Below are 72,089 nucleotides of genomic sequence, written 5' to 3'. Positions count from 1 at the left end.
CAGCCTCATAAAACCAGGGTAGAGGAAGGTAGAGGAAACAAGAAACTGGCAGCCATGAAGATTAGATATACCAGTCAAGTATGTTAATGTAAACCATCAACATTATGGACAAATCTGCGTTGACACTCTGCTTCAAACAGACTTCTCCCTCTGTGTAATGCAACACCTTTCCCACCATTCCCACACCACTCCCACAAGTCATTTTCCTGATTCTCGGGAAAGCTAAGCGGGAGTGAGACAGAGACAGGAGATTGTGTTTGATCCAAATGTTGCTTCATCCTGGAGAGTGAGAGTGATGTGACAGGCTCAGCATCTGTAATCCTTGGCTGTTTTTGTTTGAAAATCCAGACATATCCATGTCCGTCATGTAGAAAGGCTGAAATCCCCAAGTTTTAAGCGTGGAATTTTAAGCCAGTTTGAAAAAGTTTTGTTCTACTAAAAGACATGTTGAATATTAATCATATACACTTTTTAGACTCTAATCGTCCTCTATTTGAATACAGATGAAGAATTAAAATGCAGGTGCTGGTTAATGTTCTAGAAGGATCGGACCAGAACTAATGCCCCATAGGTCGGTTACCACGCAGCACGCCAGCAGCTGCCAGCGTACCCTAGCAACAAGTACCGTCAACCCTCAAGGGTTGCGAGCACCGGGGGGAGAGTGACTCACTGCCCATGTATCCCAGCATGCCTTGCCACCGCGGTGCCCTTAACCCTGTGACCTGCCAAAATGGCAGCAGGGAGAGTTGAATAGAAACCATGTGACATGAGCGGACACAGTCGCTCCAGGCTCCCGCTGCTCTGTGCCTTTTCAGCCACAGCCCACATGGGGAGAATGCAGACACGGGGCAGCTTGGGCAACAAGAGTCAGGACAATCGGCCAGAACACAAGTTGTGTTCTTTTTTTCATCACTACAAAGGGTTTTGTCCTTTGTTCCTCAGTCATGTGCATTTCGATGATACACCCGCACTATTTTGGAGATGTTATTTAATGATTTTAATGCCTTTATTTTCCGTCTCAGTGATGCAGAATATTACACCTTCATTTCTATTTCCAGAAACAGCTCATCAAAACAGATCACTGGAGAAATTTACTGACCAGAAGGAGCCAAATGAGAAAAGCAAGAATAGCAATCTGTTTCAGTGAGCACTTGCACCTTTATTGTCCAACAGTCGCAGCAAATAACATTTACCCAGTAACATTTACTCAGTGAAAAAGCACCATCTGTGCTTGGAGCCAACAAAATGGCGCACCTCAGTCATCATTCCTACATTCCCTCTGCATTGTGACGGTAATGGGAGTTTAAATCAGTGCTTTGCACCCTCAGGGTTCATTACAAGGTGACAGCCCATTGTGGTTGCTCTATGACGACAACAAGTGGCACCGGAGGGGGCAGGGGAAAGTGAGGCAGATGGTACGGAGAGATGACAATGGTGCCATTTCACAGCATATCCTCCACCTGTGGCGTGACGGAGGCCGCCGTCGCAGCCTTTTGATGCCTACTGGGATGAATGCAATGGATGAACATATCTCTCACTGACAGGCTCCATATCATCGCTGATAGAGATGTCTAGACACCCACAACAGAGTGCTTTGAAAAGAAACTTTGTGAGGCATTGCTCAACTTTGTGTGAAATATAGAAACAGTTGGATATTTATAGAAACAGTTACTTGGATAGAAATAGTAAAATGAAACTGAGGTTGACATGAGACATAAAAGGATACATTTTGGACAATAAGTCAAAGACACTTGTGTTTGAAAATTGAATGCAGCTCCTATTTGAGTGAAGCTATGCCATGTTTGACGCAGATTCAAAGTGCTATCCATGATGTCATTTGAGCACAGCACATACAATCTAGCATTAACTTGGCTGCAATTCTAAATAAAATAGATAAATCTGTTGTTAATACAAGCTGATAACTTTAGGAATCTCTTTAGTGTTTGAGTGTTGGAGTCTGCAAGTTATTTTCTACAATTTAACTTCTCTGCTCTGCAAATTGTACCTGACACACAAACATGGAGATCACATTTCCAGTTTATTTGTGTTCTGTGTTCATGGTAAACGGCCAGGCAAAACTCCTTTATGTATCATTCCATTAGTAATAGCTATTGATGCAAGATTTCCCCATACTGGCCTCCCAGACTGCAAATCTAATAAAATTTTATTGTCCAAGTATATCTCGCATGCACAGAATATGTGATGGAACATTTTGTATGTCATAACATCAACATCGTGAAATCTTTATAAAGCAGAGCTTCAACAAAACAACATCCACAGATTCCTCAGAGCAACACATGAAACGGTGCTCCATGTGACCATATGTTATAGTGGTGAGCAGCAAAATAATAAAAAGCCAGACAAGTTGTTTTAAGAGAGAGCAGGTGGTTCATAGTTCAAAGAGTGTAGGGATGAGGTTGTGTTTTCCTTTCTCCGGCGGTGCGCTCTACTTTTTTCTCTGCTCTTTCTTCCCAAAGGATCTCGTCCTGCGAGTCCTCCTCCCCAGTCTGCCCACTTCAGAGTTGCGTTATTATCAGCAAAGTGCTTTTAAATCCGCTCCTGCTCAACACCAGGATGTCTTCTGCATGCTAATCCTCAGGGATACGGATCCGTCACTCCTCCGTCGTTCTCTCATGCCTGGCGTGCCTGAGACAGCTGGGAAAACAGTCTCTGCCCAACGATCCCCACACACAATGGGGATCTCAGGCCACCATAGCACTGTTCGGCCAAAGGAGCACTTTACAGTAGTGCAGTGTGTGCTTCAAAAGAACAACATGGACTTTTCTGAAAGTCAAGGGTTACACAACAAAGGGAGGTATCATGGGTAAACGCTATGTAGGCCACCGCCATAAAGAAATCCCTGGAGGTAAGCGAAGGCATGTCAGATACCCCAAACTTCTTCCACTTAAGAGAAATATTGTCCCGTTACATCAGCAACCATCTGTGTTGTTGTTGGAGAATTACTCTACCAAGGCCTCTTCGGCATAACAGTCGACACGAGTTTCCTGCTCTCTTTCAAGCCAGCTGTTGTGTCACCTGACCTACTGTACTTTAATAAGTGGAGGGACTGTTGAAGTTTTAAATGAAGCCGTAAGAGGTCGGAGTGCTAATCTCCTCAGGACTTTTGAGAAGTGAATAGCATCACTGAGATAGAGGCTTATTTTTCTGAATATAGGGAGAGGATGAGAGAGACGGGGCCACTGAGAGGAAGAGAGGAAGAGAGGCTGATACAGAGGGGGATAAATATAGAGAACAGTGATAAAGAGGTAATCATCTGTACTCAAAGCATATTTATCCAGTGGGGTTATTAAGAGGATGGAGATGAGTCAAATCCGCACAGACTCTGTCTGTCTGTGTCTGTGTCTGTGTCTCTCTCTCATTCTTTATATTTACCCCCCCTGCTCTTCCTCTCTATCCTCTCCTCTCCTTGTCTCCACACCCAACCTGTCTTGGCACAATGCCCAGCTCACTCATTCTCAACCATTCATGGCAGTTTCAATGTTTCACTGATTCACGCTAATAGCTGATGAATGGAGCAGCGCAATATGCAATACATACAAATTGCAGCAATGGTTTCTAATTAAAAGTTTCACTTAAGCTCGCCTCCCCTCTTCTCATTTATCATATTTGGTCAGTATTAGCAGAGTTCTTTATGGCTAATGTACTTGACTGGATATGTTGCTATATCATTTTGACAGATAGGGGGCAGTGTTCTCAAAGGCAAAACACTATCAGGCACACTACTGAAATACATCAGAAGTTGACTTGATAATGTGGACCTCAGATGGCTATTGGATTTCCAAAAAACATTAACAAGATAGATTTTGGTGACAAATTAAAGAAAGGTTTCACCAAATACAAATATACATCTGTAGTTATTAGACTTAATAATATTGTATATATGAGTCTAGCCTCATTGAAACATTTTGAGCATGTTGGATGGATTACAAAAGACCTCAGTATTTTAGGAGTCAGTATTTTAATTAGTATACTTTTAATCTGCAATTTGCAATACTCTGTCTATCTATCTAGCTACAAAATAGATCAAAAAAGATCACACGCGATGATTTTTGATCATGTTGTTGAATATATGAGTTTTATGAAATGAATACTGATTCAAGTGACATGGACACCCTCCAGCGTAGCATTTGATGTTGATGGTGGGATATTAACAGGCTCCACTGCCCGATTTGATGATAGTAAAATCTGTTTATCCCATTTCTCTGAAGGTTGACTAGATGCAGGCTACCTTACAGCTGAGACTCCTCAGACATTCTCACTTCATTTTAGCAAAACCAGTTTAAGGCGATCCACGGTTTGTTGTTTGGTGGACAGACCAGTGTCTCTGTCCTCATTCAGCCTGTCCTGAGGATGAATCTGTGCCTACTGCACCAGGACAGAAATAGCTCTTAATAATGAAAGATTGATGTGAAGTAAGCTTGTCATTACATGCTGCAGTAGACAATTAGGTGCCTCCCAACATACAGCCCTCTCTGATTTTGCTCTTCTCTCCTCCATGCCTCTCTTCTCCTTCTCTTTCTCCCCTGTTTCTCTCTCTCTCTCTCCTGTCCTCTTTACACTGACACGTGTCCAGGCCCTTAAGCACTCAAAATGTTCAAAGTTGCTGAACTCGTTTGCTACAAATTACTAGGAGTGCATCAGCGCGCGCTCACACACATTGTTTTTTGGATTCAAAAGAGAGAGCGCAACAAGGCAGAACTGATGATAAGTAGTTGGTGGCCCCCTTGAGCGGGTCCTCAAACTTCTTTCTGCTGGGACCCAGGATCATTAAAACAAATTACTCTTCTTGTCGTGGGGATGCACCAGAAGTAGGCCCAACCCATAGTGTGAGAACCACTGCATTCAAGTAAAAATATCACAGTCGAGGCTTTTATACAAGCAATTAAATCGAAGCAAGTCAGACACCAACAAATGTGTGTGTGAGTGTATTCAAAAAGCTAATCTCATATTTTTCTAAATGGTGTCTGAGAAACTCTGAGATCTGCAAACATCTCAGATCTACTGGCCCCTTTCTGACAGACATCATTCCCATCCAATGCCCTCTCACAGACTGACAAGCCTGTTACTGTTTCATCCACCTCACTGTTCTCCAGGTGTTCCTATTAAAACCGCCCTTTACCCTATCAACCCTCATGCTGTTGAGGCTGTACCCGCGACGCTGGATGAATGCATACATACACACTGGCAGCGCTGACATCTCAATAGGCCGCCTATTCCCCCGCTATCAGCTTACAGCCTATAATTACGGCCAATCATCTTGGATCAAGCATGTCTGCGTGAACAGGCCAACGTAACATCTGCTGCCTTGGCCAGTAGGCCAAGAAGGACTTTTATACTGATAAGTGGGCTAATTGTGGTTGTGGATAGGGGGGAGGAGTGCAACGTTAACAGGTACGATATGCAGAAACCTACACACAGGGGAGTTTTTTTTCTCGGGAACAGGTGCCCAGAGGTATTTCTTATCTTCCTTATGCCAGTGAAGCATTGTTATCTACATTAGGAAATGCTCAAGGGCAGCGAGATAAAACATCTCCAAGGAGTAACATTTGGAGTGCAATAAAGGGAATATGAGCTCTGTTGTTTTGAAACCTCATCGAGGTGCAATATCTCTATTAAGATCACATTCTATGGCACTATAAATAGCAACAGTTAAAACACTACATCTAATTTTGAAGTTAGACAAAAAAACAATTCTACTAATGTCATCGCAGTGTACTGTAATATTGTGGGATATGGTTGCACAAAAGACAGGGGCGCTTACTCTTTGTCTTCCTTAATGGGTAACCACATCATACTGTGCTACTGCAACACTCAGAGAATGGTCTTGCCACAGGTACTAGTCTCATTTTCATACAGCAAGTTTATAACTTTGGTTTGCAAATGGGGAGCCATTTGTATGAAATTACTCACTGAGGCTATTTACCCTCTAGAAGAGCAAAGAAGAAGAGCTAAGTTACACTGATTAGAAAAATGTGATTGGCAGCTTAAGAGCCCATTTTGCATTCTATGGTGCAGGCTTTGGTTTATCTCATGTACAAACCCTGGACCACAACACAGTGGTTTTCAAGAGACAGCCTCTCCCTCTGCCACACAAACACCTCACAACTAAAATGGAATATCATCAGTGGCGCTTGAGGTTTTACATACAGTTGACCACAGCAAAAGATTACTCTCTCCCCTTCACTCTTCGCTTTATGTTGCAGATTTGTCATGTAAACCATGTTGCAGCATTAGAGACTGAGAATCATAGTGAACAGGGTGCAAGATAGTCTCTTCATCGATCATCCAAACTGCCAAACACCATTGTTCTGCTTTGCTTTCCAAAATGCATTCTGTTACATTGTCCAGGGGGAGGAGAGATGGCTGGAATTTGCACTATTATATTCATTTTTTTGCCCATCTCTCCCTCTTTTCTCTTTCATCCAAACTCTCAATGTCTCCATCCGCCTACACCCATTCCCATTCTCTGTCTGCGTAAACAAGTTAATCAGACTCAGAAGCTTGTGGGCTGCGATACAAGTCCTGGCCCTACGCTCTGCCTTCACAGCCATCAATCATTTCATTAGGGCTCTGGTGGAAAACCAAGCAAACACATACAGAATCACACCCAAGTCTGAGCTTAGCTAGCTAGTCCCGCTGCTGAACTCAGCACCACAGAGCTGGCGACAGCACAGCCAGCAGCCAAACAGCCCAGACCAAAGAAATAAATTGACAGTATTGGAGACTGAGTCAGACAGCAGCAACCAAATGCCTTCCCACCACAGACAACAAGACAGCAGGAGCAACATGAGCAGTCATGTCTATGGGTTGTAGTCATATGGGGATTTATCAAGCCCCTAATTGTGGGAACGCTGATCCAGGATTAATGCTCTGGTCATCATCTCCATCTCATTTATTATGGCCTTGGCATTTTGACCTGTAGCCTGTAGGGTTTTTAGCCATTTTATCTACATGGCTATCACTCAATAAATGAGCTTTTCTTATTTAAATTTTTCATCATAACTTTCAGTACTTACGTCACCAAAGTTACTGCGGTCTTAGTGCCTTTTTCTTTGTCTCCGCACCAGCTGTGAGCGGTGAGGAGGGCAGAGGTTGGGTGTGTGCACTGTCTCTGTCAAGGTTTCTGCTGCTTTTTTTTCTGGTGGGAAACTGGTCCCTCTCCTCAGGCCCAGCAGCAGTTACCGTGAGTGCTACCTGGAGTGCCTCCAAAGTCATCAAGCATTGGCTTTTCCTTTTTTAGTGCTCATTTTATCCATTGTTTTACAACGCTGTAAAGTGGAGCCGCTTTGGAGACCATGCAGGCTGGGAGAAGAAGTTCATGCTTGGAGAAACAGGGGGAGTGGATCCTTTCATTCCAAAAAATCCAACAATGAAATTCAAATATGGCCAGCTGAGATACTATTCTACCTTATTTTAAAAAGAGGGACACCATATTTTTTTTTTCTCTGCAGCTTGATATTGGCAGCTAATTCCACTATGCTGTAGAGGGTATGGCTGTGAAGCAGAGCCCTCCTCCCCTCCCCTGCTTTTTGTCCAGGGAACACCCTGTTTGACCTCATGTTTAGTCTTAGAAGGGGGTCATTAAGGGCTTAAGCTGCAATGTAATGAAAATGTTTTGACAACAGTAAAGGGTGAGGTAAAAACAGGCTTTAGGAGCAGCTGAGCCTCCACTCTGGGGACCAACAGGAGGGTTTAGAGGGAGGAAAATGATGGTTATCTGCACACCCATGAGACATTGATATTAGCCTTGAGACTGCTGGATGGACTTGATGATAACCCTGAGCGCTGCTGAAAGCCTGTCATAGCCAAGGGTGTTGGCCATGTCACTGCAGGGAGGTCAAGACAAGAGGGGTGGCAAAGGAATCAGCACTGCCTTAAAGGTCATCGTTTTGAGCAGCTCTCTCTCAGGGAGCACAGCAAGCTGTGGCTCATTGAATGAATATCATACTGTAAAAAAAGTGTAAAATTAAGTTTGACATTCTATCAAAACTGATTCTGTCTCACCGGACATAAAAACGATAAGAGAAGCGCAAGGCAGAGCATAGAGGAAATTTGATTAATTTGTGTAACAGCAGTAAGGGAGGGGTGTGATCCCATAGCACACAAAGACGCAATTTAATCTAATATGGTACGCTCTGACAGTGCTGCTCCCTCCAATGAAACAAAATGTGAGGATCGTATGCATGCAGCTTGTTACATGTTAGCAGCCGCTTTCCCCTTTTGACTGCATTCATCATAATTCTGTGGCTTGTTGTTTTTCCACCGTATGGTCGCTGGCATGCTGGATGTGACAAAAATGAAGAGTAATGTGCTTTGTCCCAGCTCCTTTATCCTTGTGCAGAGGCCGCCACTGCCACCGTTCCTCCCATTCCCCCCGCTACGACGAGTACCCCTCTAACCCAAAAGCATTTCCACATGCTGTACTAGAAACCCAGAGCTTGGTGCCAGAGTGAGAGTTCGCCTCAGCTTGGACCCCAGCCCGCTCTAACCTCTCTGTTTTGGAGCGGCTGCACCACCCTGTACTTTACAGTGAAAAGAATCACCACAGGTATGCTGTGTGCTGGCCACTCCGCAACACTACACACACCCATACACATTACAAACTTGCGTCAGTGCTGCTGAACATGAGTGAGACTATCGGGGAAACTATTATTAAGTATTACTTACACAAGTTGCTCTGCATCTGTAATAGCGGCATGGTGAGACTCTTTAACGACAAATTGATTCTATGCTATTAAATTGCAATATAGAGATGACGCTTAGAGATGATTGGTGTGTTGAGTGGTGATACACAAGGCAATTTTACCCGTGATGTCGATACACAACACTCCCAGAAAGAGACAGCAAACTGAAACACACAAGGTATTAAATCTATTCAAATATTTCCTGGCAGTGTTTCTATGTGATTAATACTGAATCAACTCTTTCGACGCCGTTGCCCACAAAGTTCCCCTGTTTATCATAGCCCTTCTTCAGCAAACTTATGTCTGTCTAGATATCCCAGCATTGTTCCAGCAAATCATTTTGGTGTACTTTTCCCACACTGAATCATAGTACATCATTTTTCTCCAGGCCCAATTTATTATTTAATCTATTGAAGTACAACCACAGAGACCCAAGACTGACAGGCCGAGAGGTGGGGCGTGACGAGACAGACATGCTGCTTCATAATCACCACTTCCTATAGTAACCGCACAGAGCAATACAACACCTAGTCCACTCAGTCAGCAACCCCCCCCCCCACACACACACACACGTACATGCACACGAGCAACATGTATACACACGTACCTACAGTATATACACATACACAGGCTCATTCATACAACCGCCACTACTACTGCCACCGCCACAAAACAAGGCATGAAATACTGCCTCCCAACTGCCAGCACATGAATCATCGCAGCATGACACTGCTCAGTGCCTGAAGCCAGATTCTCATCCCCCCCAACCCAATCTCCCCCCCCCCCCCCCCCGAACCCCTCCCTTTCCTCCTGTCTCGTAAATGGGCCAGTCTGCCTTACCAAAAGCAGACAGGGAGCCTGGAGGAGGGACAAAACTATTATCTCTCTCACAGCAGCAGCTCATGCAGGAGCTCCAACACCAGATAGGATTCTCAAACAAGCTGCTGTCCTCGCTTAGATTTGCTACCCTCTCTGTCCTTCCTTGCCACTTTCCAACACTTCCCACTATGGCGGTAGTTTTCTGACTTTTTCTCCGGGACACTCGTTCGCTTTACAAACCCAAAACTGATTTTCCAGGCTATTGTGTGAGCATATCTGACAAAATGCATCCCGTTTTGGGCCAACCTATGCATTTTGGCAGATTTTGGCCACATGATATAACCAAAACATTCATAAAATCCTCTCATTCCTTATATGAGGCTCCATATACAATCGGTATCCACTTCAGTACATGTAGCTAGTACCAGGTAGCACGTCCTTTCACCCTCAGGACAGCCTGAATTCTTTAAGGCATGAATTCAACAAGGTGCTGGAAATATTCCACAGGTGACTTTATGCCAAATTCTGACCCTGAAATCAGCATATTGCAACAGAAACTAGGATTCGACAGATCAGGCAACATTTTTTCCACTCTTCAGTCATCCAGTTTTGGTGATCACAGGCCTGCTGTAGCCTCATCTCCATATTGTTAGCTGACAGGAATGGAACCTGGCCGGGTTTTCTGCTGCTGTTGCTCATCCGCTTCAAGGTTGTGTGTTCTGAGATGTCCGTCTGCACATCACTGTTGCACTGAGCTGTTATTTGCAAACATGCGACCAGTTAGCTTGAATGAGTATTGATTCGTATCTGATGTCTCTCAAGGCATTTTCGCCCTTAGGACTGCTGCTGACTGGATATTTTTACTTCATCACACCATTCTTGGTAAATAGCCTACTTGACACTGTAGTGTGTGAAATCTTAGGAGGGTGGCTGATTGTGAGATGCTGGGACTGGTGCGTCTGGTAATAATCATATCACATTCAAAGTCCCCTTAAGTCGTGCATCTTGTCCATTCTAATTCTAATTTAGTCAAACAGTAAATGAACCTCTGTGCATGCTTGATACTTATGCTTTATTTATATGTGATTGACTGCCTGGAGAAGCAAGCTGTTTACATAAATGGGGAGGTGTACCTAATAAAGTGGATACAATGCATTATTCTCTTCATGTAGATTTATTACACGTCTTTAAGTACTTACTGCTAAGTTTTTGGTCTCATCATTACAGATTTTGGTGAAATGTAGCTGCATTGCTATGTGATGAGTGCATGTGCACCAGGCCCCCTTGTTACTTCTAGTTACCAGACAGACTCTCGGTTTCTGCCCCATTACCTCCCATTACCGGCCTGCAGCCTGGACAACAGGGAGAGCCAGGGTGTGGGGTTGCCTCCATACCATCGGGGTGTTCTGGAGGAAATGAGGATCAAACGGGAAACAACAATCGCACCCTGAGGCATCCTGACTCAAATGCCACAGAGTGTAATATTCATGCCTTCATTTTGTCTGTTTTAATGAATAGACTTTTAATATGAAACAGATCAACATTGTCTTGTTTTTGCCGGCGGGCAGGTGGTGGATATGTTACACATCCATCATCCATCTTTTCTCACTCCAGCCACATATATTTGGGACTGTAAAAAAAGTTCTCAGTATGGAGCTATCACATAAACAGGATGGGTTTTCCGGGAAGCTCCAAAGAATTGTAAACTAGATGTCTGGATTGTAATTTTCTTTTCACCGGAGAATCAATAGATTCTGCAGTGTTCTTGACTGAACCTGCTGAAGCGTGCTTCTCAGCCTAATGGACCCACAAGTTCCCATCTGTTAGTGAAAGAGATCTCAGCGGGTCCTCTCCCCTCGCCGTGTCCAAACACAGGATACTGAGTACAGACAAAAATGTGATGACTTTTATTGGAATTCCAAGAGTCGGCTGGAAAACAAGTGCAGGTCAAGCACACGGCTGTTAACCTCAGACTGGAAGGAACACAAAACAAGGTTTACAAGAGAAATATAACTAGACTACGTAATTTGTTGTTTTGTTTTGTTTGCCACGGCCTTGCTGTGTCCAGTTCAAATACCCCACCTGTCATCACTGTAGCAACTCTATGAAGCCACATTTCTGTCTCTTTCTATCCTCAAGGCGTCAATTTGCACTTTTTTTTTTACATGCAACTGTTTTTGGTCTAATAGACTTATCTATTTATATCAGCTGTCTGTTCGTCCTCTCTGCTCCAGTCCAAACATTTATTTTCTCCTGACATCTGCTTTTCTGATCCCCTCCACATCCTCACAGCACACATTTGGGGAATTCTCTTTGATATCAGTGTAAGAAATCACTGGGTGCATTCACCTACTATTTCATGGCATAGGGCGTTGCTGCGATAGTTCAGCATAATTTGACTTGTTACAACCAATCTCTGATGTAACGATGACGTACCTCAGTCCTGTCACAGGCAGACAGGCCGAGCAGAAGTTGGATTATTTACACAGGAGGCACAAACCTGGACCTGTCCATCATGCAACAGGAAACCTCGGAGCAGAGAAGAGCTGCTTTATTTCAGGTGGGTGCCTTTCACCTCGTTCCTTCACAATCCCTGTCTTAGACGGCTACCAGCTCTGGCAGTCAGCAGCCTTCTAGAAGTCCTTTGAAGGTTCACGGTTTATTTCCTTTTAACCTTTGTCCATCTCATCACGGACTGCCCACCTCCCCGCCACACACTCGCCATTCTCCGTGCGTTTTCCTCCGAGTTCCCCTGAAACGGTCGGCGATGGCATGTTATGAAACACTGCTTCCCATCAAGATGGAATATCCCTGGGTGAACAGACTAATGTGGTGTTGTCTGCTGCTCCCCCTCTCCGCTCTGTCTCCTCCCAAGCCCCTTTCCTATGTAAGTAATGGATGGCTTCTCCCAGAGAGGAACGGCTTTACCCAGAGTGTGGCTATTTAACTGAACAGCTTCCCTTTAAACATTCGCCAGATACTTGGAGCGGTGCGCCGTCAATGAAAGAGATGGATAGATGGAAGAAGAGAAATGGGGAAAAAAGGGAGAGGGGGTGGGGTTGGGGGGGGCTTATACGCGGGAAATACGTTATATGGTTGCTCACGAAACAGTGAAAGCAGAAAGGAAAACATGTTCCCTCTGACCGCACAAGGCTTTGATGGGACTTGATGAACTGGTGTGTGTGTTGGGTGGCGGGACAGACAGACACAGAAAGAGAGAGAGAGAGAGAGAGCGAGATTAGGTACCACAAGGACTTTGGCCAACTTGATCACCCACAAGGCTCAATGCAATGTGTTTGGCTGTGGCTTTCATTCCCAGACTCTGCTCTTATAGCTGCGCTGACACGGCCCATCAACACCGCTAGTCCGCTGGGAGACAATCTCTGTGCTAATTGGTCGAAAATTTTCTTTTCACCCATTCCGGAATTCCATTAGCTGTCATTCACTGTCAGTGCTCTCTCGCGTTCTTCGTGCTCCTCGGAACGCCCGGGGGAGGAAATTGAATGTTTAAATATGGATGTTTAAAACAAATACACGGCACAGTGAGATTCGGTGAGACCACGTGAGAGCCGGGAGACGTGGATCATCTTAAGGATCACCTGCGTCGGATGTTGCTTCCGTCGTGGCCCCAGGCGAAGACAAAACCCCCTCACCTCCGCCCTGTGATGTAATTAGCCACGGAGCCCGGCTTATTTGAACAAACCTCTGCAAACAGGAAGAGCTATGAATCAGCAAACAAGATAACATGTCACAGATGTGGCGGTGGGCAGGTTTGATGGTCAATTAATCAGGGGCCATAATGAGCCGGTTCCTGTAGGTTTTAAGGGGGAGGAGACGACGCTGTAATGGGATCAACCCCTCCGCAGGGTTGGTCAAATTACTTAAATTTGGCTTGTTAATCTGATTTGGGTGTGTCTGCCGCTAGCGTGAGTCTCCCAGACAACTGCTGCACTTGTCACATGTACTGTAAAATGTCTGTATAACTTTTCATTTTGCCTGTGTCTACAGTAGGTAACCAATATTCCAGTATTCCCCCCTGACCTTTAAATTTTGCAGTCCTCAAGTAAACACGGTAATCAGGTTTCCTGGCCCTCGGCTGAGCCTAATTGAAGATACTCAACTGAGAACTCAATTGTGTAAGTGTGATTTAGTTAGTGCTTGGCCTAATTAAAGTCCTGGAAATGACCTCCAAAGTTCTGTGTGGCATTAATTAGCTAAGACACCTCATCATCCACCAGAGGAAGGTCTGTCAGGGCCTGGACCCACACAGCATTAAGTCAGTGTGTGTGTGTGTGTGTGTGCGTGTGTGTGTGCCGTGAGACTGATTTCCTGGTCTTTAACCCCCGGCGCGGCCCTGGCAGGATCAGCCACACTGCGGTCTATTGACAGCCCTAATCCTACCTCCGTGTTCAAACCTCCGTCGCCTGCCACCAGTCTGATACTCCACACGTTCCTCATTTCCCCCGACATGTGGTCCACGCACAGGGACCCCGGTTGTTTTTATAGTTACACCCCCATCGTCCCCCCGGCTCGAGAAAACCAAACCGGCTTTTCCTCACCTCCCGCCTTGCCCTCTCTCCGAGCGCTCGCCTCTCGATCCGCGGAGGTAATGCATGCAAGTTTTGATTAAAGCGCTCCCTTATGTTCTTTGGCTCCGAGCAGCTCAACCATTAACGCCTATGCCATGAACAAATGGATTGTGTGCGGGTGCCAGGGCCCTGCCTCTCAGCCTGCTCTGACTTTCCTCCATCCAGCCACACATTCAAAAAGCTGCACCTTTTAATGCCTCTTAATGTCCATCTTGCCTTCCCTTGACCTCCCCCTCGTCCATATGTTCACTTTGACAACTTTCAAGTAAACCAGCGGTTCTTTTTACTTTGACTGTAGTAGCTTTGAAAGAGTCCACCATTTGAAAAAGTGACACACATAATTCCTGACAGCACAAAATCAATTCAAATTGCTTTTTAAAGACCGAAGATAACTTGGTTGACAAGGTAAAATGTCTATATTTTGGAAGTATTTAATGCTAACCTTCAGGGGATTAATTTTTTCAACATCAACATATATCATTTCAGAACTAAACTCTGTATGTAATCGCATGGTACACTCCCTGTTTCTCTCTGATGCAGCCACTCTACCACACATCAGAGGCCACAATCTGTCAAGGGTCCTGTCTTCCTACCTTCCACAATCTCCTTTGTGCCCTGGTGTTTCATCGGCGCTCTTTTTGTCTTATCGCGTTTCCGCACAGTCCCCACCGCAAAAGAGAGGATGAGAGGAACGAGGCCTCAGAGAATCGCAGTCGCATCAGCGTTAACACAGGCTCTCTCCATCTGCCGTGGAAAGCTCCGACACATGCCAAGCAGGCACTGGGCACCACACAAGCCACCTACTACTCTGGAAGTTATGTGTGTGTGTGTGTGTGTGTGTGTGTGTGTGTTTGTGTCTGTGCATTTGCATGTGTACAAAAATGCTATAGGTGTATTTCTGTGCTAGGTCGCACCACCGCTCCAATAATCGCCATCATGACTATCTCAACCAAAAACAGACCAAACCGGAGTCTTAATGAAGCCGGTAATAGATCCCGTGACCTTTGACCCCTCAGAGTGGGGCGCAGTGAATGAGTGGTCCAACAGCAATGTCTTCCTGCAGGTAATCTCCTCTTCCCTACACGCACGACCTGTCACGGAGCTTTCCAACTATGACGGATAACGCGTGTCTGTGTTAAGCAGGTCCGCTGTCTGAGATGAGGGAAAAGCGAGAAGAGCTAAATCAATAGGCATGATTTATGGTTGTATTGGCAGTATTTCTATTAGTGAGGGAATAGAGTAAGAGAAAGACAGGGGGAGAGAGAGAAAGAGAGGGAGAACAAGCGCAAAAGAGTGTGAGGGAAAGTGTGTGTGTGTGTTGGAAAAGCTGATGAAGAAAGGGCAAAGGCAAAGGAACAATAAATCATCAATGGACTCCTCACACTACCTTAACCGGATCCCTTTGATTTCTTTTTCTTTCTTCCTTGTGTGCAGATTCATAAAAAGGCCGCTGCTAATACGTAGGTCATTGGAGACACGGAAAAGTTGCAGAGCAAGTGTTTCCACAGCTGGCCTCATGCCGGAGCTGGAGGAGGTGGATCCACACTCAACAGGACCAGTCATTAACATCGCATGCCAATCACACATTTGATCTCTCAATATCAATATCACTCAATATACACTCAATACACTCAAGTTTCTTCTGGTAGAGGCTTTAAAAATGCAGAAATACAGTATACATTAACAACAAAGCCATTACATCACTGTTTTTTTGTCAGAAATGCTTATATATAGACTGTTCACAAGTGTGAGCAATGCTTTGTATAGTCCATTTTCATATGTAAATGATGAACTCAATACCTGCAACATGAACACACAAGTTACATGAAGACTGATACTCATTAAATGCAGTGGTAAAGAAATGGTACTGAGTGTTTAAAGTGCTGAGTGCAGCACAATGTTAAACACTACATTAGCCTTTGGAACCAAAAATGGGTAAAATAGAGGTAGCGGTGTGCATTAATATTTATGGGGCAGCACAGAGGGATTTGCTCTTTTCCTGTTTTAAAGGATAAGGCTGGTGTTTTTTAATGCATTGCTTACCGTCAACAAATCCTATGAAAATAACAAAATCAACAGTGCGTTTGCTCTACTCCCGTTACTTTCTGACTTCCCACGTACCGTTTTTAGCTGTCAACCCGGAAGTAATTGGCTCCAATTGTAAGCTAAAAACCTTGAAATACAGCTCACAAAGACATAGTTTCAATTTTAAAAATCGCTAACTGTTACCACGAAAAGTCAGACTGTTGTAGTTATTACCAAATCAAATTCAAATGGGAACAAATTCTTCATTACGCTGGGGACTATTTTCAGTGCTACAGAACTACTTTCTTGAGATTGCAAACTGTTTACAGCCGGCTTATTAAGTTGTTTGAGGAAAAAGTCGGCTGGCCCGGTGCATCGTGATGATGAAATATGCTGCCCAGAGCAACGGCATGGCTCTTTGACGTGTTTTTAATCGTTTTTTTAATACAATGCAGTTCTGTGGCTGCTGGGACATGGCTTCATTGGGCACCGGCTACATGGATGAGATTTGCTGGTTTGCAAAACAAACGCATTGTTGATTTTGTTATTTTCATAGGATTTGTTGACGGTAAGCAATACATTAAAAAACACCGGCCTTATCCTTTAAGTATTTACAAAGTTCTCTGTTATTGATCTTGAGGAAAGCTCTATCTGTAGAGAATGGAGCAGAGAAGTGATAGTGAGTGCCTCAGACCTTAAGGGTCACTGTCGACAAATTAGTTTGTTGACGGGTCAGTGAAAGGGGTCGTGACCCCACAGGGAGAGGTCAGGGGTCAAGTTTCTGCAAACACAAACTCACCGTGTTCCATCCACAGTCAGAGGCTCTTCAGGTCTTCAGCTCTCAGTCAGTGAAATAGTGGGAAATGAAAAAATGACTGAACTATGAAAGTCTGGCAGTGGCCACAAAGTGAACAAACACCAATATAAACACACACACAAAAATCACATTTTCAGAAGTGTATCAGTCTCATATTTCTTACTAGTAATGATAAAGATTTTTGTATGGCACTTTTCTTAGGAACGTGCCTTAAAAGGGACATAAAAAGAACAGAGCAATCATATCAACAAATATTTGGTAACGCTTTATTTTACAGCCCGCTAATTACGGTGTAACTAGTTTGTAATTGTTGGGTACCAATAAAATAAAAATGCTAGATACAGTGTAACAAAACAAGAAGTCTGGGAATTAAGGGGGAACAATTTTGTAATTATGAGAGATTTATAAGGTAGTTATGGTGTAACTATTTCCTTAATTACTGCATACTTAAAAAATAATTACAGGGTACAATAACATAATTAGGACTGACTAAAAAATGTTATCGATGATTAAAGGTTCATGCACTGAAAAAAAGCCATTGCCATTGTAAAGTGCTACCCATGTTTTCATTAACTACATGGGTTGATGCACAGGTTGATCTGGAAAAAATCTGAAAAGCTGAATTAAAGATTAATAACTTTTCTTTTTATTTTCCTGAAGTATCCCCTCAGATAGTAGGTAGTAGTAGTAATAGATAATAGTATTATATAGTTGGTAGTAATAGTAGCAGGTAGTAGTAAGATTAACGTGAACTAACTTGTGGCTTAAAACAGTGAAAGTGCAATAGGAATTAGCAATTAAATAGATGTTTTCCGCATAAAAAATATGGTATCTTAATACAAATTCCAAATATTCAGTTATGTGTTTTTTAATCATGTGTAGATTATTAACCATGTAAGTGAGTCATCTCTGTGATCAAAGTTTACTGGGGCCTGAGCTTCATCTGATGAGTCATAATGCAACTGGACAGAATGCAGAGTTCATTGAATTTAGAATGTCAGTGTAGGTAGGAGCGATTGACCTGAAGACAGACACAGACTCACAGTTTCATCTCTGATCGCTGTTCACCTGCACATTGAGACAGAAAACTCACGTTGCATTCATTTGGAGAAACATCAACAATATCTGCCTTTTAGAAAAGAAAACATGGAGAGTGATTTCCATCTTGGTAAGCCACATGTGTTTATATTTGTAATATTTAACAGGAAAAGATTAGTACAGAGGACTCATGGTTTGATTATTAAGATGTTGCCATTGCATTTCTCTCAGCATCCATGCAAATGGTCGCTCGACTCAATGCCCTTAGTGATGATCGCCATGAAAACATCAACTACATGTTTGCGAAAGTCCTGAAGAAGGAGCAATATCTTTATGCTGAAGCCTCCAGTTTCTCTGGAGTGGCTGCTGAAATAGACTGTGACCTTTCACCTCAGTCTGCTGTTGGTCTCGGCTCCAAACCTGCTTGTGGATTTGAGAGCCTCAATATATGGGAACCAATAGTCAGCACAGCTTCACCAGCATACAAACTTCTCTTGGATATGGACAAAGGAGACCTTCCTCCCACAAAGAAAGAGTCTCCTCTGATGACCGAAGACACAGCGTTAGGTAATGCTGGAGCATCCATCCACCCAGCTCAGCATGTTGAGGCTCAGTCCAACCTGCTCTTCCTTGTTGAGGCTCCATCCCATGAGGCTCCAATGACTAATGACTTAAAAATTATTGAGAGATTGAGGCTGCTTCAGCAATCCCCCTTTGGTTTTGACGATGGCTACTACCTGGAGACAGTTGGAAAGAGATACCTCTATGCTCCCCCAGGTGACACATCTGGATTTGTGGCTGACTGCTGCTCACCCTGTGGATCCACTCTGGGCTGCCTGGATGAGTGGGAGCCACTGGTCAAATCCCACTTTGACTTGGAGAAGGAAGGATTTGGTGAGGAGCTCCTCTACGCTTCATCACATCTCTCTAGATTTGCAGTTGACTGCTCCCCACAGCATGGGCTGACTCTGGACCAGCTTGACAAATGGGAACCTCTAGTCAGCACTGATTCTCACCTGATGCAGTTCCTCTCAGTCCTCCTGGAGGAGGAGGAACGTGGTGAATTTATGGCTGCCTGCGCTACACACCATGCCCCTACTCAAGATAATCTTGATGAATGGGAGCCAATTGTCAGAGCTGATTCTAAACTGATGCTGTTCCTTCAGGACTTGGAGGAGGAAGACGAACAATGTCCTTTTATCATCAAGATGGTCAACTCCTGTGCACAGACTGAGGCCGCTGCTGAAAGCTCTGTCACCGTCCTGCATCAACCTGAATGTTGTGAGGGAACAAAAGTCAGTGTCCTCTCTGCTGGACCTGACAATAACTCCACCTCAGAGGAGGCTCTCCCTGCCTCTCTTGCTGAATACACCAACCTGCTTCAGGAGTCCCAGGCTCCAGCCATCCAGGTTGAGGTCAAAGCTCCACCAAGCCTTGTGGTTGAGACTGTAAAGGACACCAAGGATCTGTCCGGTCTGACCCTGGAAAACACACTTCCACCCGTTCAGCTGGTCGAACCTACAGGACCTCAGAGTTCCAGTGCCAAAGACAGCTTGTCGACAAAACCAAAGAAGAAGAAGCGTGGCTTCTTTTCTTGGCTATCCCGCATATTCCGGAGGAAGAACAAGAAATCTGCAGACAACATGGCTGCAACAGCAGAGACGCCGCTCCAACAGAAGGAGACGAGCCAAAGCCCTGCTTGACTTCCCTCTCACCTGCAGTCCACTTCTGAACTCCTGTCATCTTCCTATCCACGGAATTGAACAACTGAATCATTTTATTTGAATACATTTATTTGCACACTACTGTTATAGTGTCTGCACATTTCTTCAAAACACACCTTTATTCCTGCAGTTATGGGTAACCTGTAGCCTAAAGCAGTGACAGTGTAATGGAATTAGTAAATATATGTGGGCCATTGACATTTTCTATACCTCTATTAATAACAATGTAATCAATATTTATTCTAAATGTGGCTGTTTTTCACTGAGAGTCCATTTTTCTTTTAATATAGGCTACCACTTGTTTTCTGTAAAAAACAAAAACAAAAAAACAACACAAACAAAAACACATATTATTATTATTATGATTATTATTATTATGGTAACATAATAATTTACCAAATATTTCAATATTAGTTTGAAAAGAAATATGTTTCATTCCAAAATGAGGTATCCGCTATTAAAAAAAGATGACACCCACCCATATTGACTACTGGTATGAAAGTTAAGCATATTATGGGTTTACTATTGAATTTAGGAGTCATCTTGGCCGATTTAAAATAGTTAATATTTTGAGGACAGAATCATTTAGGTTTTTCAAATATTGCCTGATGAATTTCAAGTAGCAACATTTTTCAAAATGGATATATAGCGTTTTGGAATGAATCCCTTCATTTTCAAAATAGAGTGTAAGAAAGTTTGACCTCCACTATATCTGATCTTCATCCTCTTTGTCATCATCATCATGGACATTATCAATGCTGTAATCATAGTGTGGAAGTGGAATGAGTACAGTAGTGTGCATGTAGCTTGACTATCCTATTCCTAAATAATGTAGTGTAAGGCTTAGGCAGGCCAGAGCCAGTGTTTTGTGAGATTGTATTGCAGTGTAAATTGGGTTGAGCGTGCGGGAAAGCTGCCTAAATCTACCGTGCGGGCAGGCGGGGAGCAGATATTTTCTATCGCTCCATTACCTCCCTATTGATCGAGGGGTTGGATTTGATGTGTTAATCCCCTTTCCCTGGTGAAAGATTCCTGTCTTTGGAGACACAAAACACACACTCTTGCTCTGGCTGGCGAAAAAAAAAAAATGTAATCAAGTGAGAATTCTACAAGGCTCCTCCTTCACCTCCCAGTCTTCTGAAAGCCTTTGATCAAGAAGTGCTTAGGTTTCACATAAACGGTTGGATACCTTTCAGAGACCATGCTAAGCACATAGCTGCTTGGGGGATTTAGGCTACTTTAATGCCTGTTTTCAGAGCTCCTCTGTGGTATTTGAGCCAACACGTTAGCTGAGGTGAATAGTGAGTTATGCCCTGCCACACATGTAGATATCGCAGGGGCAACGCTGTGTGATTCTCATGAAATATTGGATAAATCAAAAGGCTCTTCCCAATGTTCTGCCACTGTGGGTTAAATCCTGTGGAAAGGAGTGTTGTGAAACTGATTGTGTTTTATGAAAGCACCTCAAATAAGTATGGTGCACAAGTTGTGTATTGTGTTTTCTGATGTACATCTTTTATATGTCAGGCAGGGATGTAAATACAAATATATAACATATATAAAAATACGACATATCTGAAATTAAGCTGCCTGCCAATGTCAAACACATTTTAGCTGATGATGCTGCACCCACCATCCAATCCATGTGTGCAGAGTAGCCAAGGTAACACTTGAAAATTTCCCAAAATGCAAGCAGATGTTAATTTTTCAGTGTCTGTTTTAAAACCTATGCGCATCATTAAGCTCCTTATGCATCTGCCTCTCAAAGTCTTTTTTTTTTCGTTCTTTTTTTTTTTCTCTCCCAGGGCATCTGTCGCTTATAGCTTTCGCTGCACACACTTGTGTTGCCATGGGCCAATTTGGAGTGTTTATCAGAAAGCGGCGCAGTTTACATGTCTGCTGAAATGGAAACTACAGTAAAGTAAATGTAGACAAAGGTCCGGGTGACAAACACTCCAGTAACCACTTGTGTGCCATTTTACAGACTGACGAGACATCTTTGTTTGGAAACACTTAAATATCCTCCCAGGTCCTGTGACATCGTGAGTGAAATGAACTGCTCAGAAATCTTATGAAATAAACATGTTTGTGAGTTTGTCCGGGCCTGCATGCATATCACTGTGTGTGTATGTGTGTGTGTGGTTGTGTGTATGTTTCTCTGTATTGTACGAGAGATTACAGCATCCATCTCCAACTTCCGATGTGGGACCAGTTGTTTTTGTCTGAGACTCCTCTGTGGCATCCAAACCTGCCACACACCAGCAGGTTTATAAATGTGCGGCTCTCGAAATGTGTTGACACTCCCATAATTTACTGTGATTTGCATGCATGCTTATTTACAAGGGAAAGTGGCCTAAAATCCTGAAACCAGATACAACCTTTAATGTACATCAGGCCTCCCAAGATGCATCTCTGTCTTGCCACATGTCAGCTTAAGAAGACTCTTATAACTCGCACTCTACAGCATTGATTGATTTATTCCTTCTGAGCGTCCCGTCTCCTTTGTTTAGTTGAGCTATTCTTTTCCAAACCGCGACACGCATCAGTGCAAACCTATGCTTCCTATTTCTGTTGTTGACATACTCCGGCCAAAATAACAGAGCAGACTTCCATTTTTTTTTCTCCATTTTCGTCCACAGGACTCCCGGATTCATTTTTCCTTTCTTTTTGTGGATAGAGGGAATCCCTCCACATACAGCGAGACTGTGTCAGACTCACCTCCTGGCTAAAACGCACCGGCTCCAGATTTTCCAGTGGCCAGCGCAGTACTGACAAAAAGCAACACTCGCACGGGAGCGCCGCCACCCCCATGAATCAAAGCATGGAGCAGCGAAAGGTTAAAAGCTCCTGGGGCCTGCAGACACATTTTTCAGGGGGGTGGGTAATAGGATCAGGGCTTCCATAACTCCCCAGAACAGCCAATCCTCCCTCGTTTCTGCCCGTTTAGCCTTCAAAGAGAAAGTTTGTGTGTCTGTGACGGCTGGTCAGGGGGTTAAGAGGAAAGTGCATTTTTTCGGTCACAAACTCAATTTCCTTGGTGAGCTGAAGAGGCCATGCTTTAAAACCCAGGGCATAAAGCCTTTTTAATTTGTCCCACATATCCTCCTGAACCTCTCACTCTGGTACGGACAGAGTCCTGATTGAATCAGCTTGAAGAGACAGTACCAGAGGAACGTGTACACAGCCATTTTTTCCAAGTCTTGACCCTGTGTAACTGTTCAAAAATACCAGATTCTGTGTTGTGTCATGTTTATGTGTCATCCTGTCTTCATGTTGTTATATTAATGTGGAAAATTTGTTTGCAAAGGAAATGAGGCCGAACAAATTGACCCTGCTTGTCAGAATTGGCAAATATTTTCCTACAGTATAAGTGATTGTATATGACAGCACTATACAATGCCTGTAAATGCTGTGTTTTACAGATGGTCAAATAAAACTGTAATATGGCTCAAGGAGTCAGAAGGGGGAACCAAACAAAAACTCTGAGGAACCCAGAATACAACCAATGGACTTTGCTTCTAACAGACTCACTCTAGCTAGTACAAGAGAAAGTAAGAGAGGGTGAGCCAGGGAGAGAGAGGGAGAGACAGGAGGGTGTGGCTGGCCTCACCTCTAAAACCTCATGAGGGAACCCAATTTGTTTCTGGGTGAGGAGGTCCCGCTGTGGCTGTGTCTCGGCACCCCCATTTGTCTTCTTGTCATAGACCCTGGCAGCACAGTGATTAGCGATGGGAGTCTATGGGACGGGCCATGAGGCTTTGGGCTATATGTGCAGCCGCTCTCTCTCTCAGCGCAGAGAGAGAGAGAGAGAGAGAGAGAGAGCGACATGGAGAAACAGGTTAGCCAGACTTCCTCTGTTGAAAGAAACCTCAGCATGTTGGTCTTCATGACAAGCTACACTGTAATGTAGGCAAGAGAGGGTGGTTAAGTAAACACAGACCACAGTGGATCCCAAGGGGGTCTGTGTGTGCGTGTGTGTGTGTGTGTGTGTGTGTGTGTGGGTGTGGGGTGTGGGTGTCTAAGTGTATGTGTGTGTGCGCATGCTAGTATCAGCACACGTGAGGACCAGAGTTCTGGACATAGCTGATTTTTGGAAAATTATGGCCTGTACATGTTGAAAGGAGCCATTTTAGAGTTAGCATAGGTTAGCATTAAGGTTTGGGTATGGTTAGGGTTAATGTTAGACATGCATTGGTAGGTTTAGGGAGAAAGGGGTCTTCCTCACTATGGATGCAGTACAAGTGTGTACGTATGTATTAGTGTGTGTGTGTGTGTGTGTGTGTGTGTGTGTGTCTGTGTCTGTGTCTGCAGGTGTACATGCAAGTGTAAATGTGTTGTATGATCTAAATGTTTAGCTCTAAAGCAGAACACCTTTCCCTATCTTTCAGCAACCTGTCTTAGTCTCTGCTGGTTTCCCATTATTGACCTTATCAGAAAATCAGAAAATCCACCCTAGAACACTTCAATACTGTTAAAAAAAACCCTAAAAACCAGCTATTGGCAATGTACCTTAGATTTCTGTGTCCATTTTTTCATTTGGTGGTCTACACATAAAACCCAAAGCTGAGCACAAGTTCACACATATTCTCTGAGGGTTGTTGAACAGAATTCTGGGTAATCTAGGAAACCACTAACTGAAATAGAAGTAGATTAGGCAGGTTGAGGGAAAGTGGGTGCACCAAAAAAAAAAGTAAATTACAACATTCATCACAAAATAACTCCTGGAATTTATTGAACATCATGAATTGATGATATCTAACAGTGTAAGAGTATAGGGTGGATTTTCCCTTCAAGCATTTGGAGAGAAGTCTGCTGCATGAGGCTCTGGCTCTGTGGTGATCTGGGCTTAAAGTAACAGCGCTCACCTACAGGACCTTCGTATTGTCCGTACGCCTCTGCAGCGTGATCAGTTATCACCGTGCCTCGGACGCCGCGCGCCTGAATGCCTGAGCCTCATGACTGGAGCACGCACATTTCAGCCGTCGTCACTTGAGCGCGGCCGCCATCCCCGCTAATTAAAAGAGCTCCATTGTCATGTGGCGGAGGCGCCGTTAGCCCGTGTGTACGCGGAGATGAGATCGGATGACGACGACAGGAGCGGAGCCGGGGGAGCGGAGCGGAGCCGGGGGGGGAGCGGGTGACGAGGGGGGGGCAGGGTCCCGCCGGGTGACCCGGGCCAGGCTTCGCTCACCAGCTGCTGCCTGAAACCAGACACCTGAGCCCCTCTGCAGCCATCCACCTGGATCACTTACCTGAATTCAACTGCACACACACACACACACACACACACACACAAGCACGAACAAACACATATTAGTTTGTTCACACATGCACGAGAGGATATGCACCGCAGAATACACATGCATCCATGCACACACACATTCACACACACACACACACACATGCTTTCCGTTACTCTCTCTCTTTCTTGCATATTCACTCACAGAAAACACATGCACACACACACACACTCTCATACTCCGTAGCACCTACTGAGACCCAAACTCTCCCTCACTGCCTCAGCCTCTCTTTCTCACTTATTCACACACACACACAAACACACACATAATCACACACACACATTCACACACACACCAGTGTGGCTACAAAGCGCCGCTAAAACGCTGAGCAAAGTGCACTGTCTTGAAAAGTGTCCGCGAAGTTTACGACTGTTTTTAAAGGGCAGGCGGCATTATGGGTAGCAATACATTACACTCAAATAAACCTTAGCGCAGTCAGTGCGTCAAAATCGCGACAGCCCGTGTAAATGATCCTCCCTGCAGCCCCGCTGATTACTGTGGCATTCCCAGAAACAAATCCATCACCTGATTACACCCCAAAAACCTCTGTAGCAACACACTCCTTTGGAGAAAAATAACAAACTGCCATACCTGTCATATTTATGAGCGCGAGGGCCTCCGTTTGTAGCAGTCCGAGGCGGGACGCACTTCACACGGTGACCCCCCCGTGGCACTCTCATTTGTCACAGCGAGACGAAAACAAGACAAATCTTAACTAAAGGGTGAGCGAGCGAGCGGAGAAACCCCCCAGGTCGCCGGGGGGGGGAGTGACGGAATGGGGAGTGACGTTGGATAAACACACGCACTGCTATATGTCATGGGGTGGTAGTCATGCTCAGTGTTAACCCCCCCACCCCCACCCCCACCCCACCCCGCCTCCCAAACAGGTTGAAAAAGCAGCAGACTAAATCTAATTCCTCAACCCGACTTGACCAAAAGGGACAAAAGAGGCAGTCAGCGTTTGCCTCGGTCGCACCTCGACTTTCTTGGCGGTTCAGGTTTCCCGCTGCCTCGTCTCTGTCCAGGCATCCATCATGAGAACCAAAATATACAGTCTGATGGCTCATATTGAATCTGCCTGCAACACTTCACATGGCTTTCCTCTGGGCTAGTTCATCACGGCTCCTTCCAGTAACACGTTGCAGCTATGGCCTTGGGTGATAAATAATTACTTGTCAAGGCCTTGACTTTTTCTTTCTGTCGTCCCTTCGCGCGCCACCATGGCACTCCGACGCCGTCAATTATTAACAAGCTCCTTTCGCCTCGCCGTACTTTTCTGTGCGTTTGGAGTTTTGTTGTGTGCTGAAGGCCTGGGTGAGGCTGCGATAGGCGGCGGTGTCATGGAGTCACTACGACAGTCTGAGTAATCTCACAGAGAAACCTTTCGGTGCAGCGAGGTTGTATGTGTGAATGCGGTTTGACAGTGGAGCATGCTTGAGCGTGTGCACAAATCCATTCCTCTTTGTCGTTCGTATGAAGTGCGCACATGTGTTTATCTGTATGTTTTCGTATGTGAGTGTCAGTGTGGGTGTTCGTAGGAGATCGGGTGAAGAAAGGGCTGAGGTGTAAAGCGGTTGGTGAGTTTGCAGTAACAACGCAGCCTGTGTGTGTGTGTGTGTGTGTGTGTGAGGACCCTGAAGTGCGATGGGCCGACGTCTGTAATGAGGGGGAGGTAAACAAGGGCAGGTTCTCATTTATTCATAAGGCAAACAGAAACTGTACAGTGAATGGGAATACATGTGTGATGATTTATTTAGAGCCATTTGTTTCAGGCCTCACAGGCTAATTTTCCTCCAAAACAAGTAGTGGCCTCTGTCTCCGCCTCTGTCCCCTCCTGCCTCTCCTTTTCCAAACTCAAGGCTGTGCTCTTCTTCCTCTCTTTATTACCTAGAAATAACAAACAAAACTGTTAAACGTTTGTACTTGGATTTTGAATCAGCTATCAAACCCTGCTGCCATATTTTTGATGCTAACGTACACACAGTGTGGAGAGATGTTTATTGCAAAATGACCCTAAAAATCAAATGAAATGACACCAAACCGCTCCTGATCAAGAGCGAACAAGGAAATCTGAAGGAAACAGGCCAAACATTTGAACTTCTGATTGCGTGACTGAAGGTTTTCAGCGCTGAGTGGCAGGCTGACAGAACCTCTCCTCCCTTGAGGAAGTCTCAGCTCTCCCCCCAGACTATCTGGCCGTCTTGTTTAGAGTTCTGTCACCCTGCTTTTCATCCAAGGGAAGGAAAATTTGAGCTTAACATGAATGCGTCTTTAATCATGTGTCAGGATCAATTATCACCCTTTGAAGAACGGCAGTTCTTTGAAGAAGGTTCTCTTTAGGAAGGATGCGTGAAAACTTCGAAGTCAAAACACACATGTCTGGAAAGAGTCCTGCTTCCAGACAATCTTAATTGCTAATTTTGTGCGTTGTCTGCTGTACTCAGCGCACAGAAGTGACAGTTCAAAGAGCAGGCTCTCTCGTTTTATTACTGGCATGCAAACCGTTTGTGAAATGCCTTTTGATCACGAACAAACAATTGGTCATTTTCATGAGAACGTCTTTAAACTCAAAACCAACAATTTTTCTGTAGCATAGTTAAACATTTCTTTCTGTACATCTTTTGCAGGCCGCAATCCCTCTGTTCTGTCACAATGAGGAAAATCTACATGTGGTGGCTGCCGGTCCGATCCTGCAAGAAGACCGAAGAGAAGAGAGCAGAATGAATGTAGAGATTCATGTTACAGTAGGACTCTCAGAATATGAATCCTCTACTGAGAATAACAACAGTCTACAGGCACTGTCTATCTCTTGTGTTCTATGTGTAGTGCTCTCCTGCGTTAAGCAATATAGTGAAAGGCAATTAATTCATTATCTTTACCTGCTTATTTCTATTCAGGGTCAGAGGGAGCTGGATCCTGTCCCAGCATGCATTGGGTAGAAGGCATGCAAAACACCCTGGACAGGGCAAACACAAATATATAGGCAATCAGTCACACTCACATTCATCTCTATTGAGACTTGCAAGTCTTTGAAATGTAGGAGAAAACCGGAGGACCCAAAGGAAACCCACGCTAAAACAGGGAGAACACAGAAATCAAACCTGGGCCTCTTCTTTATTAATGGGTGACAGAGTGGCCCAGTGACAGACAGTTTGTCCTTAAACCAGATGACCTAGGTTCACCTCCCACGTATCTTGGCTATATCGACCCATTTGTGCATCAGATAAGTCTTGAAGTTCTGCTTTGAAGTTTAACGTTTTTTTTTTTTTTTTTAAGACCAGCAGTCCGTGATAAAATAAACTTGAAATTGAAAGCGCGACTCAGTCATCCCCTTGGCTGTTTTGATTAAGGCTGTGTGTGGAGCGTGCCTGGCGGAGATGTTTGCTCAGACTAGGACAGGGATTAAGGGCTTCTCTTCTGGGATCCTGAGAAAACAGAGGTCTGATCCCCTCCATGTCCCGCCGCGGGGCACAAGTGGGTGGTGACTGTGGCCGCGCGCTGTTCCTCATCCCGGTGGGTCTGCATGTGTGAGAGCTTGTGTGCGTGTGCATGTGACGGAGTGATTTTGTATGCATGTGAGACAGTGTGAGTGCACCTTCGCATGAGTATGTGTGCGACTGACTGTGTGTATGAGACTGTGATGCATGTCATTGTGTGACAGAGAATGTAACTTTGTATCTTGTGCATCGATAAAAGTGCAGATGTGTATATACATTAGCAGTTAAAAGTTTGATGAGTTTAATGTTTTTCAAGCCATTTTGATCTAAAGGCTTATGCTTAAATGCTTGAATTAGTTTTTTAAAGAAATAGACAAATAAATAGTGAAGTTGATGCCTGTGTATGAATTTCTTTCCAAAGCCTTTGCCTTTCCATCAAGGCAAAGTGTGGCGACTTTGAAGAATATAAAATGTAAGATAGTTTTGATGTAACACTATTTTGGTCACTGCATAATTCCATTTGTTTTATTTCATAGTTTTGATGTCTTTACTATTATTCTAAAATGTGACAAATAGTAAAAATAAAGAAAAATGGATGTCCAAACTTTTGACTGGTAGTGTACAAATGCACGCATCTTTCCATGTGTCTGAGTGTGTGCACATATGTGAAATGCACTCTGACTCAGACCACTGCCCTGTTCTTCAAAGCGATCTCTCTGATCCACTCACTTCATCATTTTACATGGCCTCTATGATGCATGCACTTCACATGCACTCCATATACACACACGCATACATGCAGAACCTTGTTTTTCTAAGGCACTGGTGGTTGTTATTGTACAGCCAGCCCCTCTTTTGCCGTGTGTCTGTAATGTCTGTGTGTGGAAAAACAGGCTCAGCGGTATGCGTGTGTAGAGAGAGGCAGTCTGGATGAGTGGAGGGTCTGGTGGCTTAGTCAGGGTTCAAGAGGGGTGGGGGGTGGGGGGGTGGGGGGTGCAGGCAAGATAATTGTGCACAGGTGACTTTACACAGGTGCTCCTGCACACCGTCTGCTGCCTTGGCACACACACACGCAGACAGATGGAGAGGGAAACGTCGAGATGCCGTATGAGGATGTGTGCATGACTGTGCGTATGTGTGTCATGTGCATGTGTGTGTGTGCGAATGGCGAATGAGGGAGAGAGAAGCCACGTTGATGGAAGCGGCGAATAAAGGGGGCGAATATAAGAGGAGAGCAAGAGAGGATGAAAGAGTCTTGAGAGACTACCAGAAATGCCTGTCTTTCTGCAGCAGCTCTCCCCGCCCTCAGAAAACAACCGCATGCGGTCAGGCCTTTCTCAATAGACAGACTTCACGTTCTCTCCGTGTCCATGCCATTGATATTGAGCTGAATGCTCTCTGACAGGGGTGGTCTGTGCGCCCTCCCACAGCAGATGTTGCCGTTTCATTTCCTCCTCCGTAGTTAGCTGCCCTTCAGAGGATTGAGCGGGACGACGAAAACTGTCTCTGTTTATTACTTTGACGAACCTTCGCTCAAGAGGCCTCGCTGACCCACTCAGGAAGGAATAACAAACAAATTGAACAAGTCAACAAATGAACATCAGCATCTCCTTCCCTTTGCCCCCCCCCCTCTCCCTCTCCACCTCGCCCCACGGGTTGTTAAAGTGACGCGACGTAATGTCATCACAGCCGACGATCGGCTTCGCAAGTTTGTAGACTTTGATGTCAACAGATTTCCTCCTCTCATGATGGTTCATCTGCAAAGTGGCTGTCAGAATGACAGACTGAGGCCATTTATTCAACTCAATTACCAGAGAGCAGGAGGGAGAGGCTAAGAGATTCCTTCAGCAAAGTAAAACATACAGGGAGGAGGCGAGAAAATTAACAAACATAGATGGGGGAGAAATGGAAATATTGTGTTTCAGGGAGAGAGAGAAAACTAGAGAGAAAAAAAGACAGAGAGAGATTGAGAGGAGACAGATAGAGAAAACTTCACTTCCCTTGAGCACAAGCTGAGGTTGACAACACGCACGCACCGCTGCATTAACCCATACGCATTAGCTAGCACTCCCCTCACTGCACTGCAAAGCCACGAGACCCAGGAGTGCTACTGCACCACTCCCTTAAGACCGACTCCTCCAGCTGCCAGCGACACCAAGAGTCCAAAAATAAGGCTTTCAGATTGAAAGCATCTTTTAAAATCCTCGATGCCTCCTTTGACATTCTGCCCCGGAGGCTGGACAGAGATAAGCAGAGACAATGTGAGAAGGTGTAGCAGCGGAGATAGGAGGGGAGCCAGGCAGCGGCTCTTACGGCTCTGTAGTAAGCTGAGCCTGTCGGACGCGTGAGCAGCACTTTAATTACTTTAATGTTCTCTCCTTCACTTTGTGGATGCGGTATCCTATTACATTGTATTAATTCATTTGTGTGGAATGGCATGGCATAAAAATACCCCCCTAAAAAATAGTGAGAGGAAAAACATGAAAAGATCATTAAGGTCTCTCAACAAAATATTTACATATAACTTATCTTTTATTCAAAGTGTGCCTTAGAAATTCCAACATGGCTTTAAATTAAGTAGACGACAATCAGAACAGTACGGTAAGATTGATGACAGAATGCAGAAAATCAATATCGAGTTCTTCGCTGATGCTCAGATCAAACAACACTGATGGATATGTGTCTAGTCGAGGCACATCTGCTTTGAGAAAGCGGCTCACAATACAAGGAGATAGAAATCGGGAACACAACTTTGCCATTGTTCTCAGGCTCCCTGGCTTTAGAGAGACTTCCATACAAGCATCGCCTCGAGGCAAGGAAGGCCAATGACATCAAGTGTATTCAGTTCACAAGGAGGCATGTAGAGGAAATTTGAGTCATGGTTTGGGTAGGCCCTCTGGAGGTCTTCTCCCTACACCGGAGTCGCTGTTGCTTGGATAACAGCGAGTGCTATCGTTGCCTGCTAATTTAATTAACTTCATTAACTGAAGGTGGGGAAACGGCCCTTGAAATAACAAACTCACAGCACTGGAATTGCAAGCTAAGTAGAAACAAGTGTGGGAACTTGTCCATGTATGGTAAATACATATTAGAATGGATAACCAGAAATGAATATGAGGGGGAAAAAAAGTATTTTTTTGTGTACAGTATAAAACAAACAAAACTCTAGAAGCATGGAGAACATAATAATAAGATAACAAAATATCACTGATGAGTTATTCAAAATACATACATACTGCTTGTGTAAGTCTTGAATAAATACATTTCAAAAATACATATATTTTTATCTTTTCATATTCTTTTTTCTACAAAAATGTTAAGCTTTGAAAGCAGCTAGGTATGTTTAAAATATGGCATTAAATCACTCTGTAAGGGCTTTTATCAAAGCCCCAGGACACAGTGTGATTTCCCCAAACTTCTTACACAGAAGCATTGCATACTGTAATTTCTGTCACAGCACTGGACTTCCAAACAGAAAAAAAACCACACTTCCTTCTGATAGTGCAGGGAGATACGATGCAATCCCTTCAACAACTCAGTCGTTTTTTTTAGAAGAATGAATTTCTCTGCTGTTGGATTTGAGGCAACTCTTCTGATGGAATATGTAACAGTGAAACATTGCATATCTGGCGTGCCGCTGAGGGCAGATTAGACCTCTCATTCTCCTCTCTCAGACACATATTGCTCAGGCTCGGCGCTGCGGCTGACTCAGGCCGTATTTCACAGTCGACAGTCTTCAGCGTCACTGAGAAAACAAACGCACTCAGTCGTCCCAGCCAAAAATACGCCCTGTCATCTGGTAGAACTTCATGTTGAAGGGCCTGTAGAAGTCCCGTAGCCTCTGCACCACCTCGGGGTCAATGTTCGGGTGGGTCCGCCCTTTGGTTTTGCCCAGGCAGTGGGGCTTGCTGCTGCCCTCGGCCTTCTTGAGGCACGGGAAGCCCTTGGTCTGGTTGAAGTAAAAGTGTTTGTCTGTGATGATCCTCTTGAGGCCCAGGAAGTCCTGCACGCGGCCCAGCTCTCCAGCCGGGTCGCTGATCAGCCGCTCGCCGCTCACGAACAGGATCTGCTCCATGGGGAAGTACTGCAGCCAGTTGTCCAGGTGCTTGGCGTAGATGCCGATCTGGATGGCGCTCCACGAGGTGTCGATGAGCCCCGTAGTCCTGTTTTTGAAGGTCAGGCTCTCGAAGGAGGGAATGTCGGGCTTCTTGGACAGCGTCTGCGTGTAGTCGGAGATCGCCCTGGTGACGGGGTCTCGCACCACCACGATCAGCTTGGTGTACCGGGACATGGCGGCGATCCTGGCCGGAGCCTCTCTGGTCACAAAGTAGCTGGGGGTTTTCTCCATGGTGATCTGGCCCTCCAGGGTCTTGGGCATCAGCTCCCTGAGAAGAGGGAAAGTGGAAAGAGAGGAAAAAAAGGAAGTGAAGAATTTGTTTGACCTGCACTCCTGACTGAAACACATTGGTCAACTCTCACAGTTGTACCGCCGCTCTTATTACAATAAACATTCCAGCTGGATGAGCTCTGGCTGTGTCATCAGAAATGTATAATCCAATCAATCAAGAATAACATCTGAAACAGTTTCTTTATAGCAGTTTATTTATTTAGTCTTTATCGGGTGTCTGTATCTCCAAGCTCAATTAACTGCCAAGAGGTGTGACCAAATGTTTCAGAGCAGCAGCACGCTCAGGCTCTTCTCTGGATGTATTGACAGTCTTGTAGTGAGAGCATTCAGATGCTTCCTCAAGTGTTCCTTAATGTAGTCTAAGGGCTTATAAAATCAAGAGGGGCTTTCCCCTGGGCCCATTTGAAAGCGGGTATTCCTCACTCTGATATGACATGAGGAGAAGAGCGTCAATCTCTATACATACTATGTTATCGCCGGTTATAAAACATTGATACTTGAGCCGAACAGCCCTCTCAGCATAATTGATCACCTGCTTGTCTTTCACCGTCTGCAATGAATGGTGGAAGAACATCAAACAATTATTTCAACGCCACAATTTCCCCTCCAGTGGATATTGAGAATGAGAATTTTCTCCTCACACTCCTCACAATTGTAGCTGTGTTTATGCTTTCATATTGTATTTATTTGAAACATGATTTGGAAAATGACTATGTTTGTAGGTGTTATAAACAGTTCCACTTGAGCAGCTGAGGCATACGGTGAAGTAACTAGTCATAAAGACTGATATTTTAAATGTGTTGGCCTCTATGAAGTTAAACCCTGGTGATGAAAGAATACCCATAAATCCCACCTCAAATATTTACAGCAATAAAGTTCAACTGGGCAAACCCTGAGCTATAACATTTGGTTGCAGACTTTACTCGGCAACATTTCCTCATGTGTGCCCGAGTCCTTTTCCACCATGGATTCACAAAGGGGATGAGAAACAAGCTAATCCATTCGGCCATGACACCCCTCCACTCCCACTCCCTCTCTCGCCTCTCTCCTCTTTCCTTTGGCCCCGGCGCCTCCAGGACAGTGACCTGAAGCAAAGCGGGTAAAAGCAGCCCATGAATGATTAACGCGCCCTCCCTCTGCCATTTAGAGCCTCTGCAGAATACAGCTTTAAAATTCACCAAAGTACAGAATGCAAGCCTCAATTATTCATCCGCTTGGCTGGTGCTGCTTAAAGCCAGAACTGGCGCTGACAAAGTGGCCCGGGCTGCTCCCAGGGTAGATGCAGTTTGCTGGCCGTGACAGAACTACTGAGACCCAGAAGGAGGGAGGCCCTCTGAACTCTTCTGCACAAAGTGGAGACTGAAGAGGGCTCGACACTTCAATCTGCAGTCGTTTATAGGGGCATATTGCGCGGTGGCACACACCAGCACGTTCAAAGGAAATACAGCTTTCTCCTGCCGCCGAGCCGCTTCTCCCGATGTGACGGGCAGCGTTTTTCTGCCTTGCAAACAGGCTGGTAAACAATCATGCTCCGTTTAACATACACAGAACTAAATGAGACAGAGGCCACCGAGATCTTTGCTGGGGCCAAGCTTTACACAGAGGGAATGCATCTCTAAAAGACACCAGCTGTCATGCTGAATGTAATGGCTGGTTTCACTGATGGCCTTGCGCTTTCTCAGTCAACACTCCAAGATGTTTTTTTTTTACCACTCTTACAAAGAAAAGATGCATTGTGAAAAACAAAACGACTATTTTTAGGTTAGATATGTAGCTAAATCAGTCTGAAATCACGCATTTATGGTTTTCCGTGCTTAAGAATAGTTGTGGGTTGAAAGCGGTGCATGAGACAGAATTAAAAGCCATGTGTCAATCAGTGGTGTGCCTCCCGTGGCCTCTAAACGTTCAGCTCAGTGTCAACAGATGCATCCAGTCTATGTGGCTCAGTATCCTGAGCGGATCCACAGATCACACGGTCAGCACGAGGGAGGGCGACACTAGGGAAGCGGTCGATAAGGGCAAGGGCGGCGACACAGGTGTGCTGATGTCCTGACATCCGCCCGCAACGCCGACCGCCGCCTGACCTCCGATGCTCTCGGTATCAGTAACCTCTCCTACAGCTGTATGGAGGGGAAGAGGGACAAGGTTCCCTTCCTCTCACATTAGCTCTGCCCCATTGCCTGAGGAGTATGCACTCAGAGCCCAGACTCAGACTGTATGGTGGCGCTCTAAACCAAACCCTGGTCAGACCAAGGCCATGTGTGAAGAGGGTAACAAAGCTGACCTGTCAATAAAGAACATGGAGACAAATTATTGATAAATGGGGGGGTCCTAGACGCTGGCATGCAGGTAGCCTTCCTGAGTGTCTTCCTGTTTATTGACGACATGCTGGTTTGGGAACCACCAGGCTTACCCCCAACTATACGATGCAAAACAGAACACTATTGCTTAATGAAAAAGAAATGAGCTTGTTCTAAAGGAAGCATCCATATTTGATAGCCTGCATCTTGCTTGTTGTGTGGTCTGTGCACTCACAGCGGTGTGGCGTTGCAGGGGCACTCGGGGGGGATTTTCGGGGTCAGTGGTCTACGTGTGTGTGGGGTTATGGTGTGCAACGTGAAGCCATGTTTGGAAGGCATTGAGCAATCTTATATTCAGGTTGATGTAAATTTTATAGTTATTGGAAGAATGGTTTCAGTGTTCCTATGTGGGGTTTAGTCATGTGAAACAGATACCGGCAAGCCCCAACCTCGTTCTTCTGTGAAACTAAAATGTCCAGTTTTTCTAAACATCTGAATCTAAACATGCATAGAGACATATATAGACAAAGAGCTTAAATTCTTCACTATTAATACTGGATGGACCAAGGAACATTTGGGTTTATGTGGACTACGCAAGAGTATTTCTTTCCATTCTACAGCAGCAGCATGCAGTTCTTTCTAATGAAACTTTATTGGCAGCGTAGGTGATGTAACAGATGACAAACCTTCCAAGGGCCTGAGATTTACTGCAGTTCCAGAGCCTCCTTTGATGTCTTCATCGGGCTGTTAAAATACGACTCCCTAAGCACACCGAAGCATGAAACACAGGCAGCAGGATTCACTCACGAAACAATGTACAGACCCAAATCCAAATAAGAAACACGGCACATGAACCTAGGTCTCTTTCATAAAATCAGATTTACTGCTTAGGCCTAAATTTAGGTTCTGCAGAGAAAATGAAAAAGATTGAAGATGACTGGGACATTCATGACACAACAAACAAATAGGCAAGGATTGTGTATGTGACAGAACATGGCACATGCTGTACTTGGAAAGCGTCCTCTCATATGGAACTAACTAGGCGGGGTCGGATGCCAGGACTCATTCGGGCAACTCTATTCCCTGTTAAAACACAAATTCCAAGGCTCACGGTAACGGTGTAGTACATCACTCAATGCGTCCTTTGTACGCTCGTCTATAAAATAACCGCTTCGGAATAAGGGGCCTGATGCATCACTGCTTTCGTTTCCCCACTGCACGCATTTCACTCGCAAATCCACCTCATATACTCAACTCTCCCCTCATATACACGCAGTGACTCACGTCTGCCTGTTACATAAATGCCGAAAAACGTTCTCGTCTAAATGCACCATGAGGTCTTATTCACTGTAAATCGTGTGCATGCGCAATATGACAGTATGAACTGTGAATTAGGGAGAAGTAAAACAAACTAACAAGCGATCAACTCAGAATGGGCCGTTTCCTGGTGTTATCCCGGACCTTTGAGAAAGGGCTTGGATTGGGGCCAATGTCTGTCAATTGACGGGAGCTGTAAAGACATAGAGGCAAGTGGGCATGAGTGCTGTCCACTTCTCCCCCACATGCCTTTGATTCATTTTTCCTCTTCCAGCAGGGAGCCCTGGCAGGCATAAATACACTCCCACAGTGTTCCCCTGCCACTACCACCAGATAATAATCTTGTAATTGGCTCAATATTTTTGCTGTTTGCAGGGGAAGCGAGGGCCAGCGCCGCTCTTGGTGGCTTCGGCTCACCAGACATTTTCCAGGTCAGTGGATGCTAGCGGAGGTCAGAGAGAGAGAGGAGGAGGAAGGGGGGGTGGGGGGAGGGGGGGGTGATTTAGAGTAATGACTGCTGTGTGGTGTGTGTGGTGAAGGGAAAGCCCTCTCCTCTTGGGGCCTGCTTTACTGCTCCGTCCTGCTGCAGCCCTTTACCTGCCCTGCGGCTGCAGGCGCCGGCGGCACTGCTGTACATAATGGCATGCAAGAGGAGACATATGATGTGAGATGTACAACCTCTGCAAATACCTCTGGGGTTCCCGCTGTAGTCGCTAATGAACGACAAAAGGACAGGTGTGCTATAAAATTAAATTTACCTCCCTTTCAATTGATCATACTGTTATTTTTATACAGTGGGGCTGGCAAAAAGCGGTTAGAAGTGCAGTGTGGCAGGCATCATCAGCTGCTCTGGCTGGTGAGAGATCCAGCCATTTATCACTGAGGGATTACAGATGTGAGCTCCCCAGAAGCATGCGCTCCAGTTCAGGATAAGCATCCTCTCTACGACCCTACAGCTTCAGTCCTGTGGGATCAGTCCACCTGATCTTTTTTCCTCCGATGGATTTATAATCCTCGCCCACCTGCACTTTACAGCTCTAAACCCTCCTCTTCCTGGACAGTGAAGTACTCCTCCAACATGGCTACACAGTGTTAACGCCTGTCTAAATTGCATTCTGACCAAACTTGAACTATAGAGCTACCTTCTTCTTGCTTGCCAGGATGGTGGCTCTCCAATACAGTCCTTGAAACTCCATACTCCAAGAAAATTATTTAAAGTTTCCCATACAGTTTTGACTTTGAAAAAGGCTTTGGGTGTCCATTGGGCCTAAAGGGCTGTATTAGAGAGGCAAGCAAGATACAAGTAGCTCTACAGTGAAGCAGCTGACACGAATTTGGTCAGAATCAATCAGTATGATGGAAAAAGATGGGATAATAGGGTCCAGGTCAAAAATGGTCGGAGTTCTACTTTAAGATCAACAGGATGTTGTGTTGTGTACAGCTCCTGATTCTGTGGGAAACATGTTAATGAAACAAAACTTCTTTCTCATGCAACTGGCACTTTGAGGAAACTTAATAATGTCGGGTATGTTCAGGGGAACAGTGGGAGGAATTAGAGTGGTGCATGGGAACTGTAGGGGGTAGGAAGCAATTTTGAGAGGGACACAATTACTAGATAAGAAAGAGTCATCTCTTCTTGGAAAAAACATGGGAGGACAGGGCCTACCGTTTCCCTCAGGGAAATGACAAGGTTTTGATAAAGAATAAGTAGGGCCAGGAAAGGAACCCCGCAGTACACTGGGGACACAGATAACAGAGATTAACAAAGTCACTGCGGATGTAAAACTTTGAAAATGTCAGCTTTTACAAAAACAACTTCATTGTCAGATTGATGATTGTGCATTTTCCAGAAGAAGGATTTGAGTGGGTTTCGTGAACCTTACTGAGCACAACATTCAGCTGACACTCGTAACATGATCTTGCTGAACACAATGGATACTGAAATAATTGAAAATTACAAAAGCTACAAAAGCAAACAGTTGTATTGGGAAAAACAATGACGGAGAGTTATGCAACATGGCAAACGGGGACCAGTGTATCCCCTGGTACAAAACACTCAGCACAAGGCTCACACAGCTATTTGTGTTGTCTAGTCTCCTTTGTGTTAGATCCAGTCACATACAAGCTGCTGAGAGCATTCAGACAAGGACTTCTAACCTCAAACACAAGGGTAGAAAAAACAGCGCTGGCCTCTTGCCACTGCAACATGGAAATCTCTTGATCTCTTGTCTGGCTGCACTCGGAAAATCTCTATTTTTTCATATATACTCAAATATTACAGAACTCATAAATTCTGGCTGGAAAAGAAAAAAAACAAATTATCTGACCTATAAATTGTGTTACTGGGTGAAAATTGATGATAAATGGGGTGCTGGAATAATATTATATCTTACACTGAAGTAAAAACAGAGTGAGGATTTTTATTTCTATTTTTCATCAAATCTTGTGCAAATAAATCTCCCTGCTGGACACTTTCCTTGCCAGTGAGCATTGGCTGTTTTTTTTTCTTTCCATATAACAACCGCTATGCGATTTAGTAAAAAATTTATAGAGTTAGCTTTGCAGTATGTTCTTATAAATTTATCAGCAGTGTTTTAAGCGGAGCCCTTTTTTTTCCTGGTGCTGAGTGTGAGTCCCCAGTTTATTGCATAAGGGGAAAAATAAGCTTTATCTTTGTGGCAACTTGCTTGTGAATTATTCACCCTCCCTAACTGTGGCGGAAGAGTGACTGAGGGAGGCGAAGAGGCTACGGGCTACAGTCCAACCATCTGAGAACTCAAAACCTTTTAGACGCAGACTAACGGTCCACTCACTTACAGCTCCAGACTGCATATTATCAGAGAGGGGAGCGGGGTGGTGGAGTGAAGAGTGGATTGGGTGAAATGGGAGAGAGAGTGATGAGTGAGACAGGGAGAGAGGGAGGGAGAGAAAGTGAAAGGGAGAGAAGAAAGAGACACACAGACAGAAAATGAGCCTAATGTACAGTCCAACCCAACTGAGATCTTGGACCATCCTCGTCTCATTTCCAGTCAAATGAAAGCATTTTTCTTTTTTTTTTTTGCATTTATCGATTTATGCTCCAGTCCTATCAAACCATGACTCCTTAAGACCTAAACGACAAACATAACCCCAATGGGAGCACGTGTCTAATGTCAGCACATGGGATCCGGGTGTGCATTCTGTGAGCAGGTTCTCAGACACAGTACACACATTACTTTTTCATATTTCTCTGACCCACTTGTTCAGAGTTACATGGAGTTTCAGACAGAGCCTTGTGGAGATGCCACTTCAATGGGATCGGCTTTGGCAACAGCTCGCTGCTATTTTTCTTTCTGCCAAGTCAGTTTTTTAGGGTCTCAACGGCTTGCGGCAGATAAGACACCTAAAACTTGGGTTTTAATACTCGAGCTCATTTTCAAGGTATTGTGTTTCTTGAATGTCAGCTTATATAGCTGGCTTCATTAGGAAAATTCAAGTGGCCTTTCAATAGCCGTCTTTATCCAGGCTCTGTAGTTTCTGGTATTGAAATAATCTGGGAAAAAAAAAATTCACAGAGAACCAATTGCCTCAAACGAAACCATTTCAATGAGTATTTAAATTCCACATTTAAGCGTGATTTGAAAAAAAAAAAAAAAAGCTCTGTGTCAAAAGCATGAGAGCATAATTAAATGTGAATTTGTTCAGAGCCAAATGGAAGGCTTTGAGGGGACTGCTCTGCGATAATTACCCATGACAAAAGGCTAGGGCTTTTGTCTTTGGGACCATTACCATGGTGATTTTCAAGCTGCTGAAACATTCAATATAAACATTTCAGTCTTTGCTGAATATACCACATAAACTGTCACTGAAAAGATATCCGGTTTGAGCCAAATTTCTGCCGGCGCAGATCCCGTCTGTGTGCCGCTGCTGATGTTGGGAGAAGAAGCAATTGAAGTATTACAGCTCAGAAAAAGACATAAAAGCTTGTGATTTATAAATATTAGGGCTAAAGTCTGATAAGAGATTACCCGTCTCTAACTCAAGCCCAGTTTCACATCCTTACTGTGAATTTCTAAGAACGTAGCCACAAAATGATGGGCTGGCAAAAAGACAATCCCATCCCCCCCTTCTCTCTCTGTAGATTGTGAGGCACACTGGCACCAGCATTCCTGAGCATTTCTCTAGCTCAGAGATGGTTATTGATTTCACTAGCAAACACTTGTCCCATTTGACATTTTCCTCCTCTCATTGGTGTGAAAACGCCCAAATAAGTTCAGCCTCTTGATTATGGCCGTGCATGTTTTCGCTCTTGAAGATTTTCACTGCTTTTGGGCTGTTTAGTAAAGAAACAGCTCCATACATGACGGTCTGTATGCTGCACCCCTCCGTTGCTTTGTCGGAGAGACTGAGGCTGCAGCCCAGCCGCTGCCGTGTTCGTCAGCCCTCCCTTCAGCACTCCCTCTATGATCTAATAAGTATTCCAGTAGAGGGCTTATTAAACACAGTCTTGTAAAATCAGAGATGATGGTTTCATTACAGTTATCAGTGCGGGGAAACGTGAGCGGACTCGAGAAGATGTCTCATATACGCAAAAGGAGCATACGGTCATTAAACTCTCACGGATGTGCTTAAATGATACTGTTTGCTCACCAGGTTACAGTGGTGTGCTCAAAACGGCAGGCTCCGTTTAAGGGGAACAAAATTATGGCTGCGGCTACAAAAAAAGGCATCTACTGTAGATACAACAACACAGTATTAATCATACGGCAGCACGCATATCTGTTATCATATTAAGTTTAAACCAGTATCATTATTTTTGTCAATGTAGCATATCCTTATCAAACGCTGCTCCATTACCCTATCCTGGTGTAAACACCCAGAGACGGTTGGGGCAATGATGAATTGCAGCTTGTTTCAAACTCTGGCATACCTACAATCAACAATGCTTAGCTACTTTTAATCCTGAGTAGTTTCAGTTTTCGCCTGCATCTGTTTTCCATTGTAGGAGGGACATAGCAGTAGGGCTCGCTATGGCTTGTGTTTCGCCATCACAGTCGGCTAACATCCAGTGGGGAGCTCCTGTAAAAATGAATGAATTAGTGTCACGGTTGCCTAGGGAGGGCCGTGTAAGAAGGTTTCACTGCCGTCTCCAATTTACATTAACAAGAGGTGAGGAGAGTGAGACTAGATTCATCTCTAGAAAAGAAAATCATCTATTGGCATTTATCAGCTGCTATGAAGATGACAGCATACGCAATATTTGGTCTTATGTCTAGATTCAATGCAAGGAGATGAGAGACGGAGCGAGGGCGGGCTGGGTGTGGCGGTGGCATGATTGTATGTGTGTGGCTGCTGCAAGGTTATAAATTAGAGCATGTTTTTCACAGCACTTTGTAGCCACACAATGCATTGTAAAAAGCTTTTGGAAATGATGTTATGTGCATCCTCAAAGCCATAAATCAGTAAATTAAAACATCTACAGACTCAACAATCTTCAAGCCACTGCCGCAGGGTAGCTGATTTAATATTCAGCAATATTTCCCTCCTATAACCACAGCAAAGGTATGCATGTCAGTGTAGATCATTTACAGTGGAGTAATTGTACTCCAAATCGTACTGTACCACAAACACACACACAACTAAAGTAAGTACTTGACAGGTTGAAAGCCCAAGTTAGTCTTGTTGGCTTACTTCTGAGAGCTCTGACTGCAAACCGCCTGGGATTTTCTAAAATAGAACAACTTCTGAAAAGGACCCATTGTTCTGTTCAAAGGCTAACATCGAGAAGCCAAAATTAGTCAGGTAGTATCTTAGCCAACAGAGGTGGAGTAGAGGAGCTGCCAGACCTTCTCCCTGGGAATTCAGGAGATCATTGTAGTTTGCTCTCGGTCAGTGTGGAGCACCTCACGGCAGGGAATTGGTGTCGGTTTCATACTAAATTGCATTACAATTTTTGAATTGTTCTCTTTCTTTCAGGACCCGGCAACGGAACGCAAGAGGCAGTAAAACATCATTTCCATATGAAATATGATAGTTGTAATGTAATGAAAGGAAAATATTTGACAGTTAACTTTAAACATGGTATTGGAATGGGAGCACATGAAGTCTAACAAGAGATTCTAACATTACCTAGCTGAACAAAAGTTAAGATAGCAGACAGCGCAGCACATATACCCATAACCCACAAGCTCAGGTTTCTGTTTAGACTGAGTGAGAGGGGGAAAAAAAGAAAGGAAGATAGAAAGTGTGAGATATTGGGAGTGGGGAAGGAGGAGAAGGCTGGGGATAAGAGTCAAGCATCAGGCAGACAGCAGTAGTGGGGGTGTAAAAGTGATTACACTGTCTCCATGCTCTCTCCTCTGTCTACCTCCCCCTCCTTCCCGCCCGCCCTCCTATTCCACTCATCTCACTCCCTTCCTCTCTCTCTATTTCACTTTCTTCCCCTCCTTCTCAACCCTTTCTCACATTTCTCTCTCTCTTCTTCTGCGTCCCTCCATCCTTCGCCGCCTCTCTCTTTCTTCCTCACTCCCTCTTCCTATTTCGTTTTCTCTCTCTCTCTCCCCCTCCCTGCCTCTCTCTCCTCCTAGGCTCAGAATACAAAGCGCCTGGCAACATCACATCGTTTTCCTCATCTTTGTGCCAAGCCACGGCGAGCACACCAGCAACCCCTCACCCTTCGTGCCGTCCTGCCGCCACAGGAGAAGCGGAGAGGGGCAGAGATTAGCATGTATAAAAGCTCCCTCTTATCGCTCCTTTCGACATAAACTCATTACATACAGGCTTGCAGAATCTCTCTGGGTTTTTTTCCTAGATTGTCGTGCCAGAGAGAAACAGACAGAAGCAGATGAAGATTCTGCTCCTTTACTCGCATCCAGAGGCTTTAAATATTTGATAGGATTTTTTATTTTTTTTGCTTCTCTTTAAACATTGGGCAGAATAAATAACGAGCTTGGTAATAACAAGTTACCAAAATGATTTATGCTCACCAGGGATGAGAATAAATGCAGCGTAGGGAAGGCAGGCAGGGAGGAGTCGGGGTTAACGACATGGTCGAATGCGCGATTTCCATTTTGCGTCCCTTGCATTATCCATTAAATAAATAGCCCGGGGAAAATGGAACTTTGCGCAGCTCGTTTCTGTCGAGGCAGCAGTGCCGCGCATAACGAACAGGTGATTTCGAGGTGTGTGAGGTCGCCACGCTATCAGCACCAGTTGCACGAGCTCACGCTGCCTGCGAGCGGTTCCGGGTGAGGTGGGGCGGGACGGGGAACAGGTTGTCGCTGAAAGAAAAGGTGAAAAATGAGGCGTCGAACGAGCCCGCTGTAGAGTGTCACAGTGGGTAAAACAGACACAGAATGGCTAAAGCGGAGCCGGCGGTTGCCCGGGGCTGAGCTCTGACCCAGAATTCAAAAGACCCCCAGTGAGAAACAAGGAGGCCCCGTTGCGGCCGAGCTAAACTGACCGTGCCACAGGAAAACACCTCCTCTTCCTCCCTAGGCTGCAGAGTATAGGTAACCCCATCTGGGGAGCTGGGAACTATTGAGGGTGCAAGATAATGTGAAGTGTAACCGAGAGCTGCAGCGTCTGAGGAGCCGCTGACAACGTGCTAATGTTTTAGCTTGTCAGCTCTCTGTGAGAAAAGACGGATGGTTTTAGAAATAGAACGTAATTACAGGGCAGAACCTCATTGTCGGGGTTAGGACAATGCGTATAGTGTAGCACGGGCTTTCTTTTTTCTTCCTGCTAAAAACGGCGCTCTGCTGAAACTGGAAAGTGAGTTGGAGCACAGAGGCAAAACTGACACAAACCACCAACGCAAATGATGTGCCTCTGCAAAATAATTCAAAACATCAGTTGGTCAGCTTTGGCTCTTTCACTGTATTCAAGCAATCTGCTGTGTTTTGATAATATGGTGAGCGACAGGAAAGATGGGAGAGAGAAAATGATCTATGGCAAAGGTCATAAGCCTGATACGCAGCTCTGCCCGCTGCTAGGACATCCAAATTAGTTGGCCATTGTGAAAAACAACTGAGGCCTTGTTTTAATCTTTTACCCCCAGCATTCAAAGGGTTAACCCTTGCAGCAGAGCCAAATGACTGATTGAAAGGCTCTATTACATGAACGGCTATAGATTAACAGTTATCTGCATGAGGGATGTTGCACTTCATTCTTTTACGAGCAGGTCTGCGGTGTATTTATGTATGGCATTACGGAGGCACGGCCCTTGCAGCTGTTTGCCCATATCAGTCCAATAACGAATGTCCTAATTCTCCCCAGCCAGCGCCATAACCAGATCTCATGCGAGCAGGTGATTACACGTAGGCAGCTTCCCAGCACGTTGCCACGGAGATGGTAAATGAGGTGTTCAAGGGGGAGGGGACAGAGGCTTGATGATTCATGTTATCAATCAGAGGGTTATTTTTCAATATTTCACGTTGATGTAATCGTCCTAAAAACACATTAACATTGAGGGAGTGCTCCGGAGAGAGATAATGGCTGAATATTTGCGCTGTTATTGAGTCAAACTCTGCCAGGCTTGAATGACGGATGTGCCTTACATACAGACAGAGGCCATGGCATGAATAAATATGGGCCATCCAAATCACAATTAGAAAATAAATAAATAGAGTGTAAAGACAATCATGAGGATGGGCTGGGTGTACACGATCATTCAAGAGAATACATTTACTGAGAAAAGAAGCAAACCAGAACGAAACGCATATTAACACCATTCATATTCATGACAATTGAATGGAAACTATTATGAACCACTTTCAATCACATTTGCATTTACATTACAGTCCTGTAACGCAATTGTAAACCTATAGAATAAATGGAGGTGAGGTAAAAGTAAAATCTGTAGCAAGCAACTCAGATTGGGCCACGGAGTTGAATGCATGACTATATGAGGGTGTTTGCTTTGTGTGTGTGTGTGTGTGTGTGTGTTTATGTGTGTTATGTGTTTGTGTGCATATAAACTGTAGTGTTTGAGTTATGGGTCAGTGTGTTGTGCAGGTATTTTGTTTTTCTTTTCTGTGCGTGTGCGTCTGCATGTGCATGCATGTACATTCACCTAGAGACTCAAAAGAGCTCTTATAAAGGGCCATTTCACTATAATGTGCATCCAAGAGTTCATCAGGGAGAGCTAGAAACGAGCAGTGGCACTCCATGCCAGAAGTGAAAGCTTTGTGGGCGAGGGAAATCCCTCCTGCTGGATTTACGCCTTGCCAGAGCCGACCCTGTTAAAAGCCAGTTGGATACAAGAAAGAGAAAAGAAACATAAGAGCAAAAACAGGGCAGTGAAAGAGATTATTCACTGGTGCTGCTAGGCTGAGTGGAAAATAATATGATGTAATGAATGGTATGTCAGAAACAGACCTGCCCACTACAGCCACCGAGTTTGTGTGTGTGTGTGTGTGTGTGTGTGTGTGTGTGTGTGAACGGATATATGTGCATTCCAATGTATGTGTATGTGGGTTCTCCATTAGCTCTCACAGGGAAAGGAAAGCACAGAAGCATCACTGGGGACCACTACAGCTGGGGCGATACTGGGGCGACCCCCTGACAATATGAGCCTAATTACACACAGTTGTCTCAGCAGGCACACAAATCAATGCTTCTGGTGAATCCTAAACAAAACAAAATCAATACAATTGCGTCTCAATGACCATAATGAGAATCTGGCTGAGGGCAAGTATTTTAAATCAGAAACCAATTGGTTCATTCCAATGAGTTACAGCTCACTAAGGTGTGAAACAGACATTTTCTGACTGTCTTAGTATATAATTCAAGCACGGGGCAGTTGTTTTCCTCCAAGTAATAAGACGCAATAACATTTTCAAAACACTCAATGATGAAGGAAACTACTCTTGTCGAAGCGGAATAACAACACTTGTGAAATCAGCTTCATGACAAACGACAGAAAATGTTAATTTAAAAAAAAACATGATTAAAACTGATTCCATAGCTTATCACAAAATAATTGGATTTGACTTTTTCTTACTGTAAGCAAATGTTTCCCCTGCTAACAAAGAAATTGGGGGGGGGGGATCTCCAGCCTCGGCCAAGTTATTCTCTGGTTTTTATTTAGTTACCCACTGTTCACTCCACTCAGGTTTCAATGTGAAACAGCATACTAGGACATTTTCATGCTTTCTGCTTGGCAAGCCGTGAGCTTTTCAAGAGAGATTTACCATTCCTCTCTTCAGATGTTCAGATTCCCCCTGGAAAGGTGTGCATTACATTCACTGTCAGAGGGAAATACTTACCAGGGAGATAACTAGACAGACTAATAATTAAAATCATTTTCTCTTTAATTTGTATTGGTGATAGAAAGTGGTTATTAATGACACTTATGGGCGCTCAGGCTGACAAGAGTCAATGTGAAGAACAGCGTGACTCCAAATACGGAGGAACAACATGCAAAACAAGGGGGGCCCCGAACTCTCATTTGTGTTAATAAAACTTCTCTAAATTGTTTGTGTAATGAAATTATGGTTGTCAGGGAGGCCTGGGGGACATCAATTAAGCAGATAAGCAAATGAAAATAAATCACTTTTTATCCAACGCGCGGCTGCCCGCCCGTGTGTCCGGTAAACACAGGAAAAACAGGAAGCGACTTCGTTCAAGGATTCGAGGCTCCATAAATCCCAGTGACAGCAGTCGGACTCTGGGAAACGGTGGGAGGACAGCAAACGCTAATTCCTCATCAGAGCTAAATTGGGAAGGCTTAATAAACTCAGAATTCCATCAGCAAGTGATAAAGCTACAATGAAAAGCAAATTTTGGACAATACTGATCTAATGTGGTGTTTCTTGATTTAGGTGGGTCCCTGCATGACAAAACTATAATACTTAATATGTGCCACAGGCTGGAAAACTTAAAAAATCCCCTGATGTAATGGGGATTTTTCAGTGAATTAACATATTACGTTATATTCCTCAGCGCGGTCATACAGGTTCCCATACTGGAGGCAAAGGGGGGCTCCATTTGACATATTGGGCTCCAATATGTACACTGGGTAGGGGATTGTGGGCTGTGCGAGGGGCTGCATGGGGGAGCCACAATGAGGCGCGGCAGCTCTGTTAATGGATGTGATCACAGCTTCCTGGTGAATAATGCAGCCCTGCTAATTGGTTGGATTAATAATTGATGGGGGCGTGTTTCGAGGAGGCGGCGGTGGGAGCTACAGTGGGTGAAGAACACACAGCCATCTTGTTAGAGAAGACTTTTGAGTGCTGTATCTTGTAGATCCGTCTGGTCTGATGCTCGGTTCTAAATAGCCAGCTTCCCCCTCCTGTTGATCATAATGGATAAAGCTTTAGAGGACGACGTCTCTGTGTGAGATGAGGATGTCAGGATAAACAATTGCCCTGACAACATAATGATATAATAAGCCCCGGCCCCACCACATGTTTGACGGTTAAAATGACTTGGGCTCATGTCAAGTCCCACAGGCTCGACACTGTTGTTACACCCTTAGTCCAAACTGACCTTAGCCGACCCACAGCTAGCCAGCTGCATAAATAAAAACGCAGCAATAACGCAGAAATGAAACAAAAAGGTATTGATGTCACAGAATCAATTTTCAGAAATACTTGGCGTCCGTTCCAGAGCTCGGCGATCCAGCTCGAACTCAGTGACAGGAACTAATGCTGTGCTTGTTCAGGGCAGGACAGGAAGCCAGTTGATAAGAAGAAATAGGTGTGGCAAAAGAATGAGACACAGGAGGGTAAGAAAAATAGATTTTACTGCAAACTTGATTTATCCACTGTTCTCAAGGTGTCCAGTTTCCAGAGGATGCATAAAACCAACCCATAAAAAGCCCTGTCTTCCTGTCTCTTCGGGTCAACACCTCCAAACCACTGTTGTACCCTTCCACAAAACAATAGGATCAATATCTCAGGGTGTGTTCAAAGGATTTCTGACAATCCAAAGGCATCTGTTTACAGGATGCAAGAGGCACAGGACACAAAAGAACACAAAACAATGACTCTAATTTTCAACAAGCATCTGTTCCCATCAATGAACCCAATAAAGACGACACCTGCAAGCCACACTGGTGCTTTGTGCCTTGCTAAGTGTCCACTTGTTTCACACATAGCTACACGATTCTGTTGGGAGGATGAGTCTACCAGGAAGACCCGCATATCAGCTTTTCCTGCATCCATAACTTCCTTAATATGTTCCATCTCTCTGCAGAATCGCATCGGTCCAAGCTGAGGAAATCGGTTCTCTGCTCCTCTCATTAACATGCAAATCCTCATCTTTAGGAGAAGAATGGATAATGGTGAACGGAGACCTTTTGTGCAACTCCAGAGCACCGAGGATGTTCCTTCCTACTTCCATCAGCAGGACATGCTCCTATGACAGCAATCTCCCTCCTGTCTAATGTACAGTCGGAGCTAGTTACATTAGCAATTACTAGTGTTCAGGTTAAGATTAATTGAATTACTGGGTGGCTTCCCTGCACTCCGCTGTGGGCATATCAATCACGGCCTGAGCGCTACACACACCCTTTATCACCCTCTTCCATCTTTATGCAAAAAGACGCAGGCTGTGCTGTTGCACTCCATCTATCAATAAACGGGTACGGGGTGGCAAACTCATTTTCTAACACATTCCTCTCTTTAATCATGCCGCATGGCACTTGGGGGAGTTAGTAAAAGCTGTATGCCATCTTTCCTCCAAACGAGTAAAATGATAGAGAGAATGAAAAAAGGCAGAGCAGCTGGGATTGCAATGCCTCTTGTTTGTCTTTATGAATGAGAAATAGAGGGTAAACGTTCGCTTTGTAACAGTCCGTGGAATATGTGTGTCGCACTTTCACTGATAATGTGTCAAAAAAAAAATCCTCTTATAGAACACTGTGAATGGTTCTTTTGTGCTATGCAACGTTTCAATTTTGGAATACAATAGATTTTATGTAAAGCATTTGTTTGAACAGCTGGATTTCCACTTGAGGAACCAGGTAGCTTTCAATGCGGCACATGTAATGGATCTGCGGTGCTTCTGTTGGAATAAAATAGTTCTCAAGCCAGATTAGACGGCATTCTGTCCTTCTCTCCTCGTTCACCAGCTCCATTATTAGCCTTCTTAAAAACTGTGCAGGATTTCTGGTCCGAGGCAAGAGCACTGCCAAACCCTAATCTTCAGCATGTTTTATTTCACTCACCACCACCATGCAACTCTTTGTTCATCATCTTGCAGGAGTATACAGAATACATTGGAAGTAAAAAAGGAACCATGAGTGTTGAAAGCTCGAAAAGAACATCTGAAGGAAATAATGTGTTGGCCTCTCTGCCAGCCATGCCAGAAAAATGCCAATCCCACATTTCAGATGGACTCCAAAGCCACACACACACTTACGGCTCAAACTTAGCTACAGTATAATTCTCTGTTCTGCATGGCGACAGAGGTTGGGCAGTCAAATCGAGGTTGTGTCTGAGGTGCCGTCTGCCCATCTCCACTAGTCCTGGCACGGCCTCTGCCCATGCCTGGAGGGCAGACTCTGCCAAAGCGGCTGGCACTGGCCATGCCCCGGTGGAGCGAGGGAGAAAAAGGATGTTTGGTGCCATCCTATCACCACACAGGCAGCTGCAGATAACACACATGGCAAGTGTGTCAGAGTCCAGGCCTTTGAGCACAGAGGCAGAAGGACACCAAAGGGAAACAATTTCATGTTTGGCCAGCAGGACCTAAAAAAGGCCCTTGAAAAGAGCTAAAGACTTTCCTGCAGAGTGAATGGAAGTGAAGAGCTGGAAAGATGAACCTCCAACTTACTTCAGTAGTAAATACTTAATGTTTTTTAATTTTACAATGACTTGAAATACAGGACGGAGATGTGTGCCAGAAAAAGAATTGAATATGTGGCAAACCCATTTTAGAGAAAACATTACAGTCGAAACGGAAAACAGAGGACCCAGGAGGAGAGGGCTTCCTTCTTTTTATTGGTTCCCAGGCTTTCCAAAGCTCTGGTTCTGCCTCCCTTTCTCTCTGTCTGTCTGTCTGTGTCTTTTTCTCTCTGGTGGAAAATGTGGAGGGCTCCCTGTCCTGTGATAAAGCTGTTGCCTGCGAGATGGGAAAGAGAGATCCATCATGCTGAGGCGTGGGTTATTCTGCCAATCCGCACCATTGAGGGCTATAACACGTACACGCTCCATCCATGCATCATTTACCATGCCTTTCTGTGCCCAAATAACATGGTTTTGGCTTCACATTTCTAAAATCCTAAAGCTTTCTGGCAAAACCTCTGAAAGTCTTGATATGCATGAATTTTGGGGGTTGTTTCGTGGTTTGTTTAGTCCGCTTCCACTATGGGAGCTGAAGCGGTCTTGTCTAAAGCCGTCTCGTGCACACGACTCTGCAGTGCCAGATGATAGGGTTACAGTTTTTCTTTGTTTGTGGAAGGATAACACTTAACTTCCATCAACCTTGGTCTGCCAAGAACAAAAAACAACTCAAACACAGAGGAGAGAAAATATAGTACAGGGTGGAAATGGCAAACATGGTTCATTTTTTTCATTTTCATTTCAGTCAAACTGGTTGGATACAATGTGAAGTGCCTGAAGGTAGCAGTGCTGTGATGTTAGAAAACATTACATGGCAAGTTTCCATGGAGCTCAAGGAAAATAAACATCACTGACATTCATGGCCATTGCCTGAAAACCACTAAATCAGTAAAGGTCTTCCGGAGGTATATTGCCTCGAAATAGAACATTGTGTTGTAGACTAAAAGGTAATACCTTGAAAAGGTCAAACATCTCAACTTAAGACATTATCAAAGTGATTCCCATAAATCTTAGCTCTACTGTGAAATGTGTTTTTGTACAGTTAATATGAAGGATACCCACATTAGGTGAGTGATCTAAAGTGTTCCTTTTGAAATATGAATCCCTGAATAAATGCTTCATAATGTAACGACTAACACCTCGTAAAAAAAAAAAAAGACTAACAGCTGTTGAGCTGAATGGGCTTGAGATAAGACGGGGTCAAACAGGTTGCTGAGTAGTGTACACAGAAACCCAAAAGTGAATAAACAACAGAATCCTATACACAAGTGTAACCCAACCCCAATGTTACAGTACCATCTGTTGGCATTGTGAACTCTGAGGGTGGCACATTCTGCTGCAGCCCTCTGAGTGGCCCTTACTGACCTGACCGTGATCAATCACCCTCTCTTTCTGCACATGCTCATCAAAGCTCCTGGGGTTCCTGATCCCTGGGGCCTGAGCTATTTGTCCGAAAGTTACCAATTACCCCCCCTCCATCTCCAGGAAGACAACAATCAGCTCTTATTTTAGGTGTGTCAGGTGAAAACATCAGGTGTGAGTGTCTGGTGGGGATCCAGGTGGTGTCTGCAGAACACCCTGCACCTGCTGCCTGTCCTCACCCACCCATTGGGGGGCAGATTCCCAGGATGCCAGAGGGCAGCTGCTGACAGGCAGAACTTTGGACGGTCCCCCTGCTTCTATCTAGCTCCCCTGTATGGGGCCTCCTAGGGTCAGCTGCTGAGGGTGTGCAAAGATGTTGGTGGGGGTGGCGGAGGTCAAGGAGTCGAGGAGGGGTGGGGGGGGGGTCGGGTACTACAGGCATTGGCGGGCTGCATTCCTTCAGCAGGAGGTGAGGGAGCCTCTTGTGTCCCTGTTTTACAATTATACCCCATGATAATCACTTTCACAACCCAAAGGCAGCTCGGAGCTCATGCTCAGGAGGTCTCTGGGGATCACGTTACCTCCCCTGTATGTGTGCCCTCCAGATCCTCAACCGCAGCCCCCACCCCTCCACCCCTCGCCACCCCACCCACCTTCCACAAACCTGCAACACGTTGGCTGATCTGGTTGTGCCCTTGATCCAAATCCACAAAGCCTGAAATATAAGGCTACTCCCTGCCTACCTTCTGTTAAGGGTGTTTCATTACTGCTCAGTATTGTTTCCAATGCACCATCAAAATTGGATAAATCAAACAAGGGACCAATTAGGGAAAGTGTGTTAAGTCTGCATTAAAAATTTCTGCTGTGCTTTGGAGAAATGCACAAACAAATGGTTCCTTTCGAAGCCTCTATACAGAGACCATGGAGATAGTGACATTCTCAAGTGAGCATTTGTACACACACAAGCACACACACACACACACACACACACACACACACACAAACGCGCCCGTCTTTGCTGTCCAAGACAACAGCAAAGTCCAACACAACAGCAAAATATTCCCTGATGTTCTTCTGGTTTCTGCTTGATATTGCTATATAAATGCAAGAAGGCAAGTGGGGCTTTTTGGTGTTTGTATATGGAGCGGTGCGAAGGGAGTGGGTGGTGAGGATTGAACTATTTTCAACTCAATCGCTCTATTTAAAACTCAGAGGAACATGTCTTAACTGTCCAGGCTAGAGATCCAAGGGCAGCAGCAAGCGCCAAAAGTACACTGAAGGTGCTTTCAGCTCGCACACAAAGACACACACACACACACACACACACACACACACACACAAAAACACACACACACACACACAGGGGTCTCATTGTTAGATCATGGCCTCATGTTCCAGCTGGTGTGTGGCTTTTGCATGACAACCTGCTTCAGGCACTCAGTAAACATATAGACACCCATGATAGTAAGGGGTTAGAGCACCAGTCTCTTGAGATAATCTATCTGCTTCACAGTGGTTTACATTAGGTAATGTGAACGGTCATGATAGACTGTGATAGAGCTCATGCATATAACAGCGTTTTAGACCAATTTTCTATGTGTTTGTGAATGAAAGTTATAAGGCTTCAGGGTTTAGAGGTGCAGAAGACTGGTTGCTTTCAAACGACTGTAACTACTACTTGTATTTACCCAATTATATAATTCCTCATTGCTCAAACGCACAGAACTAAAAAGGTCTGCAGTATTTTCTTCATTATTAAAATCCAACCTCCAACCTCTCCCATTTAGAGTGATGTCAGCCTTTCCACCGGTCCTCCAAACCACTGCACAGTCAGAATGACAAGTGACATGTCAGACAGCAACAAACAAGGCCAGAGTTTAAACTCTGCCACCCATTTAATTGACACCTACTGTAAACACAGCCAAGATAGGAACAACTTGGAAGAGGGTCTCACTGCAAATGCTGGGAATTCAACGGCTTTTCACCAGCAGCACATGACAAATATATGCAAGTATATTTTCTTTGAACAATTTTTCAAAAATGGAGTCATGTCAACAAACCCATTTGGTTAGACTAATGTAGGAAAGAATGCTAATCACAAAAGAGAGAAAATTGGCATTCATGGAATTTAAACATGGATGAGGCATGTAATATTATTCCACACGTTTTACATCTGGATCTTGTATGGCATTTGAGTTACAGGAAAAAAAACTCATAGTTTGATTTGTTCTCCGCATATCCACATCTGAAGGTCTCTCACCACAGGCCACTGTGCGATCCAGAGGCATAGATCAGGCAGCAGAACAGTCCTGCTTTCTATACGAGTCCCCACTGGGTCACTGCTTTTATTATTAAGACCACTTTTTACTGCCATTACAGAACTTCCTTTCAAATAAAGCCAATTTCATGAACAGGGAAACCCCTAATTTAATACAATTATTCAATTTTTCTTATTGAGCATACCCTTTTCATTTGCTTTTTCATGGTTTCAAGTATTACATACCTTAGGAAATACGTTAAAAAAACAGCCGTAGCAAGTGGACACACTTTTGCAAAATACTGTGCTTCCCAGATAAGCATAGCCTCAAATAAAGGCACAATAACAAATTCAAACTTTGATCAACTCTACACAAAGGACTTGCTGACACATAAGCTGCAATGCACCCATTTATATCCTGGGTATTAGTTTGTTTTACAGAGTCTTGTTATGTGTTAGGCCTGTCTGAGCTGAGGCGACGGGATGAGCATATGTGCGTGTGTGTGTGTGTGTGTGTGTGTAGGGTTAGGGTTAGGGTTAGGCCGCCTGTATGTGGATGTTTGTGTATGTATATCTATATATGTATGTGTGTGGTGGAGGAGGTAGCACAGTGCCCCAGGCTTTTAGAGGTCGCGTATGTTTTTATGAAGGGTAATTAACCCATTAGGGGATCTGGTGAGGCCTAATCTAACCAGTCTGCCGACATCAAACAGGGACTCCCCCCCTGGTCTAGACAGGTGAACGTGGGGCGAGGAGAAACCCTAGTAGGCCACAAACATAATACCGACTACTCTTAGCAGGGACCTCTCTCTTACTTCACAGTGTTTGTGCTTGACCTCCTTGTTCACTCTGAGTGCTCATTTCCACAACAAAAGCCTGACAGGTTGTGTGTGATTATCTGGCTACACCATAGAGAAATGTGTAGTGTAATGTAACACTGACTGACTGAACAATTGGACCTGGTGTTGGTTTCCTGTTTAACAATAGGCCTGAAATCACCGGGAGTACATGACTGACTGGCACATATAAAATATGCCTCTGGACAAAAGCGCATGAAAACAGAGTAAGACATTTTATTCAGCAAAGCTAAAAATATGAGTGTTTTTGTTTGAAGCGCATTAGCAAAACCTCAAGTTGATTACATTTCACTTTGGTCAGAGTAAGGTCAACATGCTGGATACACTGGCTGGGAACACCCAGAAAGCTACACGCAAACCTTGAAAAAAATGAAATAAAGTGGTTACCAAGATCTGAATAAATGAGGATGGATGAGGCAGAGCTCTACACAACTGTTGGCAGTAGTTGGAAGCCTAGAAATTAGACAGGAACACACACCAACATTGAAAGCTGATGAAAAACAAAACCGCAAAAAAGCAAAAAAGTTGGTCACACCCTGCATCCAGTGCAAAAATGTAATTTATTAAGAAAGTTAAAAGCTATCAATGTTTCGACATGGTAACTTTTAACCTTCTCAATAAATTACATATTTTTGCATCATAGCTGTGGGTGTGCAACTGACTTTTAGGCAGTTGATGGAAATTCCCATAACAACCCAGACAAGTATAATTCTGGGAAAGCTGTACGCAGGCTGGAGATGCTGCCACGTCACATTAAACGCTCTGAGGTGCTAAAGTATGTTCCACACATTCCCATAGGGACCGGCCCGAGTGATTCATGCTGAGGACACATATCAGCCTTTACAATAAACAAAGAGCCCGAGTCCCCTAAGATGGCCTCTACGTTTTAAGTATTCACAGTTGCTAATGAAAAGAATCACATAATTCCAGCAAATTGGACACGGTGATTAGTCACAGAAAATCTGGCCTTGTTTCATACAACCACCAACAGAGTTTGTTTTTGTTTTTTTTGCCAAAACAGGTTGAAATTAGTCAGCCATTATACAGAAAATGTACGAAAGTAAGATAATTTGGGTATTCGACATGTATTGTAATAGTGTGGAGATTCTTCTTAGTTTGGGGTTTTTTCTGTTGCTTAGCCATTGGCACAATTCTTTCATATTGTCATGTGTGTCGAAAAACCTCATAACCTTTAAACCTGAAACCAGCTGGACGGTACATTGGCGGTTTGACTAGGGGACAGCGACGTTCAGCGACGCAATAGGACTTATTTCCTGCTTTCGACGGGACACTTAGACCAACAAAAACACTTCCTTGACCCCGAGCAAACAAGTTTAAATGAATGTGACTCTATCAAAAGCTTCCACACACACACAAAGGCTATCAACAGGAACCCTCTCAGACGTTGTCGAAGGGAGCTGACAAGAGTGTTCCACCACAGAACAGATGCACTCCTGCAGAGCGGGCTGCGCTGTTGTAACAGTTATTTATTCCTCTTTTCAATTCAAGGGTCCTTCTGTTTTAAATGGACAGCATTAAGGGTAACCGGCACTAGGGTCTGTCCTCGGAGGCACGGTCCAAATTCCAGAGAATCTTGGCAACTCTTCGGGATAGATGGGACCCTCATGGATATAAAACCCCACAATGGATGAATAGGTAAACAGAAGGGTGTGAAAGAGTGATGGCGAAAAGAGAATGTTCACTCTCAGAGAGGCACAAAGAGGGAGGTGTGTGAGTGGGAGATGGGAGAGAGCCGGGGTGTTTGGTGTTGGGGGGGGGGGGGAGTTGTCGCGGGTGAGAGTAAAAGTTTTGTCTCCAGGCTTTTAGAGGGTGCTGTGTGTAGTGTTAACTCAATCAAAAGGTGAATTATACCTCCTGAGACACTCAGGTAACCTTTCATTATAGCCCTAATCCTTCTTAATAACAGAGCTGCAATGTCGGCAATGCCCCATTAGACAGAGAACCACTGAGAGGGAGAGCCATTATTCCCTATAGGCCTGTGGAAATGTGAACACACACACACACACATACAAACACACACTCGCTCACCCACACTCTGACAGACGAAATCAATCACAAATCCGACTTGAGCAAGGAGAATGCACGATATAAAAGGTTAACTCCTCCTTGAGGAGATGAAGACACTGAGGGAGAATAAATGTATGTTTTTGTGGGATAAGAGTTTCACCAAAGTATCTTTTGTCAGGCAGGTTTGACCTGGATTGTGTGGGAGCAAATTCAGTTTAAATTCAGTTTGCAAGACTGTAAACTTGTTTTTTCCTATCTTAAATGTCTATAAAACATGTTTTGAAGAAGTAAAAAGTAAGAAAGGAGGCCTACTACCAATACAATTTTATATACTAAATTAAGATTTCAGTGTAATTTTAATTTAATAGATATATTTACGCTAAAATTACTTAGATGTCCTAAAACCTCTCACAATTATCATGTGACAAAATATCCTATCAAACTTGTTTCAATACTTTTTTTTTAGTTTTAGTACTTTTTTTAGTAAGTTATAGTGAACATTGTTTGTTTCATTATTTAGATTAGAAGCTCTAATAACTCTTAATTAAATGTATATAATTAGCGATTAGTGATGAGTTGCAGTGGGGTAGTTATGTGTCAAACGTTGCAAATTCTAATAAGGATTTAATAAATGAGTGGGTAACTTTAGAAAGTTCGGTTAATTAATGGCTTTAGTTGGAAAATGAAATAAATCAAATGATTAACAAGAGCAAAAATATAATAATTCGGAACCCTTGATAAAACAAAAAAGTTTTTGGAAAATGAATGTCTACCGCATATTATGGACAAGTAATTATCATAGGCCAATATCACTGTACTTACAGTGAAATAAACACAATTAGTCAAAAATGTGAGAAGACAATTTTTGAAACTTTTTTGTAGGGCGTAAGTAGGCGTGGTATTAGGGAGGAATCAACCTCGAGGAAAATGTAATTGCAGCGTATTTTAAATGATGGCTCTACAGGCTGGCCTATTTAATTTGGGTTACAGATCACGGAAACGTTTGATTTATCTTTGTCTTATTCCACAAGTAGCCTAACCAAGGTGGAAACCAAGCTTCCAGAGAGGCACTGAACATGGAACAGCTAAAGTAGTTTCAACTTAATAGCAGACAAACTAAAGTCCTGCAACAAAATAAACAACCCGATAACATCTAATGAAAGTAGGCCTAATGGAGCGTAATAAATCAACAGGCTGTCCACATTGCCTATTCAGATAGCAGGCACAACTACTCCTATAGACCCACATAATCTTAAATAAATATTTTGAAGTAGCCCAATCATCATTATCATTGATGTAGTGGAAATAAAAAGTTGGATATCCAATCAAAACAAATCAATTAGATTTTCAGAGGAACATTAATTTAATAATTTTCCTTGAAAATCTTCATAGAACTTACTTCATTTTGATACTATTTATTGTGACTATGAATTTTATAGTATAATTTATGTCGGTCTAAAAAGGTGAGTGAACTCTATTCCGCAAAAAGGTGAGTAAACTGAGTTTCGGCGGGCTTACCCTCCATACATAATTTACTTAATATTCACCTGTACCACTCCAGTCCATTCTCATAGTTGCGGTCGAAGAAGTGCGGCTCCGCTCCCACGGCTCTGATGTCGGGATGAACCCGGAGAAACTCCAGCAGAGCCCGGGTCCCTCCTTTCTTCACTCCGATGATGAGCGCCTGGGGCAGCTTCTTGGTCCCCTCCCCTAGTGGACTGAGTTTACCTGCGAACCTCGGCGACACTCTCCTCGCGGGAACTACATCCAGAGGCGGCAGGAGGAGAGACTCCTCCGGCAGCCCGCTGTCCAGCTCCCGGGGTCCGTCCAAACCCTGACCCGCGTCCTCATCTCCGGTGACCCGCGAGAAGCGCGTGGCGGCACCGTAGCTCATCCCGTCCGACCCGGCGGTCCACTGGTACACTAGTCTTTTCCTCCTCGGCGACCTCAAGTCGTGCAGGTCGGCGGCGAAAAACCCCACAACTCGGCTGGAGGCTTTCACCGGGGAGGGCATGGTGGTGCTGCAGCGGTCGGTGAGGCAGTGCAGGAGGAAGAGAGAGGTGAGGAGGGAGCACAGCATGACCGCCGGTTTCCTAAAGATGCCTCGGGACGGGGGGTCCAATTTACAGAAGCGGCTAAAAGCCATACCGGTCCCTGGGTGGTCGGTTCGGGAGCCACAGCCATGCTAGGCACTCATTGTTGAGTCTACTTGCCATGAAGAAATCGAGGACTGAGTCTGTATATCCACGGTGGGCTGTGGATAACACCTCGCTGTCTCCTTCAAAATAACAAATGAGGTACCTGCTGCTTACAGGTATGGAAGTGAAAAGCCCCCCTCTCCCAAAACAGTCAAGCTAGTAAAATGTTAGGTGACTTTAGACGCGTATAGTTAAGCTAAGGACATCAATGCACAACCAGTTTGAACACTCAGGTGAAACTGTCTATCCTCGCACTGTGTGAGATGCTGCCACGAGCCCTGATGTACCAGCCGCACGTGTGTAGAGTTGTAAACTTGTGTCGGATGTCAGATTGGGTGACGGGCACCTCGGTGGCCAATGAGAAGAAGATAGAGAGCGACAGAGACGCGGTAGGAGCCAATGAAATTGCGGGTGGGCGGGAACACAAACACATCCCGTCTTGGCCTGTACTGGGGAAATTAGAGGGACTCCTAATCACATGTACCATCTGAAGTAATGATAAACCTGCAGTCTGTGCAAGTGCAAGGAGTAAGTTTAGGATGCAGCCCTTGACCCCACCCTCCCTCTACACACACACACACACACACACACACACACACAGAGAGAGAGAGAGAGACAAACACCTACAAACACACACACGATAAAACACACATGCTAAAACACACACACAAACACACACACATACAGGGGTAATTTTAGAAATAAACTGTGTACTTGTTTAGTGTATCATCCCCGAATGTTTCCATTTTCCCAACATGTTTTGATATGCCGAAATTATTCCTCACATCTTCAAAACACACAAGGGACCATTTCTCCACCGCTGAGCTCTTCCTCGCAGCAGCCGCATATGTAAACTGCGGCTTGGTCAGGCCACCAAGGAAGACGGCCTCCGCTGTGAACCCTCTCTCTCCCTTTTTTTATGATACATAGAAGAAACAAAAAAAGTGAAATAATGATAACGGGGCACATTATTTCTTTACAAGTGAACAAGAACAGAACCAAATGTTTCACATCTGCTCTTGCCTTTTGGGTATTAGCATGAGAATGTCCGGGCAGTGCTTCAATGCTGCACAGCTCACTGCTTGAGAAAGAGGATGGAGACCTCAAACACCGGGCTGTATTGCCTGTGCCAGATGTCCCCCGTGTTGTGGAGACAATACAGGGGGGCGCCCCGCATTTAACAAATCACACCCCTTGTCTTTTCTCTATCTGCCTGACACAGGAGAGATGCTCAGCCCCCCCCAACGCCACCCAGCATTCCCTCACATGGGGTCAAATGGCTTCACATCCTCTCTATCTGACTCATGACGGAGGAATACTGATCGTTTTTTAAACTCTCCAATATGACAAGTTAAAATGATGACTTTTCAAACTGTTTCTGCCACACGTTTGCTATTTTTGGTCACGACGAATGCAAATATGTTTCGGACAATCTTACAGCGCACTCAGCTGAGTTTTGATTAATGTAATAGACCTGGTTCGCTCAGTGGCGTCTGAGTAGCATTAGGGACCGTGTGATCTAAATCTGGGGCGTGCCTTGTGCAATGCAGCCATTTTTGGGAGGGTTCAATGTTTGTGCAGGGACACATACTTCCTTCAAACAAAAAAACAGCATTTAGTGTGTAATTACACACCCAGACTTTGGTGCTTTTAGAAAAATGTGCAAGCAGTCTAGAAGGCATGTAAAAACGAAATACGGCTTTCATCTTCACCGTTTATCCAAATTACTGCACTATGGTTACATTGACGCAGCCTTTTTGGAATCTTGGATGCGGAGTTGGGGTTTTAAGTTTAAAAGGAGTACAAACACAAACTGTTTATTATCCCTTGAATATAGTCTTACATTTTACTTTGCATATTGAATAAATTCTCGGGGCATGCCATGGGAAAGCAAACACGGAGCGAGGCGAAGCCAAATAACAAACGATTGAATTATCTGTGTCTGATTGTTTTTTCACAGAAATGTATAAAACATACCTAGACGTGTGTGTTAGCTCTCTCAAATGCACTATCAACAGTGAGAATTTGGTCATGCGGAAACTGTTTCCATTGCTGAGCTGGCCAAGTAGTTAGACTCTGTGTCTCAGCCATGCACATAATCTCCAGACAGGTTTATGAACTGAGGTTTGGGAGCTGTCAGTGTGGAGGAGACATCTTTACTGCCAATATTATGGCTTTACGTTTCTCAACCTGAAATCCGTGGCGATAAAATTCTGCATTTTTTTTTTTTTTGCTATTTGGGGCAAAATTCATCTTCAGTTGTGGACAAGCAGCCTCTTCTGATGGTATATGGATTTCATAAATTGCTGCAGAATTTGTGCAGGATATAGAAAAAGTATAATGCCCCATGGGACAAACATGGTTAGAAACAGATGCTACTATTAAAAAAAGATTTACATGTGGACGTAGCACGGATATAATTTATGACAAGTTCCTCGCCTGAACTATGATCAACATCACAAATTTCCACATAAGCTCAGCTCCTTGGCTTCAGACCTTCATGCCTTAAAACCATCTCACTTTGACTGAAATTGAAATGGCATTGCCCACTTAAAAGCTCAATTAATCCTGTTAGTAAGAAGTTAAGAATTTAAAGGACCCTAAAATAGACCTGCCACCCAGTTGGCTATGATATCATTCAACCCTATTGTATATCCAGGAAGGGAAATTTTTATGTTTTCTGCATAATATATTGTGTATAATACATGCAGCAGTTATGAGGGAGTGATGAAATGCATCTCTCAGTACGCAACATGTTTATGACATTATATCATGCAAGCATATAACACACTGTACACTGTACCTATATCCTGGTGTTCAAGCAGCATTGCATGGTTGCATTTTGCAGGATACTGACAGTGTTTCACTCAAACAGGGATTTTTTTTTTTTCGCTGCGAGAGGAAATGTATTTGGTTCTATATACACAGCTGTTGGCCATTCATCGAGGCCGGGTTCCTCAGCTTCGTTGGCTTGCCCCGCGCTGAACAGGAAGGGTTTCTATTGAGCACGGAAACTCAAATAAATCATCTTCTTAATCAGATTAATGCTCATCTGAAGTGGGCTGTTTCTCTAAATACTCTCAAAATGTCAACATACAACCAATTTGAATAAAACACACAAACCGCTCCATTCATCAATGCTTTATCTTTAAACTTTGCTCTGCTGATGTTTGCCATAGGCAGAAAAGGAGGGCATAATCAGGAGTTTTTCTTTCTTTTTTTAGAATGAGAGGATGCGATGATGTAGTTTATTAATACACAACATTTGTAAACCCATGCATATCAAAGGAAAACTGATAAAAATCTGGGAAGTTTATTGTACATGTGACCTGCTTCCCAGATAGCACTTATGCCCTGAGGAACCAAAATAAATATTTTATGAGGAAAGCTACTTACCCTGAACCCCCCTGTTATACTATCTTACAATAACAATGTTGCCAATGTTGCCAGAACAACAGCAAAATTATTTTATGGATGATGCACAGTATCTGATGAGTGCAAATAAATTCAGTGAAGATTGAACAATCTCCTTGTATGTCAACAATAATGTGTGATGGCGTAGCTTGTGCTGTTGTGTTTGAATTGTGTCTCACGGCAGCGTGTGTGTGGTGTGTTACAATTTGTGTCACATTCCTTCCTCTGAGAGGCAGCAAGATGCAGCTGATTGAGAGAGACAGAGGGGGAGAGGGAGAGGGAAGGGGTGTTGGTGTAAGAGAGTTGTGGCTGTGTTTCCATCTCCATGGCCCCTTTTGTTTCCAGTAAGCAGGACATGGTTTGAAGACAAGCTGGTTTGGGTACAACAAGGTTTACGACACATATGGCCGGCTACATCGTATCAGAACAGGAGAACGATCGTCCAAACCAATCTCCAAATGCACTTGGCAGGAGGAAAATAATGTCACGGTGACTTTGAGTTCATTGTTTAAGCAAAGTGTGAAACATAACCTTAATATGCCCCACATGGGACATTTTTTCCAGGGAAAATCTGGATTGTTATATCGTGAATACGTCATATCACTGAATATTTTTAGACTTGAAGCATCGAGAAATCATCGTTTCAGCTTCATTACTTATTATTGAATTATAAGATGGATGCATCTCTGACCTTTTTGTAAAGAGTCAGCCCCCAGCAGATCCCTATAACTGGGCTAGAGAAAGAGATGATAGCATCGTTACATAGAAAGACCGAAACTCCAGGAACAAAAGCACCCCATGCTGACCTTTTGACCCCACTCCCTGCCTGGGACGGGACCAAAATGTGGAGATGGTGGTGGGAGATATGGGATTGATATTGGCGTCCAAATGACCAGTGCAGATGATGCGTCACATGTGAGCCCATTAGAGGGCCGTTGGACAGCAGCGTGCTGTGTTCATTAAAAAGCAATATGTGGAGGGCTGATCCGCCATTTCCTGCAGATAAGTATCTGCTCGTACATCCAAAGAAGACAGCTAGTCTGTGGGTTGTTTTAGCTACCGCAGGGCGAGGTAATCACACAGCGCAGATCCCCCAACTGTGAGTTTGAATTAGCCATGTTGCTAACTGAGCCTGAAATTGTGTGGGATAGAGGGTTAGGGGCTGCAATCTGGCCAGGATATATCCATGCTGTTTTCTGTCACAATGCGATGATGGGGCCCAAGCAGCATCGATTAAGGCAATCATTTGTTGAATCAGGTGTTTTTCTGCCTGGCTGAAATAACGGGATGACGTTTCTCTGGTCCCTCTGTTAGGTTGAACAGCCTTGGCCTGATGTTTAACATGCAGTACAGCAACAGTCTTTACTTTGGCAAATGACCATGTTTCATGTCAAATAACTGATGAAATACAGTATCATAGAACATATGGAAATTATACTAGATATTGCATTGAATATGTGATGCTGTGATTTTAAGACATGTTGCTCAGCCACAACAGGGACTTTAATCACTGCTTTGATGATATCATAATGATCAGACCCATTACGACAACTCCTCAGAATGTGGTCAAGTTGCACAGTTGCACACACCACACACCAGCAATATCATGTTGTGCCTGCTCTCTGTTCCCGCTTACCTGTTTTCTTTGAAAGTGATATCAATCCCGAGCGTGACACCCAAAACTCTGCCTCAAACAGTTTGGCTCTGTGTGGTCTTCAGCCCACAGCGAGGTGCAAGTCAGCCCCAGCCTCGATATTGATGGACATGTGAGAGTCCGGACCCGCTCCAAGACAAACAAGACTCTCGGTCTGTGTGATTATTGTGCATAGTAAGAATAATTCTTAGTGAAAGCAAAGCTGAGGGTGACGGGGGTAGCTGCTGTCAGAGTTGGGAAACCTGACGGTGTCCAGCATGATGTATGGGGAGAGGCTGCTATTTTTGCAGACCCCCACCTCCAACCCCCCAATTCCAGCCCACCATCCTCCCCCTTAATGAACTCCCTAAAGGGTATATGAGCAGAGATGCAGCGATAGACAAGGCTCCGGTGCTGGATGTGGCGGATATTGCCTTACCTCTGGAGAGGGCTCCATTGCTAATGACAAATGGATGGTATATAAGTCAGGCTGAAGTGAATGGAGAGAGATTGATCTCCTTAGCGATGTGATCAGGTCACATTTTACCCCACAGACATTCCTTCTTCTCCTGGACCATCTATGAGGTGTGATGTGATATTGCCTCAAAACAGCCATGGCTGTGAGATTTAACTTTTTTTTGCTCTCAGGTCCATCCAGAGGAGACCCTGAGCTAGAAACCACACACTCTGAAAACACCTGAGTTTGGCTCTCCCCGTGGAAATGCACACTGAGGTCATGAGAACCGGTGTGATTGGCAGCGAGAGTGTGTCTGTGTGTGTGTTTGGGGTGACGTCTGAAGGGATCACGTTACATGCGGTGTCACCACCAGACAACGTGGAGGGCATGAGACAGACCCGGATACACTAGGCAATTTTTTTGGCAATGTTGCTAACTAACACTCCAAGCAACAGGCAACAACGTGAGGACCAGGGTAAAAAATCAATGCAAAAGTTTCTGTGTAAAATGATGTGATGTGATTAAAACAATAATGCTGAGGCAACTACTTTAGCACTGTTGACCTAAAAGTTGACCTGTGTGTGTATGTGTGTGTGTGTGTGTGTGTGTGTGTGTCTTTGCTCAATATCTTTTCACTGGCTAATTATAGTTTGGCTTCCATCCAACGCGAGTGTTGTGGATGAAATAACCTTATTGAATTAATTTGCATTATCTGATTAAATAACTTGAGGGAGGCAAGTATGTCAAAACAGTGCGGTTGTGTAACCGCAGACCTGCCTCTCTCTTTCCAAATTACATTATTGAATAGGGCTGATGAGAAGGAAATGATGTTCCGAGGTGATTTTTCATCGTCAATTGGACAATAAACTCGCCATCTCTCACTGGCGATAAGGCTGCCTTTGCCATCTTTCATGTTTAGGTGAGGAGCTAACCTCTCGGCCCGCACTCACAATATTTACATCAGAGAAGATCTGGCCTGGTCAGATGGAAAATATGTAATGAACGCTATTTGTTAATGTCAGCGTCTGGCTCGGTAGTGTCTCATGAAATAAACCGAGCCCTCAGCTATTTACCCACTGCGTTTTGTTTTTTCAGAGACCCCAGAAGTCTAATTAAATTTCTGCCTTCAATGACTCGTTAATAAGAGCTGGAGCATGAATGATACCTTGTTAGCCGCAGCACGCAATCAAAAGGCAGTGACAAAGGCTGTGCCAGCCTGTTGCCAAGGCTGCATGTCTTTTGTCTAGTCCTGTCCCTAACCTCGCTGCCCTTACTGCTCCAAAGTCACTATTTTTACACCGTTCTGAAAAATATAGCAATGCTTATTTGTCAAATGATTGTCAAAGTATTTCTGCTTACGGTAGCATCTACTATATATCAGACCTCCACTTAAACTGGATTTGAAAGGTTCTCTGTAATTGCTCTCCATGCCCTTAAAAGGGGTAATTTTGCCAAGCGTCAGGACTACTGACTCGTCTAAAAACAGGTTTGAGGTAAAGGTTAGATACAGTATTTCAGGTGCGGTAGGAGCCAATTAGCTACCTCAGACTCGACTTTCATGTTGGAACAGGAAACTCAGGAAGCCACTTGACACAGCATTGTCATTTACATTCCTGTAGACGTGCTGATCTGACACACAGCTTTCAAAACTCACAAGAAATTATGCATTTGTAATATGTATATAGTTGTTTTACCTATATACCTTCAGACCAGATTTTTCTTTCTCAAAAAAGTAGTCACTGAAAGTCTTTGATCGATGCACTGAACCGACATTGTTTTATTTGCATTCCACACGAAGAATGCAAAAAGAGGAGGTGCCCCCATGTCTGCTTGATGGTCATGTCTGGCCCATGTACTGTGTGTAAAACATTTAAAATCTTGTATGTTTGAGCGATGTGTAATAATGTAATCACTCCCATTTTATTTCCACCATTGTACAGTAAGGCTGTACAAAGTTTGTCTGCAAAGTTTGAGGAAGTGAAAACCTGACACCTCTATTTTAGCTGGCAGGGCCTTGCAGATGCTTTGGGAAAGTGCTGACCGTGGCTCCTGTTGTTGCTATGTGACGCATGAAATGCTTGTTCTTTTGCTAAAAGTTGAAATATTTTCACTATCTCTGTAGCGCTCTGAAAGAACGGCAAGCTCTCGGTGCTGTCAGGAACATGCAACGACACATCCCTTCCATTGAAAATAAACAAACATATCGTTCCCCACAAATGAGGCAAGTACCTTGTGGGCAAATCAGTAGAAGGATGCATCATCACTCCAAGTTTGATCAAAGTCAGACCACTGCTGTAGCAGTTATGGCCTTTCAAAGTTTGATATTACACCTTTAATTATAGCGCCTCAATTTGGCCAATCAAGGTCATCTTTTTAAAAGCCAGAACACAGTGAAAAGATTTGTCAAAATGCATCATCTCCGGTGGTGTCTGAGATGTCATGTTTGAGTTTCAATTTTGACCTTTAATTATAGCACCATCATCAGCTGATCATCAGATTTGTCAAAATTAAAGCAGTGGTGTGTGAGATATGACCTGAGATATCATGTTTGACAGATGGACACTGCCCGATACATGCTGTCCCCCCGCCCCCCCCCCCCCCCCCATTCCTTTCGCTCAGGGGACAATAACAAGCAAAAGAAGCCGGCGCAGTAAAAACAGGTTCACAAAGAAGCCTGTGTGAGCATTTGATTATTGCTGTGAATCCTGAGCATCTGGCCTCTGATGTTCAACAACCTCAGTGGCCAACATCCAAACTGCAAATGGATTAATCAATCAAAGCTGTATATTTAATCTACAACTTCAACCCTTTCTTTTCTCTTTTAAGTTGGGCTATCACAGCCTTTAACTGCGGAACTGAGGAGTCTTTAACTTCTATCTTTGCAACAAAGTCACTTAAAGATAATGACTGCAGGGTAAGTAAAGCAATCAAACAGTTGGAGCTATAACTACCACAGGCCCTGTTGAAGTCAGGTGGGCCCTAACACCGGGTGGGACTGCTAAAGCTATTAAGGGATGGGAGTCCCTGGGCTGCAGAGCATGAAGTGACATCCATCAACACCAGTGAGGATGCAGACACATACTGCACACACAGACAGACACATATACAGCATGCAGCCAAACACAGACACACATGCAGGCAAACAGACTTGGACTGATACATGCAAGCGTATGCACACAGACACATACACACACAGTCACTCTCACACACACACACACACAGATCACGGGTCCGAGACAGATGTGACTGCCCTGACCATTGAAACAGGGTCCACATCTGGGCTAGCAGTTAGGCATGTGGATGTTTCCCAGGACCCCTCCATACCCCAACCGTATCGCTCCTTCCACCCACACAGGCTAACGACACCACACCAATGTATGTGTGTGTGTGTGTGTGTGTGTGCCCTGCTTTCTCAATTCCCTTCTAATTCTCAACGTGGTGAAAGTGTTACATTCCACGCACACACCTGACCACAAAGCTCTCGGCCTGGCCGTCCACTAAAAGAAGAGATCCCTTCTCAGTCTGATGAGCTGCCAAAGGAGGGGAAATGAGAATAAAACATGGTGTGGTATCATAACCTCTCATATCAGAGGGTGATAAAACGCAAGTCTGGCCAAGGTTGGTTCAACTCCCCCTTACACATAATGAGAATGGGGAATGCAGATGCATGTGCGCGGCTGCTCCCTTAGCTTTGAAAGTGCTAATTATCATGATGATTTAGACACTTGTGGTACCTGGAGACAAGGAGTGAAATGGCTATCAAGGATGTTTTGGGTATTTCTCTTTTTCCGAAACTGACTTTTTCTTTGGAGATAACCTTGCCCATATCAGCCGGCGCACAGGAGGGACTCCCAACACACCCAACGGATGCGGCCCGCAAATCGTTTCCTCTACTGTTTTTAATTGATACCCCAGAACTGTGAGAAGAGAAAGTCTATTTTACATAGAGAATGAAAAAAGCTATCATTTAATGGGAAAGAAATCCAGGGGAACGGTGGCTGAGCTTCCCACCGCTGCGGCCACATTGAACATCGCTTCTTCCCCCCACAATGTCAGTGCAACCTCATTTCAATGTACAGATAGGAGAGATAGGGCCAACACCTCTACCGCCGCAATTTGACACAACTAATTTAGAACTGGTCTTTTATGGCACCCCGGAATACATTACCTTGGCAGAACATAATAATAATGGAGAAGCATCAATCAAAGAGCCCCTATGCATACATTGTGTAATAAAGCTTATCTCTGGGTGACACAGTCACTGTCTGACTCAGCCTGCCAGCCAGAAGGAGACTGTGTGCGAGCTCTGCCATCGGGTGCTGGTTAGCAGCGCATAAATATGCAGTTTAAGAGTCAATGACATTTTAATAAGGTAAAGCTGACAGCTCGCGGCTCACACACAAACACCCAGTTGTTTCCAGCGTCCTAGAGTCAAAAAATAGACAAGCTAGCAGTACGTGTCTACACAGTGTCACGCTGTGAAAAAGAATGCTGTTTCTTTGAATATGTGTACCCCCCTCGGCCGTCGTCACACGCACCCTTCCAAATTGTCAGACGTCGGTGCCCCCACCCCCCCCCACCCCCGGTGTTTCTATAATTTTTTCCAGGCGTTAACTGGATTCAGCTGCTCGCAAACTGCTTTGGCTCTCATCTCCGCTTTCCATATTATTTAGAAGGGGCCGTTTTGTTGATGTATGATTCTCAGCTTGTTTTGCAGACTGTTCTCGCCGGCACCTCTCAAAGTCCTCATTGTGTTCAGACGGAGGCGGAGTGATGTCATTGCCTCCCAGACACCTGGGAAATCCTGGAGTTTATGTCAGAGTCTGTTTGGATGAGGCTTTTCATAGGTGTCTCGCACGGCCGGTGCCTTGGGACCTGTTTGTTAACCATGATTAATGGTGGCAATGGGTGGGCACACAGATCCCAGTGAGAGACAAGGAGCCGTCTGATTTGTCAGCTGTATTTACATGTTCAGTAATAGCGCCAGGGGTTGAGTTAATGTCGTTTCTGCATTTACATAAACTGATGATGTCACGGCAGAATGCAAGTGATTCTTCTATGAAACATCCAACTAATGACTAAACTATGGTTATATTTACACTACCAGTCAAAAGTTTGGACACACCTTGAATGTACTATGTTTTTCATTATTTTAAAGCCATTTTGATCTAAAGGCTTATGCTTAAATGCTTGAAATGTGTTTCTTAGACAAATATAAATAGTGAAGTTGATGCCTATATATGAATTTCTTTCCAAAGCCTTTGCCTTTCCATCGAGGCAAAGGGCAGCTACTTTAAATAATCTAAAATATAAGATAGTTTAGATTTAATTATTTTTTTGGTCACTGCATAATTCATTTTGTGTTATTTCATAGTTTTGATGCCTTTACTATAATTCTAAAATGTGAAAAATAAAAGTAAAAATAAAAATAAAGATAAACGTGTGCGTCCAAACTTTTGACTGGCAGTGTAAATAACCCAAATAGGGATGATCCAAAGTCTATGCCTCTGTTATTACTTGTCATGGCTTCCACTCCACCCTGTCAATCAAAAGTAATGTCTGCTGTCATTGTCTCACAGCCACCCATTTCACAACAGAGGTCAACAGACTGGACTAGGGAGGCTCCAGATGGGCTGGAAAAACATCAGCTTCATAAACACACACACACACACACACCCGCACTCATCTGTTCTTCAAGCAATGCCGATTAGCCTCTTCACTGTTTAGGGCCCTTTGTATCAACTGGGATTTCACTGCTGTTGGCAGTATCCCTCTTAGTCTCCTCGCCTTTGGAAAGAATGCCCCACCACGTCATGGAGTGATCCACACACTGCAGCCCACATGTTGTATTCTTTATTCTTTATTTGGATCCCCATCAGATTATGTTGTACAGGCCACTAATAACATTTTTGGTAGTCTCCATTTTACCCAAGGGCACCTAATGCATCACATTGAGCATAGCCTATCAACTCAAGACACTTTGCCCACAGGAATGGGGAGATGGAAACAGGTTTCATCCAGCAGAATGAAAGCTAACGGCGATGATCCCCTGAATGTAGACTGTCACTCATTGTCGCTGTGGTTTGGGCATTCTGGGCATTGTGGGCATTAGAGAGATCAGTGTGAGGACATGGCTCATTGGATTCCAAACATTTGTAGCCTCGCTTCCTCCCCTTGTAATGACTGAACTCAGAGTGCACTCAAAGCAATGCCGACTAGATAGATCTCAGCCATTGTTTTTGAACCATCCAGTACCAAGTGCTGAAAATAAATTATTGCTAAATCTGAAGCAAATAAGGCAACGAAGCATAGCATAACAATGTTAAAATGCCTGTCTGTCTGCATAAACTCTACTTAGTGCAGCTACAGAGGCTGCAAATCAACAAGGAAACAATGTGAGACAGTCATAACTAAAACATTGTTATGGGGAGACTTTAAACTAGTCTAGACAAATCATTGGTTAGTCTACATTCATTCTTCTGTGTGTGCCTGTGTTTTCTGTCCTCCACATTTTAAATGTAGGGTTGCTGATATCTCATTAGGTGACAGCCAGTCCAGTGATAAGCCGCTGTCAGACAGGATGAATCCCTGTCTAGTCTAGGCCTTAGACACCACACCCGGGACGCACACACGCACACGCACATGCACACGCAGACACACTCACACACACACGCACATGCACACGCACGCACACACACACGCAAATTTGAACACATACACGTAGACACACATGCACACGCACAAACAACACAAACAACCACATACACAGGTCTATGCATGTATGTATGTACATGTGCATATGCAGTACATATATAGGCTACACACACACACACACACACCCCTTCCTCAGCTGTCCCCATCTTCACAGCTGATTTACTGTCTTGTCTTTGAGAATGGGGGCAGCCGTATACACACTGAGCGGGGCTAAGGAAGGGTAAAGGTTTTATTTTAGGACGGTCATGTATCACCGGCGATTGCGAAAATAACTTTAAACTGCATTGCGAGATCTAATTTCTCCACTCTGTATTCTCTTGTGAGGGTTTGCTGTTCTTTACAATACCACTGTTGAAGACTTGATTTTATGGAGGCACATATTTTTTGGAAACATGAAACCATTCTCGCTATATTTGGGATTTCCAAAGTTTGAAATTACACTGCTTCAGTGACGCTTTTAGTCACTTTTGATTATGACTGGTTATGACCACGCATCCACTCAAGCCGTATCAGAGCAACAGAGATCAGTCAGAGCAACACAGACAACAAAACACAGTTTTCTGCAACGCCTGGCCAACCAACGCGCTCAACATTCTCACATATGCTGGGTCTTAAATCAAGACTTATTTAATAAGTCACGGGAGGGCGTCACACCAAATCACCCACACTATGTGACGGAAATTCCTCAGAGCACGAGCCGCCCTCATATGAAAGGTTTAATAAAGGCAAATGTAAACAATAGCGAAAGCCCGCGCCAGTTGCTTGGGAATGTGTTGTTCCGTTGGTGCTGTGGGGCGTCGACTCTGTCTCACATTAAATACATATGTGATTGCTGGACGGGCTTAGATCATTAAAGGGGATGAGGATAATGCAAAGTGGTAGAGGGGGCATGGTGTCGGATGTCCACTGGATGACCTCAGT

The 72,089-nt window shown here is 44.3% G+C and overlaps 1 protein-coding gene across 1 annotated transcript; it reads right to left on the bottom strand.

The window, feature by feature from the left end:
* Window positions 1-31,004: 31,004 nt before the first annotated feature.
* Window positions 31,005-59,188, bottom strand: LOC139642699 (heparan sulfate glucosamine 3-O-sulfotransferase 3A1-like). The gene is made up of 2 exons (XM_071517656.1): window positions 58,300-59,188; window positions 31,005-32,839 (listed from the first exon to the last, which is right to left on the bottom strand). Exons 1-2 carry the CDS (start codon window positions 58,896-58,898, stop codon window positions 32,218-32,220), a joined length of 1,221 nt encoding a protein of 406 aa, XP_071373757.1. The 5' UTR covers window positions 58,899-59,188; the 3' UTR covers window positions 31,005-32,217.
* Window positions 59,189-72,089: the final 12,901 nt, after the last annotated feature.

The sequence above is a fragment of the Centroberyx affinis genome, unplaced genomic scaffold, assembly GCF_046629955.1.
Source record: "Centroberyx affinis isolate AG114_WGS23_722 - 3 ecotype Tasmania unplaced genomic scaffold, CSIRO-AGI_Caff_v1 ptg000511l_1, whole genome shotgun sequence".
NCBI lineage: Eukaryota > Metazoa > Chordata > Actinopteri > Beryciformes > Berycidae > Centroberyx > Centroberyx affinis.
This window is presented reverse-complemented; position numbering and strand designations above follow the sequence as displayed.

What these genes read in the sequence shown, in the direction of transcription:
- LOC139642699 (XM_071517656.1), bottom strand. Translation starts at nt 58,898, where the DNA reads ATGGCTTTTAGCCGCTTCTGTAAATTGGACCCCCCGTCCCGAGGCATC. An exon ending in AATGGACTGGAGTGGTACAG is followed by an intron (nt 32,840 to 58,299) that starts GTGAATATTAAG and finishes CCCTCTTCTCAG; the next exon opens with GGAGCTGATGCCCAAGACCC.